Source organism: Arachis hypogaea, chromosome 1, assembly GCF_003086295.3.
Source record: "Arachis hypogaea cultivar Tifrunner chromosome 1, arahy.Tifrunner.gnm2.J5K5, whole genome shotgun sequence".
Lineage (NCBI taxonomy): Eukaryota > Viridiplantae > Streptophyta > Magnoliopsida > Fabales > Fabaceae > Arachis > Arachis hypogaea.
This window is the reverse complement of record NC_092036.1, coordinates 7,604,860-7,676,948: the sequence shown is the minus strand read 5'-3', so window position 1 is coordinate 7,676,948 and position 72,089 is coordinate 7,604,860. Positions and strand designations below refer to the sequence as shown.

General features: G+C 31.1%; 7 protein-coding genes across 12 annotated transcripts in view; 3 read left to right on the top strand and 4 right to left on the bottom strand.

The window, feature by feature from the left end:
* LOC112793882 (protein GRAVITROPIC IN THE LIGHT 1) overlaps positions 1-1,346 on the bottom strand; it is a 2,061-nt gene extending 715 nt beyond the window's left edge. The window contains exons 1-2 of the mRNA XM_025836250.3: positions 1,176-1,346; positions 1-940 (exon numbers count right to left, since the gene is read on the bottom strand). The exon at positions 1-940 is cut by the window's left edge and continues 715 nt beyond it. Of these exons, the coding sequence (XP_025692035.1) occupies positions 1-835 (835 nt within the window). The 5' untranslated portion in view covers positions 836-940; positions 1,176-1,346. The remainder of the gene's footprint in view (positions 941-1,175) is intronic.
* Positions 1,347-13,036: 11,690 nt separating this feature from the next.
* On the top strand, positions 13,037-16,512 carry LOC112793866 (CBL-interacting serine/threonine-protein kinase 11). The gene is made up of 2 exons (XM_025836249.3): positions 13,037-14,019; positions 14,927-16,512. The coding sequence occupies exons 1-2, from the start codon at positions 13,507-13,509 to the stop codon at positions 15,773-15,775; spliced, it is 1,362 nt and encodes a 453-aa protein (XP_025692034.1). The 5' UTR covers positions 13,037-13,506; the 3' UTR covers positions 15,776-16,512.
* A 7,551-nt stretch (positions 16,513-24,063) lies between these two features.
* On the top strand, positions 24,064-27,085 carry LOC112793849 (uncharacterized). Its single transcript, XM_025836248.3, has 4 exons — positions 24,064-24,306; positions 24,467-24,605; positions 25,936-26,069; positions 26,181-27,085. Exons 1-4 carry the CDS (start codon positions 24,149-24,151, stop codon positions 26,902-26,904), a joined length of 1,155 nt encoding a protein of 384 aa, XP_025692033.1. The 5' UTR covers positions 24,064-24,148; the 3' UTR covers positions 26,905-27,085.
* A 1,276-nt stretch (positions 27,086-28,361) lies between these two features.
* Positions 28,362-30,788, bottom strand: LOC112793833 (CBL-interacting serine/threonine-protein kinase 10). Its single transcript, XM_025836247.2, has 2 exons — positions 30,637-30,788; positions 28,362-30,398 (listed from the first exon to the last, which is right to left on the bottom strand). Exon 2 carries the CDS (start codon positions 29,974-29,976, stop codon positions 28,591-28,593), a length of 1,386 nt encoding a protein of 461 aa, XP_025692032.1. The 5' UTR covers positions 29,977-30,398; positions 30,637-30,788; the 3' UTR covers positions 28,362-28,590.
* A 13,382-nt stretch (positions 30,789-44,170) lies between these two features.
* LOC112793802 (phosphatidate cytidylyltransferase 4, chloroplastic) lies at positions 44,171-50,243 on the bottom strand. Of its 5 annotated transcripts, none has more exons than XR_003198498.3 (9): positions 49,814-50,243; positions 49,017-49,279; positions 48,369-48,559; positions 47,203-47,327; positions 46,258-46,391; positions 45,566-45,681; positions 45,042-45,147; positions 44,820-44,858; positions 44,171-44,634 (listed from the first exon to the last, which is right to left on the bottom strand). XR_003198498.3 is itself a non-coding variant. In XM_072236549.1 (8 exons), exons 2-7 carry the CDS (start codon positions 49,157-49,159, stop codon positions 45,056-45,058), a joined length of 801 nt encoding a protein of 266 aa, XP_072092650.1. In that variant the 5' UTR covers positions 49,160-49,342; positions 49,814-50,229; the 3' UTR covers positions 44,171-44,634; positions 45,042-45,055. The 5 variants fall into 5 exon arrangements, 2 of the variants coding, with proteins under 2 accessions (XP_072092650.1, XP_025692031.1); XR_003198514.2 differs by having other exon boundaries at positions 49,017-49,342; positions 49,814-50,187; XR_003198519.3 differs by having other exon boundaries at positions 49,017-49,311; positions 49,814-50,180.
* A 4,563-nt stretch (positions 50,244-54,806) lies between these two features.
* LOC112793695 (U-box domain-containing protein 4) lies at positions 54,807-63,034 on the top strand. 2 transcript variants are annotated; one of them, XM_025836240.3, is made up of 6 exons: positions 54,807-55,271; positions 57,284-57,564; positions 58,993-59,109; positions 59,224-61,275; positions 61,372-61,461; positions 62,646-63,034. In XM_025836240.3, the coding sequence occupies exons 2-5, from the start codon at positions 57,289-57,291 to the stop codon at positions 61,426-61,428; spliced, it is 2,502 nt and encodes an 833-aa protein (XP_025692025.1). In that variant the 5' UTR covers positions 54,807-55,271; positions 57,284-57,288; the 3' UTR covers positions 61,429-61,461; positions 62,646-63,034. The 2 variants fall into 2 exon arrangements, with proteins under 2 accessions (XP_025692025.1, XP_029153071.1); XM_029297238.2 differs by having other exon boundaries at positions 54,847-55,271; positions 61,372-63,034.
* Positions 62,298-66,302, bottom strand: LOC112793739 (peroxidase 4). The gene is made up of 4 exons (XM_025836243.3): positions 66,004-66,302; positions 64,643-64,834; positions 64,163-64,331; positions 62,298-62,990 (listed from the first exon to the last, which is right to left on the bottom strand). Exons 1-4 carry the CDS (start codon positions 66,223-66,225, stop codon positions 62,599-62,601), a joined length of 975 nt encoding a protein of 324 aa, XP_025692028.1. The 5' UTR covers positions 66,226-66,302; the 3' UTR covers positions 62,298-62,598.
* Between the last annotated feature and the right edge of the window lie 5,787 nt (positions 66,303-72,089).

Sequence of the window (72,089 nt, the reverse complement as noted above, 5' to 3'; positions counted from 1 at the left end):
CCTCGAAAGCATACTTCTTGTCTCCCCTTTTGACATAAACAGCATCATTCTCAATCCATTTTGCTGCAGCATCCAAGTCCCAACCTGAAGCCTTCATCAAGCTAATCAACGGTTTTGCAAAATCATGAATGGACATTGAAGAAGCCTCAAAGACCTCATGGAACTTAGCAACACTCGAAACACTTGCATTCTTCATCTTATTTATCCTCTTGATCTTCTCTGTCAGATTCTTATTCACCATCTCCAAATCATGAAGCTCTTGTTGCAACCGAAGAATCTTAGAGTCTTTAACATTGTTCTTACCCTTAAGCTTCCCTAACAATGCTTCCTTGGCCTTAATTTCAGATCGTAAGCGATCAAATCTCCCGGCATTTAACATTGCAATCCTGCATTGCTTCTCTTTATATTCAACCTTGAACTTGCAAAGCTTCTCAAGCTCAGCACTTACTCTTTTATCAGCAGAAACAACCTTGTGAGGGTCATAAGGGATATGAGCTTGTTGAAGCTCAAGATAAGCCAATTTGATAGCCGAAACAACATCGAAGATCTTCATGATCTCCAAACCAGCACAAAAACCCTCACCTTTAGGCACCTCAAATTCAATGGGATGTGGATGGATTTTCTGTCCATGGCTCCTATTATCATCACTTGCAACACTACTAGTGTTTCCACTCACTGAGGCATTATCACAAACAGGTTTGTGCAAGTGATGGAGATTGGGGAGTTCAGATGAGAACACCCCAATGGATTTCAATGTGCACACTTTTGCCAACTTGCTAACAATTTCTGATATGTTTGGGTTTGGTTTTATGAGTTTGGTGTTTGAACATTCCATCCCAAAAATATCAAAAACTTTCTTAACTCATAAAAAGACCAATCAATCCCTAACAAAGTTCTAGCTTTGCTTCAAAATACAACTAAAACCAACCATCCACAGAATCTTCACACAAAGAAGCAAATTCAAAGACATTAGATTATTAGAAAACAACAAAAGAAGCAAGATTTTCACTACTTAAAGCACTATCTAACATTTACCAATAAAGGGGTGTCTTTAGATTCAAAGTAGTGAATATTAAACATGATAATGAAACATAATAACAAAAAAAGGACACATTTTGAGGATGAACAAAGCATGAGTGTGTTCAAGTTGGAGGATGCAAGAGAGAAAATCTTACCAGAAGAAAGTGGAAGTGAAAAGGATGAATGGAAATGGTGGTGTTGGAAAGAGAGAAGGGTAGAAACATTTAGTTGAGGTTCTGACATGCTGAAAAAGCTTGAAAGTAGTGAAGGCGCGTGTGTGAGAGTGTGTCCTTGTGCTCTTTTCTGCAAACACTGTCAAATGCGACAAAATTCATCGACTCTTGTTATTATTACTTTTCTTTTCTTTGCTCTTTGGAACCAAGTGCATGCACAACCGCGGGAATCTTTTGCTCTTCACTTAAAATAATTGGGTTAACTTCTTATCTTACATTTTTTATTAAGGAAAATTGTTTTCATTAAATAATTTTAATTGTTTATTTGTATATTTTACCTCAATTATTTTTGGGAAGTAGGGTGAGAGATGGTGAAAGATTGGAGATCCGAAACTAGGTAGAGTTAGAGTTGTAATTAAAATTTTAAAATTAAATTATTTTAAAAAAATAACTTAAAAATTTTAAATAATTTTTCAATGTTTTAATAATGTTATCTATCAATTTTTTTTTATAGATACAACGTTAAATTTGTTTATGAAATTTTTTTTAACATTTTAAATATTTATTGGTACAAATAATAATTTATTTGAAGAGCAAAAAGAAACAAAAATAATACTTATTAAGTGTCTTTTATTTTGCATACAAATATATTTTATAATAAAGTAAGTATTGTTAAAATTATTAAGTTTTCTGCACAATTAAACTTTAACAAAATTGCAAAAACAAAAAAAATTAAAGACCTATAGCTATACTTTTACATTTTTGTTTGTATTTTGATTATAAATATAATTTTAGTTTGATTATATTGCTTATAAAGTTTGATAACAGATGTGATTTAAAACTACTCTATTTTTACATAAGCGATTGATTTTTTGCATTCGTGTAACATGGTTGAAGATTTTTGAACTTCTTTGTTTAAGAGTTTAAAATAAATAAAGAATAGAGGTTTGGAGAGTTTATTATATATTTTTACAAATTTATTTTTTATTAAAATGTTAAGAATTGTAATGTTAAATGATAATATGGTCATTTATTATGAATAAAATGTCAAATTAAATTAAAACCTAATAATACAATTTTGAAGAACTTGAAAACGAGGGATTCAAAAGGTTTTGGAAGCCAGAGTATTTTTATAATTAAATTGTTGTATGTATAAGACAAAATTCTAACATTGAATACTTTTTTTTTTTGTGGCTTGTTCAATATTTATTTAAGCGAATTAATGAATAAGTGCTGAACTAACTCAATTTGGTTAATACAAATGGAATGTTTTTTTGTGAACATAGTTTTGTTATTGAGAAATGTAGGCCCATACTAATATATATAAGATCTACATACACTTGTAGCCAAAAATCCAGAACATACAACAACATAACATCATAGTACTGGGCTCATTACGATATCTGAATTTGATCTTAAGTCAAATAAGGCCTAGTACCTCAAAACTAACCCCACCTTCGAACTCTTATGAAAGTTGCTAAAATGATTTGTCTCCCACATAATAATGTTGCATGCTGGCCTATGCTACACTTACATGCAAGGCAAAGGTGCAGAGATAGAAAATATAGACATAAATAATAGCTAGACATCTCATTTAATGGGTAAATACTTTTGAAATATTTTCCCTTCGAATTTTTCCATAACATATTTGGCTAATTCTTGTGTATTTGTCTCCATGCCTGCTTAAGTGCTTAGCATCATGTCCTTGCTGATTTATCGCAATTTATTTGATTAGTTAATAGTATAAGATTTTTATTATACTATTAGTATATAAATTAATCTCTTACAAAAAGCTGAAATATATGTATAGAAACAATTTTTAGAAAAAAGTTTTATTTTATAAAGTATAAAACCTTGTCTCTAAAAATTGAAATGGTGTCTTTTGCAAATTAAAATGGCATGTGACACTGTTCCTGTGGAAGTGGAGCACACGCTACTTGTAAGTTATATTGGGTTGGGTCCATATAATATCTATCTTTTGGTATTTGACGCAAAGTTTATGTATGTAGCCCCACATGGGCATGGGTTGCTTCTTCATTAAATTGCATTCAGACTTCAATCCTAAGTCTTTCAGTTAGCAATAAGGTGCAATCTATCATTTACTAAGTGAGACAGAGACATGTCATGGCAATTTGCAAGTTATATAGATTTGAATGTGATGGCTGGATGTGGACGTATCTTGTGAATTTTATCATAGGTTTTATAGTTACATGACAATGGATGCAAGAAGGAAAGGATGAAACAAAGAGTTAAGTTTTAAGTTAGTACATGAAGTTATACTTGAAATTTGAAGTGGTCTCTAAAATTAACAATTATTTAATTTTATTTTTGAATTTATATTTTGAAATTTATAATAGTATTTTTTTAGACAATTTTCGTTCATCATTAGCTATAAAAAAGTTGAGGTAGATTGATTCGTGTCACATTGGCACTAAAGCTACATCGTTTTATATTTATAAAAAAGGTAAACCATAAAAAATATGCTCGAATAATTTTGTCGTTAACAAAAATGCATTCGAATTTTGTTATCGACAACAATGTCCTCAAATAATTTACAAATGCAATAAAAATACACAATATTAAATATGTATTTTCAAAAAATACTTTAGAGATTGAATTTTAATGTGATTTTTTACAAACATGATTAAAAAATGATATTTTTTATCTTTAAAATTTGGTGATTTTTGCTAAGTATATATATATTGTGATTTTTTTAATCAATAATCAATAATACTTTAAAAAATCACAAAAAAATATACTTACCAAAAAATCACCAAATTTTAAGAATAATAATATCTCATTTTTCTAAGGGTAAAAAACCATATTAAGCCAAATGACTCAAAAAATAACGTAAATACGCCAAAGCAAAAATCGTTTCAGCAATAAGCCAGATCGTATTTTTATATAATTCGAACCAGGTTGGTTCGAACTCTATTTGTTAGTAAATCGAACCAGGTGAGTTCGAATTAGGTTTTGTTGGTTGGTAATAAATCGAACCAGCTTGGTTCGAATTAAGAATGAACGTAATTCGAACCAAGCTGGTTCGAATTATAGAGAGAGACGGTTTCCGTGTAATTCGAACCGGGCTGGTTCGAATTACACAAATCCTAGTTCGAACCAGACCGGTTCGAATTAGTGTGAGACTGAGCTGTATATATATGGTTCCAAACGTGAGTTAGTCTCATTAGAGGGAGTAAGATGGCTAGTGAGGAGAGTTTTGTGGCCAACCCGGACACACACGACGTAGTTCGAATGAGGGTGATTCGAACTCCTTATATAGCCGAATCAATGGTAATTCGAACCACCTTGGTTCGATTTATGAAGGATCTCTCCACGGTAATTCGAACCAGCTTGGTTCGAATTATATGCAACGCAAACTTGGCCGTAGTTCGAACTAGCCTAGTTCGAATTACGTTGGATTGAAGTTCGAACCACCTTGGTTCGAATTACGTTGAAATCTCCACCTCCCTAATTCGAACCACCCTGGTTCGATTTATTCTAATATCTAGTTCGAACCGTCCTGGTTCGAATTACATAAAAATTGAGTCTGGCTTATTGCTGAAACAATTTTCAGTTTGGCGTAATTACGTTACACCATTCTTATTGTGGCTTAATTAGGTTTTTTACCCTTTTTCTAATCATGCTTGTAAAAAATTGCATCAAAATTCTGTAAATCTCGTAAAATTAGTGAATAATTAATCAATAAATTAATTTTTAATTAAAGAAGATAGAAATGCAAAATTTATAATTTAATTGGATAGAGCTAATTAAAATAAGAATTTTCGCACTAATTTTAAAGAATTTGGCCCAATATTAAACTGAACGGGCCAAATTAATCGAACCGAGTCCGAAATGAGCCCAAGGCCCAACCCACCATTCCTTAACTAAGTGAGTTGAAGCTCATTTCATCCCTAACCAAGGAAACACATTCCTAGAAAGGGGAAGCAAAGAAGAAGGGTTCCAAACCTTTGAGTTCATTCCAACCTCCATAACTTTCCGCTCTGAGTTCCGATCGCTACACTGTTTGTGGCTACGCGTTCATCGCGTTGACCTTTACGATTCTATCGGATCAATTTCATTGGTAAGCTTCTCTCTCAATCCAGTTTTTCTGCTTCTCTTGATTTTCAAAAATTATGTATGTGAGTGTTGAGATTTTGGTCCTTTTGTGTTATAGGACCCAAATAGCTTGAAAGAAATGCTCACTCTTGCTTATTTGGCACTTGGATACGGTAAGGATTATTAATCCTAGTTAATTCTTTGATTTATGATTTAGTGAGTTAAAAATTAAATTGGATATGTGTATATATGACAATTGTGTTAGGTGTATGAGTATATGTGAGATGGAGTAAGAATTGAATATATTAGAGGCTTGATTGGAGACATGAGAAGCTGAATTGTGGTAAGGAAGGCTTGAAAGCTTGCTTTGTGGAGCTGTCTCGGGTTATACGTGAAAATCGGCCAAGGTATAGTTTATGTTTCGCGTATTTAATATATAATGTCGTGTGAATACTTAGGCTAAATAACTATAGGATTAGTTAGAATGATCATGTAAACTGGAGGCTTAGCATTAATTATGTTGATTAATGATATAACTATATTGTGTTGGTAACCATAATCCTTGGTGTGTGAATATTGTTGGCAAGTTGATGAAATTGATTGTAAATGTATGTATGGAAAAATGTGATGGTTATGTTGATGAAGGTAAAAGAACTAAGGTATGGAATTGGTAAAAATTTGATATTTGATGGGTTTTGAATTGGCAAGTGGAGTGTAAAGTTGTATGGACATGTTATGATAGGTGTTGTGTTGAATATATGTATAGGAAACGGATATTGAACCTATTGTTGAAGAAAATGAAAGTTTGAGGTTTTGAACGAAAACTTGATTTTTTACAAACTTTGGCAGTCCATAACTCGAACCTCAAATTTTGCATAAAGATGATATTTGTTTCAAATCAAAGAGGGTTTTGTAACTTTGAGAACAGTATAAATTTTGCGGAAAACTGAATTCTATAGAGGATGTTATGGACGTCAGAAATCTGGTGTAAAAACAAATTTTTTTTTAAATACAGCAGAACCAGAATTTCTGATGTGTGCCTACGCATACTGATGTGCGCATGCACCCAGCAGTAGCAACAACTTCACTTGTGCGTACACACGCTTTTGTGCGTACGCACGCACTGGGATATGCTTTGTGCCGGTGGCGCTCGCATAGGTGAGGCGCACGCACACTAAGTAGTTCCTGGTTGGTGTGTGCACGCACATGCTCTGCTTTTCACAACTTGTGCGCAAGCACACTTGTGTGTGTCCGCACACACTCTATTTTTCTAACACCTGTATTTTTATGATTCAAACATGGTTTCGAACATCTAAACCTCTATTTTTATGCTTTTAACTCTAGATCTTATTAGTAAGCTCAGTAATTAGTTGAAGTTAGGAAATTGAGGTGACTTGAGAATGAAGAAAAGAAGTAAACATGATGAGTTATAAGAGAATGATGTGAAGGTTAAAAAAATGTTAGAATGCCATGGCTTTGATGAATGATTGTATAATGAATATGAATAGTTATGAAATTTTACGCGGCTTATGAATGTAATGATATCTGAGATACGAGTTTTTCTGGGTAATAGAACCGTCGCTTATCACCACGTGTTCCAGGTTAAAACTCGATTCGCTATTGACCTTACGTTATAAGGGTGACCGAGCACGTATAAATTCTTGGGAATGGATATCCCCCATTGAGTGAGATATAAATGAATGAATGAATGTATGAATTCTGAATGAAATGAGAAAAATCTATGCAGAGACTCATGAGGATGCGCGACAAGGGACAGTCTAAGGCTTTCGAACTTGTCGGGTTGGCTGGATAACCGACAGATGAGCCTCATCATCCATAGGACAGACAAACATCATGTGCATTCTGTTTGTGTTGACTGCTATGCATTACTTGGGATTGCCTAACTGAATATATATTATGCTATTTGTTATATTTGCTACCTGTACTACATGTTCTCTACTTGTGCTTGAATTTGTTTGATTGTCTGTTTCTGCTAAGTCATTGGTGATGGAGGAATGGAGGAAGGGTGGACCTGTTTGGTGATAAAGTTAGGATTAAGTAAGTAAGTTTAGTATTTCTTAGAACAACTACCCTTTTTATGGCTTCTGATTTGAATTAAGCTTTACAATTGAGTGTCGGCGTTCTATGATTGCCTCTGGCATTTTCAGGACCTTATATATTATGTGCGTGGCACCTTTACCATACTAAGAACCTCCGGTTCTCACCCCATACTGTGTTGTTATTTTTAGTTGCAGGTCAAGAGGCACCTCATAGGCGTCTGAATTCCTGAAGCGGAGCAGTTTCTGGGTTCTTTTGCTATGTAGCTTGTGTTGTTGTTAAGGTTTTATTTCTGTATTTTGGGTATTATGGGGTACTTGTATATGTATGTAAATATTCTCTGGCCAGCCTTAACTTCGCAGGTTGAGTCAGGAGCTAGTTATGCTGTATTCTTGGCTATCTATCCACTCTTTCGCTTATTCATATCTATGATCTTTAGGTTTCTTCACATGCAAGTTATTCCGTTTCCGGAGCGTTGCGCCTTTTATTTCGCAATTTTGTTTTACCCATTTTTCAAGGCTCCTAGTTTATTATATTCTTCCTGCTATTATATGTATGTATTTTATTTTAGAAGTCGTAGCGCCTCGCCACCTCTGTTTTACATCCTAGGTGTAAAGCTCTGTGTGGTAGGGTATTATAAATTCAATCTCCAAAACATTTTTTGAGAAGTACATATTTAATGTTGGATATTTTTGTCGCGTTTTAAAATTATTTGAGAGCATTTTTGTCAATAGCAAAATTCGAGTACATTTTTGTCGGTGACAAAATTATTCGAATGCATTTTTAGTAGTTTATCCAATAAAAAAACTAATGGCCTCGGAGGCTCCCTCCCAACCTACTCCCACACTCTCAGTACTCAACACACGACATAAATGGAGCCGTTAGTTAGCCGTTGGCATGCCAGAGTGACTGGACTCAATCCACCTCAGCTTTTCAATAACTAATGATGGACGAAAGTTGCCTAAAGGACTACTATGAGTTTTGGAGTGTTATTTTGAAGACAAAATTGAGTAACTATTAACTTTAGTAATCACTTTAAGTCTCAAGTGCAATTTCAGGAACTATTTTGAGACTTATCTCAATAAATAAATAGATGAAAATTATCTTAAGAAAAATGTTAGAGAACCATAGAATTTATTAATTTTTTTACTGTTTTTAGTTATTTATCTTTTTTTTTTAATAATCTAATAATATATTTTAACTTGTATTTTTAAACATTAATAACTAATTAATGAACAAAAATAATAAATTATAATAAAAATAATGCTACGTAGTCAATAAATATTCTTTTTACCAATACTTAATCAGCAATAATTTACATCTATATTTATAGAATTTTATATACAATAATTATATAATTTATATTTTTATTTACAAAATTTTATACATATAAATTAATATAATTTATATTTATATTTTTTAGAATATGTATACATAAATTAATAAAATTTATTTATTAAATATAATTTAATTTTTATCATCATCAAATAAAAATAAAAAATATTAAAAATAGTTGATTCCAAAATTTATCTTTTGATAATTTTTTAATAGTTTTCTTAATTTGTAAGAGGTTCCACGTAATAAGGGAATACATCTATCTTTTGGGTAAAAGAAAAAGGAAATTCCACCTAACAAGGAGCCGAATATGCTAAGGAATTAGCTTAAATAAATTAATTGAATTCTTGGATCAAATAACCAGTTAGCAGCTACTATCCTCTTTTATTGGGTCATGAAGGTCACGTGAAATGCTACTAAGTTCAGTTGCCTTACTTGCTAAAACTCATTTCAATCACTTTTGTGCTGTCCTCAAATCCAACCAGTAACACACCGAATAATCTTACCACGGCTTCACAAGATTATGCTATTGTTCTATTCTATTTCCCCTCGTTATTTTTGTTGAGTTATGTTAAGTATACACTAAAATCAGTTATCAAAATTAATTATTTTAATAAAATACATACTAAAATATAAATACAAATTAAAAATAAATTAAATCACACGTATATTTATATATAAATACATTAGTAATTAATTTTAATAATTAATTTTAGTATACAAATAATATTTTTAATTATGTGTAGTGCTATTTTCGCTGCATGTGAATAATTCTATTATTTTTTATAACATTTATTATATTAAATTTTAATTATATTTATTTTATTTCCTTGTTATATATAATTTATTACGGCATATAAGATAAGAATAAATATGTATTAAATTAAATATGAGAAATGCTAAAATACACAAGTTCATGTTACATTAGCATCATACATATTTTGACTTGTACATAAATTACATTATTTTTTATACATTAAATTTTGTTTTTTTTTTGTTAAATTTGTAATTTTATCTTTGCTGCGTTAATTACTTTGCTAGTCCTTTTCTATGGTAGTTAATGTTGTCACTTTAATACTTTATTTATTACTCTAATACTACTTAATTATATCTTTTTTTAAATATTTTTTGATATTTTAATTCAGTTTTTTTTTGTGACTTCAGTTTTAATTCAATTAATATCAAATATTTATTTACAGAAAATATGTAGCATTAACGCAAAAAATATTTCTTTAAACAAAAATCTATGTTAGATTTTGTTTTATGTGTGAATGAGGAATAAAAGAACAAAAGAAAATTTAACATTAAGTTTTACTAAATTATTGGAATAATTTACTTGGATAAAATAAATAAAGTTTAAAATTATGCAAATATCCTAAATCAGAATTGATTACACATTCTGTTCTAAACATTTATATATAAATCGAATCAAATTGATTACATCATTTACATATAAATCGAATTAACTTTATTCGATTTACTATATATATGTTGTATAAGTAGTAAATCGAATCAAGTTAATTTGATTTAATACGTGTGCAAATTATTGACATTAACTTTAAAATACAAAAACTAATAACAAAATATTCCTTTGGATTTAAATAAAATATCAACAAAAAAAGAATAGAATAGAAATTCAACATTTGTGTTTTAGTTTAAATTCTAAAAAATCTATAATTTTACAAACTTATGAATTTAAAACGAAACATAAACTATTTCTAAAATTTTTTTAAAAAAATTATCCTTTGACTCATTATTATCTGAAAAATTATTACCGAAATTTTTTATGTTAAAAAAATTATCATGAAGTATAATCCTCTAAGGTGGTATAGGAATTAAAACTTAGGAACGGATAAGTTTGCGAAAATATTTTCTATTTTCATTTTCTATTTTTTTAAAAATAATTTTCATTTTCAACTTTTTCACATATAAAAAAATGTAATTAGTTTCTGAAAAGATGATTCATTTCTAAAAGTTGAAAATAATAAAAATATATTTAATTGATATATTTTTAAAATATATTTTTCAATGTTTTAAAATATAAAATTATATTTTTATTAAATGTATGATTTTAATTATTAAATTTTTTATTAAATTAAGAATTTATTTTTATGCAACATCAAATATTAAATAAATTACTATTGTAAATCTATCATTTAAAAAAAAGATTAAAAAAGAGTATTAATTAATCTATTATTCATTATCATTCTTTTAATTCAATTAGTACCTACTCAGTACTAAAAAATAATTCAATAAATACACTTATTTAATCATAAATTTTAGAATTAAATTGATCATATTTTTATTGGTTATTTTTTGTTATTTCTTCTAGTATTATTTGCTTTGCTTGGCTATTTTAGTTGAACTTAGAAGACCTATCTTATTTTTATACCTATATTAAAAAATCATGTTATTTCTCTATTGAAATTAATTAATAAAATTTTATTTTAAAAAAATTGACCATATTAAAAATACATTTAAAAGATAAAAAGGTTCGTGACCTTTTAAACTGCGAACATTTTGATTTCTCAAGATTTTAAGTTCCTCACTTTTAATAACGCACGATAATTATACTCGTGTGTGGAATTGGGGTTAAAAACGGTAATAGAAAATATTACTGTGTCTATTACAGTGATGATACAGAGAGTTGACAAAAAATAAAGAAATAAATAGGTCCCTCCACTAGATCCAACATGCCTGCCGCCACGACGGCCTCAACTTCTTTTGCCTCTTCTTCATTATCGTCATTCTTTGCCGCACAATCAGTGCCGACAAGTAGTAAATCGACTTAAGTTAATTTGATTTACATATAAATAGTGTAAATCGAATTAATTTAATTCATAAATTGAATTAATTTATTTGATTTATATAAAAATATTTAAGGTAGGATGTGTCACCAATTTTGATTTAGAATATCTGTATAATTTTAAATTTTATTTTTTTAACGTGAATTACTCTAAATTATTATTCAATATATTTATCTAAAAAAAATTAATTTGAAAAAGATAAAAAAGAGAGGAAAAAGAATTTAATAAGGAGAGAGAAAATGCTAAAGTAATTAATGTAAATTGAATAAGGATATAAATAAAGAGCCAAGTTATATATGTATAAGTGTTTTTGTAACAAAGTCCAATCAAATTATACAAAATTAAAAAAAAAAAGCGTGCATAGGATCACTATTTTTTTTTGCATTTTTTATCACACACAAATTTTTATTCGAGAGTACAAAAATTTATTGATATAGCATACAAATTTTGAAAGGAAGCAAAAAATTTTTTTACATATAACACAAACTTATCGATATAGCACACAAATTTTTACACATAGCACATAACTTTTTTTATAAATATATTTTATTAGTTGACTGAATGTTATGAATATGTAGTCTTTTAAAAATTTTTATACTCTACATCAAAATTGTTATACTATGCACCAAAATTTTTGTACTGTACATTAAATTATGTGTTGTGCATATTTTATTGGTATAGTATATGGATTTTCGCATATAGCATATAAATATTTGTATATAAATATATAACACATAAATTTTTGTACATAACGCACAATTTTTTGTTACGAATGTATTTTGTTAGTTAAATAAATTAATATTTTAAATATATAATCCTACAAAATTATATATATATTGTACATCAAAATTTATATATGGTATATATTTTATTAATATAATATACAAATTTTTGTATAATATTTCTCATAATAAAAGACCGTGCAAGAATTTAATTAAAATTTTAGTTTAAAATATACTTAAACGTCTAGTATTTTTTACAAATAAAAGTTGAAAAAACTTGATCAGATAAAGAGAAAAAGTTAAAATATAATTAATATGAATAATGAAGGTAAATTACATATTCATTCTTAATTATAAAACTAACATAAAAAATAATAAATTTGTTGTCAAAATCAACATTTGTAGGAGCTTGTGTATGTTAACTATTTTGGGTGGATATTCTTCGGTGAAAAAAAAAACTGAATGGTATTTAGTGTAAAATTTCATTTTTTATTATTCTCTTTTATTTAATTTTAGTCTCACTTACAGAATTAAAAATGAGAAATTATACTTTATTTTTTCAAGTGTAAAAAAAATAAAAATGATCCATTTCAAACCATTTTCATTAAATGTATTATTAATAAAATTTATGTTTGATAATACAATAATAATATTTTAAAAATAAAATATTTCTATCAGAAAATCTTTAATAATATCAGTCTTTTTTTACAAATTCATAGTAAACATATCGTAAAAAAAATTTCATATATGGAGTAATATTATTAAAAATATGAGTGACATTGTTATTTTTTAATTACATAAAATCTAGGAAAAGTCTAGCGATTTATTTAAAATTGAATCCAATCAAATTAGAAGTGTTTGGTCAAAATAACATTGTTCATTTAATGCAATGCAAAATGACAAATCAAAATCATAACAACATGCCACATTATTCTAACAAACGAATATCCATTTTTCCAAAATTACCCCCAAAAAACACGTGCCAAGATCCAATTGCAAGATTTCAACAACCGAAACACTACACGTGTGTGGACACAAACAAAACCTTCACGCTTTCCCCCCGAACTTTCGTAAGCCAAAAAATAACAAAAATAATAAAACAAAATTAAAATACTCTTACCCCGGTTCTCTTAAACGGAAAAAGCAGCAAAACTAGGCCAATAAAACCAGAAACATGCATAATCAAAATCAAATCCTCTCAGTCACTATTCAAAACCCAACAAATAACAGAATTTGCGACCAACCCATTTCAATTCCCACCCCCAATAACAAAACCCATATCCCAATTTTCAATCTTCACCATCAACGGCAAATCTTCATTTTCCGGTAGTCCCAATGCCGGAAATTGAAGACCACTCGCCACCGTCTCCGACGGAGCAAAGGGCTCTATTCGGGAAATACGACCTTGGAAGGCTCTTAGGATGCGGCGCGTTCGCGAAGGTTTACCACGCGCGGAACCTTGAGACTGGAGAAAGCGTGGCGGTGAAGATCATAAACAAGAAGAAGTTACAGGGAACCGGTTTAGCCGGTAACGTGAAGCGAGAGATAAACATAATGAGTAGGTTGCATCACCCTCACATCGTGAAGCTCCGCGAGGTTCTGGCGACGAAGACGAAGATCTTCTTCGTAATGGAGTTTATTAAAGGTGGTGAATTGTTTGCGAGGGTTTCTAAGGGGAGATTCTCGGAAGATCTGAGCCGTCAGTATTTTCATCAGCTGATCTCGGCCGTTGGATATTGCCACTCGCGTGGGGTGTTTCATAGGGATCTTAAACCGGAGAATCTCTTGCTTGATGAACATGGCAATTTGAAGGTTTCGGATTTTGGATTGAGTGCAGTTAGGGATCAGGTCAGGGCTTTGGCTTCAATTAACAGCATAATTTCGGGTTAATTTCATCTTTCATATTCTAATTATTATTCAATTTAGGGTTCGAATTTTCAAAGTATTCTTTAGTCCTAACATTATATTTTACAAAGAGATTGAATTGATATATACGGAATTTTTTTTTGGTGACTTGATATATACGGAATTTAACATTACTAAATTGTTATTCTTATTAACATATTTGTTTAAGAAATTCAACAAATAACTTATTAACAATTAATATGATTACTAAACAATTACGTTTGGATTTTTTACGTTAAAAACATTTCTAAGAAGTGCTTTTCTAACCATTTTCCATTTGTTTATAGAATTTGCTTTTGATATATTGTATTATAAAACAATTTTGAGTTAATAATCAGATTGGTTTATGAATAGATAGTGATCCTCAATTTTAATTTACTTCATTTGATTTTTTAATTTAATATTTGTGACTTACGTTTTTTATCTTTTTACTTCAATTTGTTCTCTAAAAATATTTTAAAAATTTTCTACTCACGGAAGTAAAGTTAGAACCAATGTGAACCATAAATATTATCGAATAAAACACAAGTATAATTTCAGGAATATAAACTCAATTCATTCAATTACGTACAAAATAAATGCTTTTTATATTTACCGTAAATGGTTATTAAAAAAAAATGTTATACAACGATGTTTAATCTTTTACATGATTATTTTATCAGAATTAATTTTTATTTATAATCATTATCTTTTACCAAATATAATAATTAGATTCTGTACCTTTTTAAAGCGTACAAACTAATCTAGACAAAGTTGAATCTTATTTTTTAAGAAAAGTTTTTACGTTTATGCTTCTAATGAACACTGGCACCTTTCCCAACATTTTTGGCTTTTTTTTTTTTTAATGCAGATACACCCTGATGGACTATTACACACGCTGTGTGGTACCCCTGCCTACGTGGCACCGGAAATTCTATCGAAACGCGGCTACGACGGTGCCAGAGTTGACGTATGGTCATGCGGCGTCGTTTTGTTCGTTCTAACGGCAGGGTACTTGCCGTTTAATGACCCAAACTTAATGGTTATGTATAGAAAGATCTACAAAGGAGAGTTTCGGTGTCCACGTTGGATGTCACCGGATCTCAAAAGATTCCTCCGGAAGCTTCTAGATGTTAACCCAGAGACAAGAATAACTGTCGAAGAAATGAAAAAGGATCCGTGGTTTAGAAAGGGCTACAAAGAGATTAAGCCTTATGAGGATGATTATGGGCTTGGGCTTGGGGTTGGGCCCAATAAGGTCTTGAATGCGTTTGATATAGTAACTTTTTCTTCCGGTTTGGATTTGTCAGGGCTGTTTGGTGATGTTGGTAGTGGGAAGGGAGAGTGGTTGGTGGTTAGGGGGTTACCGGAGGAGGTGGTGGAGGTGGCGGAGGAGGTTGGGGTGGCGCAAGGGATGGCGGTGAGGTGGAAGAAGGAGGGTGGGGTTGACTTGGGAAGGATGAAAGGGGAATTGGAGATTGGGGTGGAAGCTTACCGGCTACCGGCCGAGATGGTTTTGGTTGAGGTTAGAAAGAAGTTTGGGGATGACGTGGCTTTTAGGGAACTTTGGGAGAATAAACTCAAGCCTAGGTTCCTCTTGTTAAAATGTGGTTCCGACGTTGCGACCACCTCGTCACAACATAACGAGGAACCAGAGTCTCCGGTTCTAAACGAACAAAGGAGAAACAATAAAGCAGAAGTCATTTATGATAAATGTTGAGACACATCCTGAAAGAATTGGGTCAAAAAAATCTTACCCGATCCAAATCAGTTCGATGCCAATTTAATTGGTTCGGTTTTAATTTGTCTTTAATTTAATCTAATTCGAACCCTGAACATCCCCTATCAAACAGATTATTGTTAAATGAAGTGTGATCTACTGATCTCACACAAGGGTTCATACATCCAATAATAGATGGAGTGGGGTCAACGAGACTCCATCTAATGGATGATGGGAGATGAATTGAGAATTTGGGATGATGTTTGAAACTGAATTGAAGCTTCTTAAAACAACGAAGGTTGGTGGTGGGGCAGAATGTTTGATTACCGTAGCACATGCATCGGTTTGGGACTTGAAAATGAAGATGGTGGGTTAGATTTGGAAATTTTTGGATGGTAGTGGCCTCTCAACAATGATTATATAAGATTGGATTTATTTATTTATGTAAGAAAAGTAGTAATAGATAAGGGAGGGAGTATGTAAGAAAAAATGATAGACAGATTCTTTTGACGTAGGAACTAAATTTTTTAACATATGCTAAGGACTCAAAAATGATGTACCAAAAATGGAAAAATCATGCACGTGTTAGGCATGTTTTTGCATTGAGGTTACCATCAGAATATGTAAATAAGTTAACATACAAGCTACAAATAATGGAGGATAGAATCCAAAAGAAATTAAGAATGCATTCGCCGTTTTTTTTTTATACGGAAGGGGCTTCTTTCTTTCTTTCTTTCTTTCTTTCTGTTTTTTATTTTTTTACTGTTTATTTTTTATTAGGTGCTTTAATACTTTCTTTTGTTCATATTTGGATTTATTGGATGCATTTAATATGGAGACCTTTTTATATTAGTATATTACTAATAATTCTGGGTAGAGCTAGTTTTTGTCTTTCATTGCTTAATGGATAGTGGTGATACAATGCTGAATGCCCTGGCATAGATGATTATAAATTAGACAATTAATAAAAATGCAAACAAGCCAATTTCTCAAATACCAAAGACTTTTTTTGTCCATTTTTATTTTATTTTAAAAAACGACTTATTCATTTTTTTATTTATTATTTCTCAAACAAGTTTAGAAGCATAAGTGAGCTATCACTTTCGAACACGAAATAATGAAATCAACTCCTGAAGAATACACCTCCCAAAAACCTCCAGCACTGAAATGCAAAGCGCAATGACGCTTCTGCCGAAGTGGAAATTACGATAAAATAAAATATTATATATATATATATATATATATATATATATATATATATATAAAATAATATTAAATATTTAAAAATAAATAATAATAACAATAAATATTAATTACAAATGTAATGTAATATTAAAACATAAGATTCAATTTAAGTTGTTATACAAGCAAAATTATATATGGATCACAAAAATCTTAACATAGAAGTATTATAGTATAATTATAAAGAAATAAAAAACATATAAAATAATATTTTAATTGTATTTTTTGATTTTTTCTGCGTGACTTAATTAAGCTAAAAAAATATATAAAAAAACTGCTTAATAGCGGGACAGTATCTTTTATGACTACTAATTACTTTTTAAATTCTTTCCATGGAGAAAGAACTTGATAAAGTTTAACTTTATCATTATTTTTGTCATGGTATGTGTTTGCATCTCTCATAATCAAACAAAAGTTAATACATCAATTCTAGTGTATGATATCCCTTATTTTGAGCACCAATGGATCAATAAACCCAACATTATCTTGGTGATTAGTAACAAGATTAAACGTTTCCATACAATCCATCTTACAAATAACATCTCGTTGACCAACATCCTAAACTAAGAGATATCTTCTTCAAATAGCAAATAATTGTCCTAGAAGAATACTATTACTTCAAATCATTCCCAAACACCCCTTTGCCAACTCCCATTACAATCTCTAATAACGGAAGCAAAACTAACACTATCACCAGAATTATGATAACTAGCATCACAATTAATCTTAAAGATACTAATTGATGGGAGATTCCAAGAATCACTTAGAATAGAAGGGAGAGACATATGTTGTAATTCAAAAATACTCATAAGCTCTTTTTCTGAAGCTAATGCCAGACAAATCATTTTTTCTGAAAGTCAAGTCTCATGAGGATTAAAGATGTCATTATTCCTTACTCGCCATATCCACCATAATCTCAAAAAGAACCTGAATGGATGCTCTTTGCTATGATACAAGAACCAGTGCTTCAAATCTAGAGGATGGCAAGAAATATCCAACCTATGTCATACAAGCTGAGCTTTTGGATAATACCGAATACAATGTAAAATCGATTCCTGCCTAGAAAGACATCTTAGGCACCTATCTGATGACGACATCCCTCTTCTAAAGCGAAAACTTGCAGTAGGAAGAGCATCCTTAAGACACAGCCAAACCAAACACTTGTGCTTTTTCGGAACAAGCGGATGCCAAAATCAAAGTCAATTCTTCCGCTCCTCCCAATCAAACAGCTGCTTACACAACCACAAGTAACCGTTGCGTGAGTCATAGACTTTGGCAGCAGACCCTGACCAATACCAACCCACTTCCAAACCTGCTTGCATATCTTGATTTGTAAGGAAGAATATTATCTTTCAGATTTTAACATAAAGGAGAACAAAGAGTATCCAAATGCCACCTACCAACCGACCAGATATTCTGTATCCGGATGTTTGAATCAGAAATGTGAACATAATCCATCTTATTAGATAACTACCCTTCTTTCTTCCAGCACGAAAACAAAAAATTTTTGTTCAAATTCCCAATACACCAAGCAAACTCATCTTTCAACATTTTTCAAGATTTGCAAAGACTCTTCCAAATGGGAGAGCCCTTGTTCTTAGGACAACCTAGGGATGACAACGGGTCTCCATGGGAGCGAGGACATACCCCCCGCCCCCGCCTCCGTCACCACAATCTGCCTCCCGTCCCCGCCACGGGTAACGGGGACCCCATATCCGCAGATTTTACAAATTAACAATCTCAAACACAGAATAATAAACAATTTCAAGCACAGAACATTAACAATTGAACAAATCCTAAATTTTCAAATCAAAATTCAACAACAATTGTCCAAACAGAAATAAAACTCAGAAGATTAACAATTTCAAACAATTTCAAATACAGAACATTAGCAATTGAACAAATCCTGAATTCCCAAATAAAGATACAACAATAATCGCAAAAATAAAGATACAAACACAGAAGATAAAAGATTTAAAACATTGAACAAACCTTAAACCCCAAATGTTGAAAAAAAAACCTCAAAAGAAACTAATAAGAGAGAAAGGGCCTTATTGATGCGGCGACGACGAGGCTTCGGCAGACAGCGATGATGAGCGACGAAGAGGCTGTTGGAGGCGACGACGATTGTGCTGGTGGCGGTGACGATTCTACTTGAGGAGGCAGCGATGAGAAAGACCGATTAGGGGGCTGCAATGATGATAAACGAGCAAGGAGCAGGAGGCGGCGAACGACGTTGATGAGACAGCGACAGTGAGTGATAAGGTGGTGATTTACGATGTGAATGAGGAAAGGAGGCGGTGACCAACGATGAGGCTTGTTTGCAGCGGAGAACCTTGGCGTGGCTGGCGAGGTGACGAGGTAGGAGAAAGACGGCGGTGATGCTGTTGTTGGAGAAGAGAAGCAGCAGCTGGAGGCAGAGGAAGAAGGAGGTGGCTTCTGGGTTGAAGGAGAGAGTTTGAGAGTGAATTTGAAGTGAGGAGGGCGGCTGCTAGGATAACATTTGGTCTTTTAACATAATATATATATATGGGCATTTATGTAATTTTATATTTGTGGGTACTATACGGATACCTACGGGGTGGGTACCTCTTCCCCTGCCCTGCCCCATTTAATAGACGGGTACCCGTCTTCGTCACCCGCGAAAAAAAAAATGTTCCACATATCTGCTCCCCAGCGGGTAAATCCCCGTGGATACCTGCCCCGCCAGGAGAAATTGCCATCTCTAGGACAACCAAAACATTCATATTAAGATGATCGGTACTTAGCATCTAACATTTGAACCCATAACTTGTTTGGCTGATAGAAAAAAGTCCAAACTAGTTTCCCAAGAAGAGCAATATTCGCACAATAAGGATCTTTAATCCCTAAATCTCCATATTTTTTCGGAGTAACCAATATATTCCAACTAACAAGATTCAATCCTCTTTCATCAATTTGTCATTTTCAAAGAAAATTTCTCATCATAGACTTTAGTTTACTAATGACCCCTTTGAGAAAAATAGAGACTTGCATCTGGTATCTGAGAATAGTGGTTGCAACGGAATTAACCAAGTAGAGTCTATCTACTCAATTGAGTAAATTTCCTTTTCAGCTTGTTAGTCTACTCCAAATCTTATCGAGGACACCATTGAAAGTTGAATGGGTCATCCTAGAATGGTTAAAGGTAACCTCAAGATATTTGCACAAGTCCTAGACAAATCCAATAGAGGACACCCCAGTAAAAATCTCTTTTCTTCTCGCAGATACATTCTTAGAGCAAAACGTTTTAGATTTTTCTATACTAATCTTCGTTCTAGATGCTTTACAAAAAATATCTAAAATCACCATCACATTTTACACTTGTTTCTTCGTAGCTTTACAAAATAAAAATAAGTCATCCACAAACATTAAATAGGATATTCTTAGTTCTCGTATAAAAACAGCAACAGAGTCTCACAAACCCAAATCAATCTGATGACTAATAAAATATACTAATTTTTTTAGGGTATGTCTAAAACAAGCTCAACCATTATGTGCTTATTGAATGAGCCACACTTATATAGGCCATTAGATTTTATTAGATGAAAATTAAAGGCTAATATAAAACAAGAACATTGATGGACTCTAATAAATATAGAATATCCTAGTACATAAATAAATGTTTTTTTTGTGACTACATAAATAAATGCTTTAAATGGTAATACTTTAATACACAATACTTTAAACGGCAACAAAATCTTTTATTCTTAAATAATTAAATATAAAATATATGAGTATTTTTTATTTATTAAAATTAATTATTGCAAAAAAAAATTTATAATATTAAAAAATTATATTAAAATAATATTTTAAACTATAACTAACATAAAAATATAAAATAATTAAAATTTTATTTTATATTACTTGACAAATAATTAGATTATTATATTTAAAATTTATTAACTAACTAAGTTTATTAAATATATTATTATATAATATAATTTTTTATAAAAATATTTTAAAAATATAATTTATTTAAAATATTATATATAATACATGAAAATATTAACTTTTTATTTTTTTCAATTTAAAAAAAAACATAATAAATAATATAATTTTAAATACATACCTAAATAAAAAAGTTAATATTTTCATGTATTTTATATAACTTTTTAAATAAATTTTACTTTTACAAATATTTTGATAAAAAATTATATAATATAATAATATATTTAATAAAGTAATTAGTTAATAAATTTTAAATATAATAATCTAATTATTTGTCAAGTAATATAAAATAAATTTTAATTATTTTATATTCTTATATTATAGCTTAAAATATTATTTTAATATTATAAAAAATTTGCATAATAATTAATCTTAATGAATAAAAAAAATTATATTTTTTGTATTTATTTAATTTATATTTTTTAGAACAAAAAGTTTCTACCTTTATATAGTAAAATATGTGATAATTTTCTTAATATATGTTAAGGGTGGCAAAACAGGTCGAGTCCGTCGGGCCGACCCGCCGAACTCGCTAAAAAAGGTGGGTCGGACTAAGATTTGAAACCGGTCAAATTAAAAAATTTGCCAAACCCACAAAATTTTTATGCATAATTTTTTTATAATATTAAAAGATTATATAAAAATGATATTTTAAATAGTTATTATGTAATAGATTTAATATATTTTCTGATTTTAATGTTATTATATAATTATAATTATTTAATATATAAAAAAATTACTAAATATTATATATATAGGGGTGGCAAACGGGCCTAAATCTGCCGGGTCGGCCCGCATAACCCGCCAAAAAAAGCGGGTTGGGCTAAAAAATTGGTACCGCGTAACTCGCACCGCTTAAACCACGGATTTTGGCGGGACGGGCCGGGCTTATTATTTTTAGCAAGAGGTATTTTTGCAATTTTTTTGCCAAAACCCAACTTCCCCCAACCTAACTTACAAGAGAATGAAGATGAAAATTGTGTGTTTTGGATTATATTTATTTTGTTTTAGAGACAATATTTATAATTATGTTTTAGATTATGTTTATTTTGCTTTGGGAACAATATTTATAATTATGTTTTGGATGAAAACTTGGTTTATATTTATATTTATTAGATATTTATAATTACAAAGACTTTAATATTTGTGAATATAAAAATTATAATTTGTTTATAACTTTTAGAAATTATAATAGTTAAAAGTAAAAAATATGAGAGATTTTTTTATGCCTTTATATATATTATTTAATAGTTAAAAGTAAAAAAAAAAAAAGGATATTTGACGGGCTATGCCTGCCGTTAGGCGGGGAGGGCTAGGATTTTTGGACCACCTCACTAGGCGGGGCGGGGCGGGCTTCCCCGCTTGCCACCCCTATATATATATATATATATATTAGGGGTGGCAATGCGGGCCGACTCGCCCCAACCCGCCCCGCCTCACCTAGGCCTGCATCTTAAGCGGGACGGGCCAGCCCGCCCCGCCAACTAAAGTTGGTACAAAATGCTAGTCATTTGACTTTTTTTTTTGAAAAATAAAATTAATTAAAATTAACTAAAAGATAATAATTAAACAATTAATTACAAATAAAAAATGGTCAAATTATAATATAATTTTTTATTATTATTTTTAAAATTTTTAACTTCAATAAATTTGCTTAAAATAATTTTTGTCAATAGAACCATTTTTATTTTAAAAAATAAGTCACATAATTTAAACATATATACGAAATTATAAAATAAAATAAATAAAGTCACATAATTAGAAGTTAGAACATATATACATAATTTAGCGATTTTTTTTTTAATTTGACAAGTTTCAAATTCTAACCCAACCCACATTTTTTAGCGAGTTCGGCGGGTCGGCCCGATGAATTCAACCGGTTTTACCACCCCTAATATATATATATATATATATATATATATATATATATATATATATAAAAGAAGATTATCACTTATTTTATTATATAAAGATAAAAGAATTTTATTTTAAAAAATATAAAATATAAATACAAAAAATATAAGTTTTTTATTCATTAAGATTAATTATTATATACAAATTTTTTTATAATATTAAAATAATATTTTAAACTACAACATAAAAATATAAAATAAATAAAGTTTATTTTATATTACTTGACAAATAATTAGTTTATTATATTTAAAATTTATTAACTAATTTCTTTGTTAAATATATTATTATATAATATAATTTTTTATCAAAATATTTGTAAAAGTAAAATTTATTTAAAACGTTATATATAATACATGAAAATATTAACTTTTTTATTTAAGTATGTATTTAAAATTATATTATTTATTTTGTTTTTCTAAAAAAATAAAAAAATAAAAAAATAATATTTTCATGTATTATATATAATATTCTAAATAAATTATTTTTTAAAAATATTTTTATAAAAAATCATATTATATAATAATATCTTTTATAAAAGTAGTTAGTTAATAAATTTTGAATATAATAATCTAATTATTTATCAAGTAATATAAAATAAATTTTAATAATTTTATAGTTTTATGTTACTATTTAAAATATTATTTTAATATAAATTTTTAATATTATAAATTTTTTTTCATAATAATTAATTTTATTAAATAAAAAATACTCATATATTTTATATTTAATTATTTAAGAATAAAAAATTTTGTTGCCATTTAAAGTATTGTGTATTAAAGTATTGCTATTTAAAATATTTATTTATGTACTAGGATATTCTATATTTATTAGAGTCTATCAATGCTCTTGTTTTATATTAGCCTTTGATTTTCTTCTAATAAAATCTAATGGTCTATATAAATGTGGCTCATTCAATAAGCACATAATGGTTGAACTCGTTTTAGACAATCCCATTTTTTTATACACAACACAAAAAAAATAAGATAACATAAGATTTTCTTGATTAAGACTCCGGCTAGAAGTAAAATCATTCACATGATTCTCATTCGTATTTAAATTTAATAATTTGTCATGTGTATATTTTTTTAATAATTTATAATTTTCTTTGATCGAAAAAAGTTACCGTTAAAAAATATTACATAAAGATTTACCTCAGTTCAGTTATTTATGTTTAAGAGACTGGAAGCTTAGTTTTAACGGTCGAATTTTTTCAGCAAAAGGAGAGAAAGAGAAAGAGAAAGAGAGAAAATGAGAAAGAGAAAGGGTTCATCAAAATCCCTTGCGAGTTCTGCATCTACATCTTCATCAACATCATCGTCATCATCCACTCCACAAGAACATGGTTTCTTCGCTTGCTACCTCTTGGCCTCTCTTAACCCCCGCTTCAAAGGCCACACTTACATCGGGTTCGGGTCCTTCTCTCTATATCTCTATATATCAAATTTTGATGATCCCCTTTTGTTAAACCCAAAGTTGCACACATCCAATTTGCTTTATGATTATATTCGCTAAAAATTTTCCGTTTTTTCATTCATTGGATCTTGGGTGTATGTTTGGTTGTTGCAGATTTACAGTGAATCCACGGCGCCGGATCAGACAACACAATGGGGAGATTGGATGTGGTGCATGGCGAACGAAGAAGAAGAGGCCTTGGGAGATGGTTTTGTGCATCTATGGCTTCCCAACAAATGTTGCTGCTCTTCAGGTTTCATACTCTGCTCTTCTTGTGATTAGGGTAGTTGTTTTGAGATTGAACGAAAAAGTCAAATTCATTGTTGTGTGAATGTCAACATCATCAATCATAATCCCCTTTAGTGAGAATAGTAGTATATGTGTATGAGTGACTAGTGACCCTCTCATAGTTTCTTTTATGTTGATCCTGCAACTAAATAGAGCACTTTCTTAAGTACTATAGGTAGGACTGAATTTCAGGACCTGTGTAAAGCATTGAGCACTAAGTTTTCTCATGCTTCGAAAGTTCAAGGATCCTCCTCAATGAATTCAATATAAATTTTTTGCTTCTTCAAACCGCTGTGTAATGATGATAATAATTCAGCTCTTCTGTCTAGACACTTCTCATAATTCTTAGTTCTGGTAAGTTCCTAGATGATAATGTTTCTCCCTTAACTCCTCGATTTCTTAGTCTTATTCTTCACATTTGCCTAACAGATCTTAGCAGAAAAATCCCTTTCTTTTTTTGAAAAATGCTCTGAAATCTCTCTATGGCCTGAAAAGCTTGTATCCCATAATCCCTGATATACAGTTTCACATTTGCCTAACAGATCTTAGCAGAAAAATCCCTTTCCTTATTTGAAAAATGCTCTGAAATCTCTCTATGGCCTGAAAAGCTTGTATCCCATAATCCTTGATATACAGTTTAAGCTTGTTCTCTCGACTTTCCCTCGCATTTGGGCCTCTCATCAAGAAGCTGCAAACACTTCCATTCATTTACATCATGTGAACTCTTCGTCATATCATCATCATCAACAATATTGCAGCGTTCTCCAACTTCCACCACCCTTCCTGGTCACCATGTTTGTGATATAGATACTTTATCATATGATGACTCGATTTAGAAACTATATAGACAGCAAAAGAAGAGAGCCGGGGGGGGGGGGGATGGATGTACTAACTGAAAATATTTCACTTGAAGATTTGAAAACAGAAAATTAGATTCTGCTGAATATGAAAGTATGCTGGAAATCCAAGAATTTAAAATAGAAAATAATTGTGGAAGGATTAACGACATGGAAAGGAGAAGTTAAGGAGTGAAGGAAAAGAGGAAAATGTTAGAATAGGATAGAGCTATAATATACCTTCTGATTTGCCCAAATAAAATAAAATAAATAGCTCCTTATGAAATAATGCAAATGTCCTAAATTGGATTCTATTACAGATATTAGGACATTTAAATATATGACATACGAGTAATTTTATATGAATAAGGTATATTATATTGATACATGAAGAAATAAAAAAAAAAATGGGGCTTATAGCCAGATTTTAATTCCTTTTGATTGATTGGGGGATTGCAGTTTGAATGGGCTTGGCAGCACCCTGTCGAATCCTTGGCCGTAAGGAAGGCAGCTGCAAATTTTAAATCCCTTTCGGGAGTTGCCAATAAGATCAAACTCGCATACACAATGCTCACCCTACCATCTTGGCAGAGGTATGGTGTTTATTTCTTTATTGAGTTTGGAATTGAAATTCTCTTTTTGTTGGGCAAGGGAGTGAATTATATACTGAGTTTACTGACAATATTGTGTATGAATGGTCACAGCATGGATATGACAGTGAACTTCTTCTCCACAAAGTATATGAAACATTCTGCTGGTTGCCCAAGCTTGCCAGAGCACATGACAATTGAAATAGGCGAAATGGATGAACTCCCATGCTATACTGGGAGAATTGATGGTTTGGTATCAGATAATGATGACATTGATGAAGGGGAGTTTGGTAAAAACAATAGTAATAGTGATATTGTACCAGACATGTGTGGTGGCGTTTCTATTGCCCACGATTCAGATCAAAATAATGGTGACAAGATCAGCGAATCAATTGCGCAGAACCAAAAATCGGAAGCTGCTGGAGAACAAACAACTCATCCGTTAGCTTCACAGGATTCGTCGGATTCTATCATGACTGGTGAAGACACAAATTTGGTGAGCGCAATGAATAATGGTGGTAGTAATATTAGCGATGGATTGAGTCAGTCGGAATGTGATCAACCACTGCCGGCTACATCACCAAAAAGAGTAGAGATAATTGTGATGAATAAGAGTAACAGTTGTGCTGTTTTGGCTGCTAATAATAATAATAATCAAGAATCCAGGAGAATGTTTCTTGTGCCCCATGAAGCTGAGATAATTGATCTGTCAACACCTTCTCCAAGCTGCAGTAGAAGAGTTTTGGATAGCAATAAGAAGAGAAGAGTTTCCTCCTCATTATGTGTTGGTGCTGACTTTATAGATTTAACAAAGTCACCCAACTTTGTCCAATTGTAATAATAAGGCTTTTGGATATTTATATCGGTGTGTTTAGAAAGTTTTTGTTGTTTGTTAAATAATCTGGCTTGTCAATGCATGTATTGACTTGTATAATAAGTATTTTTGCAATAGCTTCTCTAACTTTGAAAAATCTTGTATGTTCTTGGAGTAATAAATTTTCTATCACTCTCTTGCTCTCCTTTTTAGCTCAATTTCTTGCAGCTTATATGACTCTTTTATCTTTCAATGTTCAACCTTCAGGTTATTTTTAGTGAAAAAAAAGGAAACAGAGGAGTAAAAAAAATCTATGCCATAAAACAATTAATAAAAGCTCAATTCCTATTCAGTATACAATGGAGATTGGTATCAAATGTCAGAATACCTATAATATGCATTTCTTAAACCTAATATTTGATCAACATTGTTAACGAAATTTATCTTTTTATTTTTTTTCATCAAATATAGGATTCATTCTTTGAAAGAGATGATTTACAAAAGACTACTAGAGCCATTAAGTGAAGTGAACTGTGAAAGTGGGATTCCCACAATAAAAATGGATTACAAACAACCTTCGAATTCCTTAATTTTAGAGAGAAAAACTAAAGAAAATGGAACTAATACTATAAAATTTAAAAATCTAAACTAGTCATTGATTAATGATTTGCACACAAGTACTTTAGCTGATAAAGCAGATGCAAAATAATTAGGACTGTGACAGGTACTGCCACATCCTTTTTCTTCCTTTCTGTCTATCTATTATCAGTATTCTTATATGTATTATTATTGTCATTATTTTCCTTTTGCTTTTAAAATTTGGGACCAGGACTATGACAAGTGTGCTTGAGATAAGGAACATGAAGAGGAAAATCTGAGAATAAAGAGACCTCAGCACTGGTCAGATAAATTAATGATGCCTCAGATGATAACTGTGTGTGTCACCTTTTATTCTCAAAAAATAATAGATATGAGTGTCACTCTCACTATATATGATGCACAATCGATAATAGAAGTGTCCATTAAATGTAGTTTATCAACATCAATACTCTGGTTTAAATACCAATGTACAAAAGTTCAACTTACTACAACAAATTTGATTCCAGCCAAGACTCACCAAGGATTCAGTATAACTAAACTTTGCCTTTTTGCTGTTTAACAGTCATCACGCTTTTAGTTCATTTTTAGAATATGATATATATAGTTATTTTTGTTATGCAATTGTTCAATAACTACTTTAAATTATTAAAAATCTGAATTGGAGCAAATAAGAAGTGCAAGTCAAACAATAAGAGAGGAAATCAGTATAAATAATATTGAATCTTGAGCGGTGTTAAGTGTGTGGTTCAACACTTTTGAGCATTCATGTTTTGTATGAAATAACACAAGCATCAAAGTAGATTAACTCAAATGAAGTTGACATATAACATTTTGGTTCTATTATCATCCGATCAAAACTGGAAAGTTCAGTAAGAGACTGATTCAGAGCAAAACTGAGAAATGTACTAAAACTTTGATATTGAGACACAACATATGCTACAATAAGGTCACTGCATTATGAAAATGCAAGACTGGTAGATGCCCAAAAAATTGGAAAATTCAAGTTACAATTTGGTCATTGCATCATGAAAATCAAGATGGTGTTCCCATGAGATGAACCGACAGAGTAAAAAGTACAAGAATAACAAGACCTTCAAAATCGGGAATCTGTTATGACTCGGGTGGTTGTGGCGGCTGGTCATCTATCTGCGGCTGTTCTTCTGGCTCTTGTGGTTGCTGCTGTTGGTCATTTTGCCAGACCCAAATAATATCCTTAAGTGCAGGTCTTATACCCTCTTGCAGTATTTTCTGGTATTCCAATGTATCTCCATTGGATTTCTTCACCTCCACCAGATGGAACATAGGAGTAACCTCGAAAATCTCAGCATCAATTGATAAAACCCCCTTCCTACCTTCGGTTAAACCATCCAATTTCACCAAGCCAGCTGCTGTTTTCTTTATCTTCAGCTTTAGTCGCTTGGCAGCATCTTCCAGCTTGGAGAAGATGACCGATGCAGGTTGTCTTGAACTAAACCTTGCTTCTCTTTTCTGAAAACTGTCTTCGAAAAATGAAGAAAGATCGAAACCAGCAGAAAGGGAGATGATATCAAATGCATTTATACTTGTTGCCACAGCTGGTTCTTCCTTTGCTTCTGCTGCTAGACCTTCACCTTCATCACTTAGATCAGAAACTGTACCTGAAGAGACGCTAGTGGTTTCTGCGTCAAGTTTTTTGTGCTTAGCTTTAGGTCCTCTCTTAAACCAAGAATTTTCTGTAATCTTGGCAATAGTAATCCTGGTTTCAGGATTTGGATCCAGCATCTTTCTCAACAACCTGCATACTTCTGGCGGGAACCAAGTTGGGAATTTTAATTCAGCCTTGCTTATTTTCTTATACATCTCTATCAAATTTGCATCATGAAAAGGGAGAAAACCTGCCAATAAGACAAATAGAACAATTCCACAAGACCAAATATCAGCTTTTGCACCATCATATCCCTTCCTTTTGATGACTTCAGGAGCAACATAGGCAGGGGTGCCACAAGGTGTATGGAGTAAGCCATCCTGCCGCTTGGACTCCGCGAGCGCACTTAACCCGAAATCAGATATCTTTAGGTCCCCATTTTCATCCAACAGAATGTTCTCCGGCTTTATATCTCTGTGGTATACGCCTCTACTGTGACAATAATCTACTGCATTGATTAGCTGCCTAAAATACTTGTGAGCAACATCTTCCTTGAGTTTTCCCTTGGACACCTTGTCGAAGAGTTCACCACCTTTAGCAATTTCAATAACAAAGTAAATCTTAGTCTTGGTGGCCATAACCTCGAAAAGCTGTATAATATTGGGATGCCTAGCCCTTCTCATAACAGATATCTCGCGTGTGATTTGTTCGGCACGCCCAGTTTTCATAACCTTATCTTTGTCAATCATCTTAATAGCCACACTCTGGTTAGTTATTGCACTCCGTGCATAGTAAACCTTCCCAAAGGTACCCTGCCCTAGTAATCTTCCTAACTCATATCTTTCCAACAGAACAATTGATTTACTCTCCATACGAAACTCCCAAAACAAAACAAATTTCTATCCTAATTCCCTAAAAGCCACCTAAATTCTATAGCATTTACAATTCTAGAGTATATGTATGACACTATAAGTATATAACCAACTATATCTATAACCGAATGGTATTTCAACCGTCTTCACAGAGATCGCGTATTAACAGAAGCGGCACTCTCAAAAAACTAGTGTGCCAATTGTGCATCAAGGTATTATAGCTAATGAATGTGCTATAAATTTGTATTCCACTATTTTCAAGCATCAATTGCAGATGAAATTGCAAAGGTATCACCTTATGGAAATCGAATACAGAGCTTCGATCGAGAAGGCTCATCTTTCGGCATTCCAAGTTGCATGAATCTCAGTTGTCCAAACTATAATAAGTTGCTGAACTTCATCGGTGCTATTAGAGAGAGAATCTGAAGAAGAACAAATAAAGAAATATCCACTTCAATAATTGTTAAGATTTCTTCTCTATGAACAATTGAACATAGATTCCAAGACACAAAAGGAATGGCCATGAATCATGATTAACCAATTTGAAAACAGATAATTTAACTTAAAATACGGAAAGAATTGAAAGAACTCGGAGATTAAAATAAATAGAAAGCGGTGGAAAATAAGAATAATTAAGAATAATAATGGAATAAGCTGGACCTTTGTGGATCAGGTGGGAGAGAAGTTAGTAATACGTTGAAGAATGTAAGATTTGAAGTGGCAGAGGAGAAAGTGCAAGAGACAGAGAAAAAGTGAAATATAAGCGATGCTTTTGTTTTTGATTTGATTCTGGAAAGTGAATTTCATTCGGTGATTAATTAATTAATTATTAGTGTTTATATTATTTTTTTTCATGGTATTTTTTATTTGGTAGGTTAATGACAACATTTAACAGTTTGTCGTTAGCTAATAGAATGTTGTATGTTAAAAGTAAAATTTAAATTTTTAATACTTGTTTAATAAATTAATAAACTAATTATTAGACTAACCTAAATTAGTTAGTATTTGTATTATTATAGTATATTTTTTTGATATTGTTTATATTATTATATTATTTTTTTGGGGTCAATACAATACACAACACATTTTTTATTCACACATTTTATATTCTCTTTTTCTCTTTTATTTATTTCTACTATCTCTTAATCTCACACGATAGAAATACGTGAATTTGAGTTTTATTTAAGAATTTAATCAATAAATTATAATATATATAAAACAAAATTTAAATCTCTAATATTTATTTAAAAATATAAATAAACTGACTATTTAATTAAATTCAAATTGATTTTATACTCTCTTTTTCACCAAGAGAGATTCAAACCCATGTGGCCATTTTACTAGGCAAATGTGTTTGTATTATTGTACCATTGAAGTTGGGGAAAATGTCGAGAAAGTGCATGTGGGCCAGGCCCAAAGACGTGTGACCCAATTTGTGGTTTTAAGAGGCAGAATTTCTGCCATCAGACAAAAAAGCCACTTGAATTTGTTCGTACTTATTAATTGGCATTTGGGCAAGTTATCTGACAAAAACGAATTTAAAGACAAATATAATTTAATACCAAATAAAAAAACATATATTTTATCTACCAAAAAAAAGACATATATTTTTTTTTTTTATTTTAGGATCCTGATTTCTTTATATACTCTCTTCTAATATGTTAGCTTCTATCTATTTTTATCGTGGACATATAGATTTATTTAAAATAAATAAAACTCATCCTTAAATATGGTAAAGGAGTGTGAGAAAAGATTCAAAATTGCATCATTTTTAGAGTAGGTCATAATTAAGAATCTAGAGCATAATTTATTTTGGATAAAAATCTCTGTTTATGACAAAAATAGTTAAATATCTATTTTTGTTTTACTCAAAATAAAATACAGATAATGGGCAGAAGCAGAAAGTGTTATTACTTTGTCTCTTTAAAGATTAATTTATGAAAAAACATGATATCTTAAAAATTAATAATTAAACCGTGGTATTTGAACGATTGGTTCAGCTTGATAAATCAATGGACCGTAAAGTCAATTTGTCAACAAAGTAATATATAAAGTCAAAATGATAAGCTACTCAAAATTAAAAACAAAATATCATGATCTTATTAGTTCACTATGTAATTATCAATTTTTGTCAAGGTATTTTAAACAAATTATTCTTTAGAAAATAATTTAAATAACGAAGTTTAATGAGTAAACTACTCTGGACCTTCAAATTTGGTTGGTTGATAAGAGAATACCTCAAATACAAATTAATAAGGTACATATATCTACTTGCTTTTATAAAGACCCGGGATTAAAACATTCTTTGTAAAACAAGTCAGATTTGTAATAGGGGACTGTGAGTTTTGAGATGGGTTGAAGTGGATATAAAATTTTTATTAAAAAATTGTACTATTTTAATGGGAGTTAGAATTAGTTAACCAACTTCATAGAATTCTACAATCTGTCAGGTTAACAAGTGAGAGAGAGGACAAAATAGTATGAAAATTTGATAGATTAGAAGTTTACTCTACCAATTCATTTGTGCAGGCTTTGCAAGTTGAGACTCTCCCGAAGGACATTACGAGTTATAGTTTCACTAAATCTATATGGAGAGGACTAGTACTACCAAAAGTTGAGCTATTCACCTTGTTTGTGTTAGTTGGTAGAGTCAATACTAAAAAAAGATTGATTAGATTGGACATTATTGATCACAGAGATATGATTTGTGTTTTATGTAAAAAAGAAACTGAGAATAATTTCCACTTATTCATTGGCTGTGAATTCACGTGGCAAGTGGTGCGCTTGGTTATACGCCTATAATAAATTTTGATCTATTCCAAGAATTAGGGGTGACAATATGTACCCTACCCGCGGGTACCCAACCCGATCTCACTCGCTCGAGTAGGGTTGCCAACCCGATCCGCAGCGGATAGGGTAGGGTGCGGGTAGGGTTCTCGTGCGGGTCGGGTAGGGTGCGGGTTGAGTTTCAACCCTATCCGACCAACCCGCACTCTATATATGTTTATATTATATACTTATATATGTTTTAAGTGGATGTTGAATCAAAGACCTCTCACTAAATACAAAAAATCTTTAGCCACTAAAAGAAAATCATTAATTGATAATTTAATATTTTTTTACATAAAAATCAATTCTATTTTAAATTATCATCAAGTTATATAGTAATGTTGTATATTTTATGTAACCCGCGGGTAGGATCAGGTACCGGCGGGTTAAGAACGGGTAGGGTTATGGTTGGGATATTTTTAACCCACAGATAGGATTAGGGTTGGATCCAAAACCCTACCCTACTCTACCCATTGCCACCCCTACCAGGAACCATTAAGCAATGCTTTGAGAGTTGGACAGGAACTCCTATAAAAAAAAGTCGAACGTAACAGATGGCTGATTGGTTTTTTTGCTATCTTTTAAAATACGTGGTTAAAAAGAAATGCCAAGATTTTCAAGAATCAAGAAACATGCGTTGCGGAAGTTATTACCAAGTCGATTAGGAACTACAAAGAGTGGGTTAACTTTGTTTTGTCTAATTGTTGATGACAATGCCAAAAATAACTACGATTTTTTATTTAGTGTTTGTATTGTAACTCTGGACTTTCTAAATATTCCACTTTACCGTGTTGAATTTTTTATTTCCAAAAAAAAAAAAACAAGTACACACCAAGCAGCGATGCCTTTTAAAGAAATCTGAAAGGAAAATATTCTCCTGACGTGAATTCTGAATTTTAATGTAGGAAAAACAACCATTTGTACCCATAAACTTTACGAACGCTGACAAAAGTATCCATTAAAGAAGGAAATTAACGTTGTATCCATCAAAGATGGATTCCATATGACAAAAGTAGCCAAATCCTAAATTTGTGTTGACTTTTTAATAAAATTCCAGAATTACCCCCACCATTATCTTCAACCCCTCCTCTCTTTTTTCCCAAATCTCAAATACCTCCATTGCCTAAAAACCCTAATCTCAATACCTAAAAATCCCAAATTATCATTTTCTTAGCCCTAATCTCAATACCCCTTTCAACAAATTTCAACCCTCTCTTTATTCTTTTCAATTTTACCACCTCCTTCACCAATACGTGTTGATGGTATATTGAGTTTGTGCTTCCACCACTGCCGCCGGCAGAGCCTTCTCCTTCTCTTGCTGTAACTTTCGGCTGAGAGCAGTTTTGGAAGAGATAGTCTCCCGATGAGTTGGCACCGTAATCATGATGATGATCGGCAAAGGAGCGTCCACCGAGAAAGTTTTTGAGTTTGGGTTGTTGGTGATGGTGGTGGTGGTTGTTGTCAACATTATTATTGCTGTTGCATGAAGTTTCCAATTGCAGGTTTTGGTTAATGTAGTTATTCTCCTTCCAATCTATGATGATAAAGAAAAATTAAAAAAAAGAGTAATTTATAATAATAATAATAATAATAATAATAATAATAATAATAAAAAAAAATTAAAATTAAAAGAGAAAAGAAATTAATAAACCTTATTGCGTAGAAAGGTGATGATGATTGTTGAAGGGTTCTTATTGATAGATGGAAAAAGGAGGGAGGTTGAGAGTAGTAGCAGCATGAGTGGAAGGAGTGAGATCGAAACAGTTTCTATCATCAGCAGCAGTTACATCATCTTGTGTAGTGGGATTGAATAGCCCAAAACGAGTTTGATGATGATGAGTAGTTGTAGTGTGTTGTTCTTGAGGGGAGAGAGAGAAACCCAACAAGTTCATTGAAGCCATAGAAGAAGAAAAAAGGTTAAATTGCTGAATAAAGAGAGGGTTGAAATTTGTTGAAAGGGGTATTAAGATTAGGGTTAAGAAAATAATAATTTGGGGTTTTTAGGTATTGAAATTAGGGTTTTTAGGAAATGGAGGTGTTTGAAATTTGGGAAAGAAGAGAGAAGGGGTTGAAAATAATGGTGGGATAATTCTGAAATTTTATTAAAAAAGTCAACATAAATTTAAGATTTGGCCACTTTTGTCGTACGGAATCTATCTTTGATGGATACAACGTTAATTTCCTTTTTTAATAGATATTTTTGTCAGCGTTCATAAAATTCATGAGTACAAATGATTGTTTTTCCTTTAATGTATACTGACAGGTCCTTTATTAATACAGAAAAATATATTTTAGTCTTGCTAAAATACAATTGGAACTAGTAAATAAATGCGGAAACAATAACTAAATGTGAAAAATTACTGCCACAAATGATTCCTTCTATGGGTAGCTAGAACAAATAGCTGGGCAACCACAAGCGATCTTTTTTTTTTCTTTTGTAAAATGACTTGTGATTAATTTAATGAATAAATTTTGTTATTTAATACTTATAATTTCACGAGTATTCATGTTTGTAAATTTTGTAACTTTTAAGTACTTCTAAACATTGATATTTAAATATCATTTTGATTATTACTAGATAAAAGTAAAACGGTTAATTAGAGAAAATAAAAAGATTTTTGGTGAAATTATTAAAAGAAGTATATATATATATATATAATTATTAATTTAGTAAAGAAAATTATAAATAAAATTTAGAATGTTGTTTCACATCCAATAACTATAATTTTGATAATTTAAAAGGTTTAATAGAGATAACTTTATATGTAATTATCTTTAATTTTTTATTTAAAAATTAATTTATTTTCTTATTATTTTAGTGTAGAGTTTAAGAATATTATTTAAGATTTATTATTTAGGATTAATTTATATAATTTTTAGACTTTGTAGCTTAGGATTTTAGGTTTAGAATTAGTATTATTGTATATGATTTAGGATTTGAAAATTAGAATTTAGAATTTATAAATTACGTATATATGGGGTTTAGAGTTTATTAGATTATGATCTAGTATTTATGGTGTTAGGATTTAGGTTTTAATTTAAAAAGTTAAAGATTTTAGATTTAAAGTTAAGAGTTTAATGAATGTAATTGAATGTTTAGAATTTAGGATTCAAGATTCAAAGAAATTAGTGTTGAGAGAGTTTAGAGTTTATACTTTAGGATTGAAGTTTGAAATTGAGGGACGGGGTTTAGTGTTTAAGGTCGAAATTTAAAAATTGACAAGATTTAAAATTGGAAAAGTATGGGGAGCCAATGGCATATCTGTACAATGCGTACAATGGAGGTTTAGGGAGTATTAGAGATTTAACCATTAGTGTTACTCTTTTTCATCAGCGTAAACCTCTGAGATGAGTGGTATCATACATGGTATTAGAGTTCTAGATCTGAAAAGTCAAGAATTTGATCATTTGTAAATTCCAAAATGAGATGTTTATTATCTCTAGTATAGATGTTTATTGTACAAATAAGTCATTGTCTCCCTAGCGAGACTCTTTAAAATTTTAAATAATTAAAAATCTATGACCTTAATTTAAAAAAAAAATTGTTTCAATTAAAATGTAAGTAGGTATTCATTAAACTAACTAAGAATGATAATAAAGTATCTAACAAAAATATAAAAATATATTTAATTTATTACGTAAATTGAATTCATTAATATATAATTGATAAAGTTTGCATTAATTAAATTAAACGAATTTATAGTCACTATTGTGCACTTGATGTTGTTAAAAATAGTGGGGGTGAAATATTTTTAATTGTGACTATATTCTCCATTGGAAGAAATAATTTATATTTTATTTTTCATTGTGATCGAAGTTAAATGACACAAACACACACATATATATATATATATATATATATATATATAATAAATTATTTTTATAATTAAATTTAGTTATTATTTTTTTATGTCTCTTATAAGTTATTTTTGATAATATTAATGTACAAATTTTAAATACCGGAAATTGATTAATGATTTTATTAAATATCAAAAGTACGAATATAATAGAAATAAATAAAATATAATAAAAAACATAAAATAAATTAAACTTTTAAATCCTACGAATTTAGATAATTATCGTCTTTTTCATGCAGAGACAGACTAGGTAGAATTTGATTATGAAGTTGTTATTAAAGTATAAGTGTATGTGGTTGTAAGACTTTGCTATTATTTCGCCACAGATTTAAGGTAAGGTTAATTTTACTTTTTAAATTGAGAGAGAGAGGGGGAGAGAGGGAGAGGAAGAGAGAGAAGCATAGTTATTAACTTATTATTATTATTATTATTATTATTATTATTATTATTATTATTATTATTTGTTGATATTAGAGGAGGACTAAGTCCAAAAAAAAAACAAGACAGCATCCTAATCCATTTATGTTGAATAAATAATCTCAGCTGCAAAAAATGTTATTGGACTTGAAATAAAAATAGCCCAAACATTTAATCATAATAATTAACACAACATAAACTTATCTGATTAATCTACTTTATCCATTACAGTCTACTGTTTTTGCTGTTTCTGCTTCTAGTCAGAGTTGTTATTTTTTGAAAACAATTTGACACATGTCCACTAACCAACTTCTCCATGTTACTTCAGCATATAAGGAAAATTATTCTTTTCATCACCGTAGCACTGTCCATTAATCAAAGTAGAGAAGTGATAAAATTTTTCACCCTCTGCGATATCAGTTTTTTATTTATACATGTACATATAGTAGAACTAAGTATCTTGCATAGCTACCCACTAGCTCATTTCAGCAGGTGCAAAAAAAACAATTGCTTTAGCACCGTAGTATTCGCCTAACATAATTGATGTTGCATAGTAATACTTCATTCATTCCCTCTTATATATTATTATCACTTTTTTTAGTATTTTTGAAGATCAATTATTAGGATAGCATTCTTAAATCAAATGTATTTAAATATTATATTTAGATATAAAGGAGAGAAAAGATCAAGATTCTAAATCTTTATTCATAACAGAATTAGAAAAATAGTAGAGAAGTAGTTAGTTTGATTTATTTGGTAGTAGAGAAGTAATTAGTTTGATTTTATTTGGTGGTATATTCTATTTTGAGTGAGTCTTGGTATAGGACAGTTATATATATTATTTTCTTTTATATATATATATATATATAAGCTACTGTTGTAACTTTAGTGAGTTAGTGTATTCGTTCTCTCTATTCTTTCAAGTTTAGCTTCTGCCCTCAATTTTTCTTTTCTCTGTCTTTTATTTCTTTTTTTGATGTTTTGCTCTCTCTTTCGTTCAAAATTTACAGTTCTAAAATTTTTTTTATGGTATCAAAACATGAATTTTGAACGAGAGAGAATAGAACACCAAAGAAAGAAAGAAAAGATATAGCAGAGAAAAATAGAAGATAGAAGCTAAAATTGAAAGAATAGAAAGAACGAATACACTAACTCACTAAAATTACAACAACAGCTTATATATATACACGAGACAAAGATATATATAACTGTGTTATATCAAGACTCACTCAAAATATAATATACCACCAATTAAAATCAAACTAACTACTTCTCTACTATTTCTCTAATTCTGTTATGAATAAAAATTTAGAATATTTATTCTTTTTTCTCCTTTACACTAGATACATTGAATTAAGAGTATATCATTCATAAGTTGATTTCTATGACCCAAATTTTGATAAGTGAATATTGTCATTTAGTACCTATAATTTCACGAGTATTCACGCTTGTAAATCTTGTGACTCTTAAGTACTTCTGAGCATTGATACTTAAAATATTATTTTGATTATTACTAGGTGAAAGTCGAGAGAATGTGGCCGTTGATTTTAAAGTCTCCATAAAATTACAGCTTCTCATATGTCATCCGTGATACTTCTGAACTATCGATAAGCAATATGTACCCCTGAATGTTAGAATAATTGAAAGGACAATGGATATTTATATGATCGCTTACTTAAGCAAAACAAATTATTGACATTGAAAATCATGATTTTTCTAATGAAAAGTTAGTGTCCATGGTGTAAAAAGTACTGATGAAAAAGAAAAAAAGTAGTATTCTTCGTTTTCATTATGTGATAGAAAAAAAAGCACATATTATAATAGTTCATATCAAAATTATTGCACAGATGGTAATGGCTCATTCAAAAAAATTTGCAACATTTTTTTTATTATGTGTGTGTGTCTTGTCTAATGAGATTAGTCATAAAGAACTTGCTGATAATGTTGCAAGTGTGAGGAGTAGTGTATAAAATTAGTGTCACATTGAAAAAAGCAAGGAAGAGTGATGAGTTTATAAGATGAGAGATCCATTAATTGAAAATCTTGAGGTTTTGAGTTGGATGTGGTGTCTTTTCATTTTATGTTCTCTCACTTAGTCCCTCTCCGAAGTCTTCCCAGTGGTCGAAAGCTGCCCATGGCGGCCCAACAAGTGGTATCAGAGCCGATGGTTAATCAGTTTGGTTGTTAACTTACTACCTTAAGGTTTTGAGTTGGATGTGGTGTCTTCTCATCTTATGTTCTCTCCAGTGGTCGAGAGCTCCTAATGGCGGCCCAACAAGTGGTATCAGAGCTGATGGTTAATCAGTTTGGTGGTTTTAAGTGGTATCAGAGAGACCTATTAATTTACTACCTTGAGATTTTGAGTTGGATTTTGGTAGTTTTAAGTGGTATCAGAGAAACCCATTAACTTGCTATCTTGAGATTTTGAGTTGGATGTAGTGTCTTCTCATATTATGTTCTCTCTAGTGGTCGAGAGTTTTTCATAGTGGCCCAACAAGTAGTATCAGAGTCGATGGTTAATCGGTTTGGTGGTTTTGAGTGGTTTTAAGTGATATCAGAAAGTTTCTTACTACCTTAAGGTTTTGAGTTAGATGTGATGTCTTCTCATCTTATGTTCTCTCACTTGGTTCCTCCCTGAAATCTCCCAAGTGGTCGAGAGCTCCCCATGGTGGTCCAACAGCTATGTATCTCTTGAAGTTCAGTCCTTTTAGGTCTCAATAAATCCCTTGTCAATCTATACTTCCTCGATCTTGAAAACAACTCTCTCAGTGGTCATTTGCCTTCTATTTCGAACCTCTCCTATCTCCAAAAACTGTTCTTGTCCCAGAACAAATTCACCTCCATCCCTCACGGTTGCTTTAGGGTTTGAAAAATTTGGAGCTCCTTGACTTGAGTCATCATGTCAACCTCTTACCCTGGACGTTTTCTACTGACTTGAATAGCAACTCATGCCTTACAGTTCAGTCCTCAAACTCAGGGCTACAAACCTCATGGGCTCATTGTCGAACACATTTGATTCTTTTTCCGTATTGTAATTCTTTATCTTTATAAAAACAATCTCACGGGGTTGTTGTCCGAGTCTTTTTCAAAACTAACCAGGCTAAATAGATTGAATCTCAACAATAATAAGTTGTCAAGTACAATTCAAGTTCTTTCATCCATACCACAATTATCTGAAGTGAGGGGAACTCTTTCAAGAGTTAAATTCTAGACATATCTAATTGCAAACACTTGAAATATATATCCCTTGCAAATAATAGGTTAACAGGTGTAGTTTTACCCTTTCTAAGACTGCTTAATGAAATCTATCAAGTTTCATTGGAAAACAACTGGTTTTAGGGTTTTCATCCTTAATTTAATAAGGCTCGGACTTTAAAGATAAATCTTACTGCTAATACATTCTGTTTAGTCCATCCTGGGTCCTTGTGATAACAAAGTCACCACTTTACTTCAAGTTGCTAAGGGATTTCATTATCCATTTCTGTTGGCGCAATCGTAGCGAGAAAACAATCCTTTTTAAGCTTAGAATTTCATCACTTGTGATGACAAAGACAACATTAGAACCATAAATTTAACAAATATGAATTTGACGGAGACAATATCTCCTTCATTCGAGAATTTAACGGATCTGTTAGAACGGATCCATATCAGAGAGCTTGAAAAGCCTACGATAACTTAAATTTCTGAATGTGTCCAATAACAACCTATCAAAAAACCTTCTACCATTCTCAACAAAAATCATCGTCATTACCACAGATAATGCTTTCTGTCTCTCTCATCCAAAATCTCACTCTATCCTACTTCTATTCTAGGTACGTCATTATTATCTCTATATTGAGCAATGTTAAATTACGAAAAATAAAAAACAAAACAAAATTAAAACTATATCAAACTTATAAATTTATACAAACAAGAGATTGCATACGAATGTAGTAATTTAAGAAAGCTATGTGTGGATGATGAGTTTATAACAACAGAATGTAACATTAAAATAAATTACACAATAATTATTCTAAAGTAAGTATTGATCACTTTATAATATATATATATATATATATATATATATATATATATATATATATATATATATATATATATATATATATATATATATATATATATATAAAAGTTGATGATGACAGAGAAAAGAAAATTGAATATAGAACTTTATAAAATAATTGTGATATTTTGATTACAAGTGTTGGTGCTAGTTTAGATTATTTTTTTTAGCGAAAAAAATACTTTTTTTAAAAAAATAAAGTAGTTTTATTTAATTTAAAACTTATTTGGATATGTCTTTTAAAAGACGTATTTTTATTAAAAAAGTAAATTATTTATTTTTTTTAAAAGCTAACAATATCTTACTTTTAAAAAAATAGAAACAAAAAATGTTTTTAATATTTAAAAATTTATTTTAAAAAGCCTATTTAAATATAAAATAATTTTTTCTGATAAAAAAAGATTTGTTTTAAAAAGATAAAAAAAAAGTATTTTTTTTAAAGTTAATCCAAACTGACTTTTACTTTCATATACTCATACATTAATATATACCGTGGCTAGGACTTCTAACTTCCTAACTAACTAAAATAATTTAATTTTTATATATAAAAAATTATTTAATAAAAAATTTAAAACTTAATATTAAATCTAAATAAAATTGTAAGGACATTATATATTTTAATATTTAAGAGAATCATCACCTAATACATATGTTTAACAAATTTAAATACTATAGTACAAAAATGAGGCATATATGCAAATATGAATATAATTTTTAATGTTATTATTATAACTAAATAATATTAAAAAATATATATTGTTAAAAAAATGTGATATATAAGTGACGAAAATCAAGGATTAAACACTACATAAGAAAAATAAAAAGTAACGTAATGATAGAAAAATTATAAAATGATAATTTTACCAAAATAGTTATATGATAATATTAAAAGTGATCTAATATGCCAAGAAATTATTGTGATATTACTTGATTTTTTTATACATTATAATAAATTAATAGATAGATAAATAAATAAATAAATAGATTTTTATAAAATAAAATTTATTTTTCAAATAGGATATGCAATATTAGAATTTAGACCATTAATATGAATTAACGTTTTTATACTATACTTTTTATTTAAAATTAGATAGTTTAGTGTGTGAGATTAATGTTAGATTGATTATATAAATGCTATTCTTTATGATAGTATAAATATAATTTTAAAATAAATATTTTCTATGTTGTTAAAATAGATGACATGTCAATTTTTCATGAAACTTAAATCTTATATGTCATTTATTCATTATAACATTATTTTGGACTCTCCTTTAATATATTTTAATAGGCATATACAGACTAGTTTTTTATATGCATTTAATATTTTAAAATGCATATAATGGTAGAAGAGAAATGACGCTTTTTGATATATATAAGAGAGAGAGAGTTAGTTTTGAGTTTTGGCATTTTTTAATCTAAATTTCTATTTTGTAATTATTTTTCACTTCAATGTATTTTGTAATTATTCCTCACTTCAATGTATATATGCAGGTATATCAATGGCTGGTGTTGACGTTATTGTAATAATCTTTGTTGCGATTGTTTTATTATCACAAGAGACATTTATTACAAAAAAAAACCTTCTATTGATCTGACAAGTTGATGAGCTGATTAGAAGTTATGGCACTACAACACCACTAAAATATACTTATGTAGAGCAGTAGAAGTAAAACAGATGACAAACTCATTTCGTAAAAACATTCTACTTGCTTTTATAAAGACCCGGGATTAAAACATTCTTTGTAAAACAAGTACACACCAAGCAGTGATGCCTTGAAGAAATCTGGAAGGAAAATATTTTCTTGATGTGAATTCTGAATTTTAATGTATACTGGCAGATCTTTTATTAATACAGAAAAATATATTTCAGTCTTGCTAAAATAGGAAAAACAACCATTTGTACCCATGAACTTTACGAACATTGACAAAAGTACCCATTAAAGAAAAAAACTAACGTTGTATCCATCAAAGATGGATTCCGTACGACAAAAGTACCCAAATCCTAAATTTATGTTGACTTTTTAATGAAATTTCAGAATTACCCTATCCTTTATCTTCAACCCATCCTCTCTTCTTTCCCAAATCTCAAACACCTCCGTTGCTACTACCTTAACCACCTTTTATTCTCTACTATTCTATTAACCATCACTGCCGCCATCTTTCCATATTGACGATAACAAAGACGACAACAAGGCAACCAGGCAATCCATCCGTTCCCAGGCAACGCTAGATGAAGAAGCTCCGAAAGTGAGACTGAACCGAGATCCATCGCGCAAGGTCCTGTGGTGCGATTCAACTCCTCCTAGGTCCACTTCAAGCTCATGGACTCCATGGAAAAAGGTCATATATTTACAACAGTACAAATTACAAATTTATTATATAATTAACGAATTTGAACTTTCTCACTCTCCCAAATCTATAAATTAACGAATTTGAACTTTCTCACTCTCCCAAATCACCACCATCATGTTAAGATTCCTGTGTTGTCCACATGCGATCCCACCAAAGCGATCTTGCCAAAGTTTCAATTTTTAGCATCCCTCTCCTTCTGACATTGTATTAAAAGTGATGGAGGAAGGGTGGTGATGGTAATGGCGGTAATAGAGTGTTGATAGAATTTAAGATTGGAGAAATGATGATGTGAAGTAAAATTAAAAGTTAGAGTGAAGTTGTTGTTGTTTATGGCTGTGACAGTGGAGAAGGAGAAAGATGAGGCTGACCGTTGGTGACGATGGCAGTGATGATGGTATTGGTGAAGGAGGTGGTAAAATTGATGAAAAGAATAAAGAAAAGATTGAAATTTGTTGAAAGGGGTATTGAGATTAAGATTAGGAAAATGGTAATTTGGGATTTTTAGGTATTAAGATTAGGGTTTTTAAGAATGGAGGTGTTTGAGATTTGAGAAAAAAGAGAGGAAGGGTTGAAGATAATGGTGGGGGTAATTCTGAAATTTTATTAAAAAGTCTAACATAAATTTAGGATTTGGGTACTTTTGTCGTACGTAATCCATCTTTGATGGATACAACATTAGTTTTCTTCTTTAATGGGTACTTTTGTCAACATTCGTAAAGTTTATGGGTACAAATGGTTGTTTTTCCGCTAAAATACAATTGAGACTAGTAAATAAATGCGGAAACAATAACTAATTGTGAAAAATTACTACCACAAATGATTCCTTCTATGGCTAGCTAGAACAAATAGCTGGGGCAACCACAAGCGATCCTTTTTTTTCTTTGCAAAATGAATTGTGATTAATTTTTACAGGTCACAATACACCCAATGAATGCTACCACTTTGATTAGTCCTAATATCAGTGACCTCATTTTAAGATTCAGAACCAAAGCGGCAACCAACTATTGTCAACTTAGCTTGAGAGAAGATAAGAAAAATTCCTGCTGCTCCCTTTTTTCTGATGACAAAGTGTCCTCTTTTTCTTCTTTGTGCTCTGATCTCATGAAAATATCCCAAGTTTCCACAAATATCAAGTTCAATTCACTGTAAACGAAAACAATTCAACATTGTTAGTGATCATGTTACTCTATATATACCAGCATGTTTGGCTGTGGGGAAAAAATAGTGGGGTGGAAATTCTCATGGACACAGTCCATGTTTAATTTTCCACCATATTTTTGGCCTGCCATGAAAATTTTCACCCCATTTTTATCGCTAACTAAACATACCATGTTGAATCCTTAGGAAGACACAAAAGTCAACGAGTCCTATACGCATAAACCACAAAAAAAATGCATGTCAATCTCTTTGTATATCACCTCACTGTTAAAATCATGTTGACAAATACCTTAATTAATAATGATGTTGTGGACTATGACACTTTTGAAGCTACTGATATATAAACTATAGAATTTTAAACTAAAACGGGGGAAGTTTGAAGGAATACTGACCAGTATTTTTCTTGTTATACCCCATATAGAGGTAGAAAGGTTTTGACGAAGGAGTATGCAAGCGCACCAGTAAACACATAACTGTCCACTCTGTCTAGTACTCCACCTGTGGAGAAATGTGGTTAATAAAACGAATTAACCCTTCAAGTACTTTCAAACGGAAAAGAATGGAAGGTTCGATTTGAATGAGTTGTTCATCGTTACAAAATTGTCAACTAAATGATCTGTCATTACTTATTAATAATTCAGGGATGGCCAAAACAACAGTATTATTTATACATTATCTAATTTTTGGAGGTCAATATCCATATTCAAATGGAAGTTTTTCGTCCTAATTTATATCATGACAATGATTGATTTCTTTTGGATGAGGCTTGTAATTTTCTAAAGGGCTAAGCAGGATGATTTATCCAAGTCTTCATTTCTTCCATTTTAATCTTTTCAAACGTTGCTAAGATTTACTCTAATATCCAGAGATAAATAAATAAAGCATCCAAGAGATTAATAAAACAAAAAGTCATTACCATGACCAGGTATTAAGGAGCCTGAGTCTTTCACACCCGCATCGCGTTTAATCATTGATTCAGTGAGATCACCAAAAACAGATCCAAAGAAATTCAGTACACCAAGAGCTATTGAACTGACAGAACCCATGTACATACCACAAGTTAGCACCAGTATTCATAAGCGTATGTAATATATAAAAAGAATCATGGCATATGTACGCAGTTCATCTTAAACTAGAATAAAGATTATTTGCTAACCAGTACAAAAATTACAAAATTTGCAAACCTACGATGGTTAATAATAACAATGAGTCAAGAATATGGCAAAGCCACTAATGTCTATCACGGCATTGCGACTTCAAGAAAGTCCAAGAACATTAGGAAGCTATTCTTTTGGTAGCAAAGATTTTTTTCCATAAGAAGGCACACATTAGCTGACCCCACCTAGTGAGATAAAGCTTTGTTGTTGTTGTTGTAAGAAGGCACACATTGTGTAAGTTGGATTGTATGAGATTTCTACAAGTCCTCATAAAGAGCAGCAAAACAACAATAAAATAATAACAATGGTAGTAATAGTTTCACCAAGTAATGCAATTCATAAACACCATGCAAAGTTTTGTCTCCGAATTTTGTGAATCAAATAATTATAATAAGCACAAAACAAGATTGACATAAGTAGCAACTGACATTAATTAGGATGTATAGCATACCTTGATAATGACATTGGCCAACTGAAAATTTTTGAAAGCACAACAGAAGTAACTATACACCCACAAAAGCCTATTATCGTACCCTCCCATGTCTTCTTAGGACTTATATTGGTAAGTGGTGTTCTACCAAATACCTGCATTAAGATACAAGAACAATTTCATAATCCAAGGCTGGATTGAATTTGTAATTCTAGGCATATATAAAGTTAGATACACTGTCTGAATGCTGAATGAACAAAACATAAATTACAATAAACTTCACTTATAAAAAAAATCACAATAAACAATTAGCTCCTAGCTTGGGTCAAAATATAATGACAGTCAGAACATAATACTTTTCTTTTTTTCTGAAATTTTTAATTGAAGAACAGAATACTTTTGTAAATGCAAGAATCAGTCCCCTCAAGTCTGGATTTTGCCTGGCATCAACCCACTAAAGCCCCTTAGAAAGGATATATTGCTAATCTTTCACAATTAAATATAAAAAAAATGTCCCCTTCTCTGAAGAATGGGGAGCTTACCCAGGGGATATAAGGTTCCAACTTCCAATAATCCTCAACATACGCTAACAAATTTGACAAGGACTGTCCATGCAAAGACACATTATTTCTCTCCAAGATATTGTTAAATACTATCATTTCAAAATATTGACAACGATCAGTTAACAGGGCTTACAAGTTATAGCAAAAGTAGTAAACTAAGTTTGGTATAATCTATAGCATACTATTAACTATTGCCTTCCAACAGAATAAAATCAATTTGCTAGAGCTGTGAGACTGACCGTTTGAGATATGGTCAGTATATCATTACAATGTTGGAAATCAAGCAGGACCGTAAAACTAAGAGAAAGTGTTTGCAAGTAACAATATAAATATCACTGTTTAACAAGTAACAAGTTACAAATGCAACAGAAAACAAATAAGTTGCAGCAAGAAGCAGATATACCTTGCCACCAAGAAATGCGAATGTATCAGCTGCAATTATGCTGCTAATGGAAATCAAAGTTGCCACAAGACCAACTGTCCAATGAGCTTGACCACCAAGAAGCACAGGCCATGTTGCTCCTATTCCTGCAAAACAACAACCTGATAAGGACAAACAAGTCCTAAACCACAAAAAAGGAGAGTACAAAAATGATGCTCAATGGAATATGCCAAAGCTGGCTTTCATTAATAAATTCTACCTAAAGGATCAGACCTTTTGGGATGTGCTTTAAGATAACAGAATAACTTATATTGATAGGTGATCATGGATATAAGCTTCCTAAATGACATCAAACAAGGCCCTCAATTGTTGAAAATCAGAGCTGCTACAACAGCATGTCAAATTTGAGCAATCTCACATCATGCCAATACAAGCAACTCAGCAAGGGTATATTTATAAACCAACAGATTTGTAGAGAGTAGAGAAATGCAGGTAGTTTTAAAGGAGCAAAGACCAGCCATTCTTGTCTTCCATATTAAATTTCTATTTTATGCCATTAAGTTTCTTCCAGCAAGGGCAATGACACATTCCCAATAAATTATTTAAATTCTCACTTAAACTAGCATATAAAATTATTGCATTTGGATCCATACGCATATTAGTTAGTTAAAAGATGAAACATGAAGAGCACAGTTAATAGACCTTGAATATATGGTTTACCCACCATCAATTGCAGATACTATATCTTAAGACCAGCTTGATAAAAAAAATAAGCCAGATGAAATTACAGAGAAACAAAATCTCTCCTGTCTGAGTGTGCAGATTATAAATAATCCAACATACAGACATCAATAATTTAAGCAAATACAATTTACATTAGTTGGTGTTTTTTTTTTTTTTGGGGGGGGGGGGATTCAAACCTGATGGCAAAAAAGACATCAAAAAATACTATGCCTTTTGTAATGATCAGAGTATTGTTTGGTGAAAATCTAACTAACGATGCTAGAGCTGATAAATTTGTGAATATATATTAAAATATGGAAATTGAACATAACACCAGCAAGTATACTTTAGTAATTTTCTTTTATTAATAAACAATTTAAAAATAAAAAAAGAAACATGTGAACTACATCAAGATCACAGCAAACAGAACTAAAATGGAATGGGAACTAAGAAAGTTTACATACTCGTATTCAAGGCTGGAGCTGCTAAACCACATCGAAGCTTAACCCAAAAGCACGGAAGATAGCCACAATAAAATAATCCAAATATGGCACTACTTAGCTGCGCAAAGCGTGGACTTCCTCTTTGTAAGAGTAATGCCATGGCCAAAACAAATGCAGCAGAAGTTACAGAGACATCAATATGACCACGATACCTGCCCGTGTATTAGAAATGCTAATAATCAGCAAGTAACATCCATCAAGTCATAGTATATATATACATATAAACGGAGAGTAGATTTGTTACTATGGGTAAAATACAGATCATCCCGGAAATTTGGATCATCCATACTCGGTATATAGAGTTTATCTTGTTCTACAATACACAATTGAAGTATGGAAAACATGAAACCATCGGAATTACTCCTTAACAATGAATCAGATAACATAACTTTGCAATACATTTTCCTCAAGTTGAAAAAACTTAATGGTTTAGATTTGTGGTTCAAAAATAAGGTACTATTATGACAATACTCCCTTTTTAGCTTTTCCTTTAGTGAAACAAAAATTCATGAAACTAAACAAATATCACTAAGTTTTCATTGTTAGGAGATTGTCAGATGTATAAACTTAAGGAAATTTAAGGCCCACTAAACAATTAACCAATCTTACATGATGTACAAGGGCAATAGGGCACAAGCGACAGAGCAGACTCGTGAGACATAGCGTGGAGGAGGTGTCATTCCTTCAGTAATTCCATGACTCCGAACCAATTCAAAATACTCACGTGCCCCAGTAAAAACAGCAGCAGCCATGGCAACTGCAAAAACCCACCCTCCAGCCAAAACAACACCACCTACGGTTATTCCAATGGCAAGTCCAAAAACAATTCTGTTCCTAAGCTGACTAACTTGAGGTTTCAAGAGCACGTCTTCCTACAAGGGCAAATCATGGCTTCCATTAACTCCTGAGGAACACCCACTTCAGTGACTATCAATCTGTTACACATGCATGCTCAGAAAGTAAAAATGCGAGTGCATCATCTAACATAATTTATCATCCGTATAAATGTCCACTCCATTTTTATTCCTGACAAAACCCCTTCACCCCGGCAACAAAAGAAAAAAAATTAACTAAATAACAATTTGCATGAACATTTGAACTCAGATGATTCTTTAACTTACCCTTAAACATAGATTGGTGATCTTAACTAATCACAATCAACACTAAGAAACACTCCTCCATTTCTTCAAGCCAGCTTGAAATACTTTAAACAGTAATTCATTTAAAAATGAATGCAGAACATTATCATTCTTTTATAAAATAGTTTATCCGTATACATAAACCAAAACTAAACTCATCCAGTTACATCCAAAAGAACACAAATTAATAGCAACATATAAAGAAACCCCAATTTTTCAGCTCCAAAACCATCCAATAGTCAATGAAGCTATAGAAAACGATATTACCCCTTCGGCATTGCTCTGTGGAAGGTGTTCCGGTTGGGCCTGACCAATCACGCGCGGTGGAGGCGAGGCTCCGGTTCGGCGGGTGAACCGGAGCAACGGCTTGCAATTAGAGAAGAAGTAGGATGATGGAGTAGCTTTATGGAGAATTAGGGATTGGGAAGGGCGTGGGCGGCATGGGCAAGCGCGAATTGGAAGAAGAACAAAGGGTTTCTTCTGATTGTTAGGGTTATGGTGGTTGCAGAAGAGTGAAATTGTGGTGGTGGAACTGAGCGAGTTGGTGACTCGGGGGTGAGCCATGAAGAGACTGAGTTGGGAACGAGCTCGCTAACTCCGATGGGGATTTTGTTTTTTTATTTTATATTATTTTATTTTATGTGTACGGATTAATGCATTATGCTGTTTTTGTCACTGCCACCAAAGGCGAGTGGAATGGGGGTATGGTAGTGAAACGCGCCGGGTTTTACTGTCGTTTAAGTGCAAACACGTTTTATTCACTTTTTATGCTTAAATTTTCATAAATATCTATTTAATTTCTATAAATCCTTTTTTTAATCTAATATTTTTTTATCTTAATTCTTTCTATTAACATATTTGTATGATATATTTCAATCTTCCAAGTATGTTTTCAATACCTCTAAATTAAGTCAAATAAAATTTTAGTTCCATTAAAAAATAGATATGTAGATAATTATTACCATGTATGTTAAATGGTACTTGCTTATATTTACAACTTTTAGAATCATATATGTAAACATTTATAACTAACATCATTATCTTTGTAAATATCTCTTATAATAATAATAATAATAATAATAATAATAATAATAATAGTTGAAACAAGAAGAAAAGGATTATAAGAATTAGAATTTTAAAATTTTAGAAAGTTACTAAAATAAATCTTTTATAAATCAATATTACTGAATTACAACTTTTAAACATTGCATACTAAAACACAATTTTTATATACTTATGAAAATCGTGAGAGGAGTTGAGTGGATTTGGTGATTGCACGTAAACCGTTAAAAGGGATAGCAGTTTACGTTAAAAAACACAAAGGAAGAAACCGCGACACTCTCCAGCAGTTTCTTCACAAGTAAATAAATCTGCATAAACAATGAGATGGGGTATAGCGGTTTATGCTTATCTAGCGATGCCTATAAATACCAAGCAGGAGGGAGTGGTGTGATGGTAGATAGTCATTTTCACAAATTTACAAATGGACAGTAAGGAGAGTTTTTTTGTTCTAGTCTATTGTTCTGAAAAAATTAAAAAAAGTAAAAGGCACAGTGTTAAGTTCACTGATAGAGAATCGGTGAGTGTTTTTATCTGGTCAACAAATACGTTGTCAGAGGTAAAGACGAGTATATTGAAAAAGGTAGGATTGTGTGGGACCAAGTGGGTGAAAAAGTTGTTCTACAAAATTTCGATTGCGGTTGTGTCAACTGATGTGAAGTATAAAATATTTGTGATAGGGTTGGACGAAGATATGTAGGTTTTGTTTCATTGTCGGCAAAGTTTTTCGAAAGTGATAATTCACGCGTTGTATGCCAAGTTGAAAGATGGTATCGACAGTTTTAGGACATCAGCACTGAATCTTCAGTTGACTACAGTGGAGGGTGCTTTTACCTTGATGCCTATCATTGCACCTGGTTGTCTGTTGGCTGATCCTCCATTTGTTGCAATTGGGATAGCTAGGTCACCCCGTATGATTCCGGGTATTTTAGGTGACGGTGAACCAGATCCGGTTGAAAATGCGATGCAAAAGGATGATTCAGATGAAAAGCCAGCTCATATCGTGGGGAACAGTGACGAGGATACTCCGAGAAATCCACCTACACATTAGGGGCCATCCAGTTTCGGATCACAGCAACATCCTCCACATTTCTCAACGCGAAACTTGGAAGCCGTCAGTCAACAACCGGACATAGATCATACCTTTGGAGGTAAAGGATTACAAAAAGGAACATCCTTATGTGGAATTTCAGATTGACCAATCTTTCCAAGCTAAGAAATAAACTGTGTTGAGCATAAAAGATTATAGCATCCCAACTATAAGTGCCCATCTCGTCACGCCTCGCCACAAACGGCAACCACTGTATATGTACCCGATTTGCACTCTTGTCGCTAAACAATTGAGTGGATAGCAGCATCATAACGTACACACGTGCGTATATGCGTACGATATCCTCAGTCACATCCGCCGGTAGCACCCTGAATTTCTCTTGGAACCATGTGAAGTGGACTATGAACTGCTTTACCTTATCCGGCGGTGGAAGCTTGCCAAATAACTCATGAAACCACTCCCAAGCCGGTCTGCCATCATCCATCAACTTCTCAAAATCTGTGAGGTACCCAGATATAGCCTTCCCATCGACGGGCAACCCCACCTGATATGCCACATCCTGCAGTGTGATGGTGCACTTCACGAATGACATATGAAAGGTGTGCGTCTCAGGACACCACCTCTAAATGAACGCGCTGACCAGGGATTCATCCAACCAGAACCAACGCGTGTTGAGCTTAGCCAGGTGGTATAAACCAGCACTCTCCAAATAGGGTATGATCTTATCATACAAAGGCATATTTTATTACCTCTGAATGCTGTAAATACACCTATTTGGCTGCAGCATGTAAGAAAAATAACCACACCAAATGAAATTCCAATAGTTACAAGTTTAAACCATAAATTATAATCGGACACAAAAACTACAAGTGTTATGTCTATCCAATCTTAACTAACATTTCAGATATAGTTCAGTTAACATTATTTTTCAAGCTAATTTTATTAAAATAGAAAAACAAAACTGTTGAAATTTTACATAAAATTTTGAAACATATATAAATGTATTTTAAAACAAGTGAAAAATTTCTAACTTTTAAATTTATAAGTCATAAATTATAAAATTTATGGTGACTTTCTTACCTCACAACATGTGTTGAGTATTAAGTATTGATATTTGGTATATAAATGTGATAATATATGTTAGGTAGTGTATAAGTGAGATTAGAACTCATTTGAAGAGATTGGAAGTTTGTTTGAGCCTTGGGTGCTGAGATTTCGGTATTGGAGGCTTGTGACCTCGTCAATTGGGTGTTTTGGCTTAGGGAAGAAATCGGCCAAGATATGGTTTTAGTTTATCGTATTTAATATGTAATGTCTTGTGAAAATTTATGCTAGATAACTATAGAATAAATTGGAATGCATGATTGTGTTAAATGTTTAGTACCCTTGATGATAATTATTGAATTGGATTGAAAATGAATTTGAAAAATTATGTTTATGATGAAAATGTATTGGTGCATGATGATCTTAATGATGAATGATGAGGATGATGGGAATGAATATGTATGTGGTGGTAAATTGATGATTTCGATTGTTTGATTGAAAAATTCTTATAAGAAATTGTTTAAAACTGAGGTATGAACGGTTGTGGTAGGATGTAGGATTGTGTTGCTGTGATATGGTATATTTTGGTGTTGATTATAAGCATAAAAACTTGGTGTGAAAAATAGAGGTTTAGTAGTTTTTGTGAAAATATGATTTTTGGTCGAATTTCAGCGAGAAAATATGATGAATCATGGTTGAGAATTGTGAAGTGTTATGTAATTGATGAATATTTGGCCATAATGATATTGAATGAATAAATGCGAATAATTATAAATGAATATGATAACTAAACTCTGATTGGGATGGTTGATAATGATGAGTATGTTGGGTTTCTTTCAGTTGTAAGATGTGTCGGGGCACTATATCCCATGAGTGTGACGACACTATATCTCGAGAGTGTGGCGGGCGCTATATCCTAAGAGTGTGGGAGCACCTTACCCTGAGAAGTGTGTCGGGTACTATATCCCATGAGTGTGACGGACACTATATCCCGAGAGCGTGGTGGACGCTATATCCCAAGAGTGCGGGAACACTTTGTCACAAGAAATGCAACGGGCACTATATCCCATGAATGTGACGGACACTATATCCCAAGAGTCTAATTTTAAAATTTATAATTTAATATTTAAAACTTAAAATTTTAAATCTTAGTTTTAAATATGATATTTAAAAAATAACCCTACAAACCTTAAACATTATATTTAAAATTTCAACCCTAAATCTCAATTACTGGAGAATAACCATTCTACTTAAACATGATATCCTTAATTTTAAATCTTAACTTTCAAATTCTAAACTACAACCTTAAATTCTGTATTCTAACTACTGCACCTTAATACTACATATTATGTTATATAAAATTCAATAACTAAAAAAAACAAACTTACCTCTTTATTGATGATGTCGACAACGTGTGTAACGCTGTTGAGTCGGTACAGGTTTCGTTTATCCGCTATGATCCCGCGCTTTAGAAATTTCAAATGCCCAAATCTTCTCTAAGGCTTATGCAACTTTTCCTCTCAATTTACAATTTTTTCTTTCTCTCTAAAATTTTTAACTTCTCTCTCTAATGTTTTGGCACCTGATGCGAACTAAATAATCTGCAATTGGGTTCGGCATATTTATACTCAACTATAAGAATATCGCGGTTTATGCAGTTTGAAAATTCTTAAAAAAATTACTGGAGAGATGTCATTATTTTTTTAGTTGTGTTTTGGGTGCTGCGATTTTTTATTGTGTTTTAACGTAAACTATTATACTTGCAATTTATGTATATTCTTAATATGCTGATCTCTTATCACAGTATATAATAATATAAAAATTATATTTGCATAATCTTTAAATGTTGTATTCTGATAAAATTAAATTGTAAAAAGTTTATTTTAGTACCTTATCCTAAAATCTTTATATATTTTATACAAATATCAAACTTCTAACTTTTAGTAGTGAGACCATAAATCTCTTTCACTCAAAACTAGATTTAATAAATTTTGGTTTGCTAACTAAAAGTTGTGTTTGGTGTTTACTGTTTAACACAATTTTAATTAATTATGGAATATTCCATGAAGATTAAACAAGTCGTAATTATGTTGAATAATCATCTTCAGTCTAGACCAACTAGAGGAAGAAAAATCTAAAAAGAAGAGAAACTGAGATTTTACATTTTTTATTTAAAACAAAAAAAAAAGAAAAAGAAAAAGAAAAAGCAAGAGAACACTGAACACAGGTCTTAGAAATTTCCCAATAATTTCAAACCCATCGTTCGCCCTAACCACCTCACTCCTCGGGCGCATCCCCACCACCGTCGCCGGCCTTCAAAATTTAGCTCCATCCGCTCCGTTCGCCGGCGGCGCTACCGTCCTCCTTTCGTCGTTTGTCTTGAGCTAAACGCCGGCGGCTACAAACACTAATTGCCAGAAACGCTGTCGTTTCGAGAAGAATCTTTTCGAGTAGAACATTCTCGAATCCTTCTTTTGTTTCAGTGTTAGATAAAAGCAAAAGAAACTGAACTTGCTTGCCGGTGTAGTATACACAGTCCTGGAGATCGCTGCATCAGATTCCATTCCACTGGTAAACCTCAACATTTTGCTTTGGAACTTTCTCGAAATTTTAATCTTTTGACCGCCGTTCATTTTGTTTTCTTTAAAAAATGAATTATTAATTTAGTTAAGGTTTGTTTCCCTGGATTCGGTTATCGTTTTGAAGAAATTTAAAAAAGGGGGGGGGGGGGGGATGGAGGGGGTGTAATGCTGGGATTTGTTCGTGTTGTGTGAGTTTGCAGTTATAATTATAATTATCATTTGTTTGGTGTTGTGGAAAATAATAACTTGTTTGGTGTCGAAGAAGTTGTGGTTGACTTGTTGTGACTTGAATTTGAGTTTAGCTTGTTGAGCTGGATCAGCTCCGTGACTATTTTAAGTTAAGGAGTTTCGGATTAATTTTTAGAGTAAACTCATATTGCTAGTTAAGTGGAGCAAACTTAGCTGTAGTTTGGTATGAACTTCATTGTATGATCCATAATTCCATATAACTCACTTTGTGACTAGGATTGCATGTTGTATTTAATTGATAAGTTGAGCTGGCGGTGTTTTAGATTGGCTAAGCTCGCATTTGATGTTTTAGGTAGATAAGTATGATCACTTAAAGGATTGGATTTTATAAGCTGGAATTATCCTGTGAAGATGATGCATTTATCTGGTACTGATAGTAAAATACTATTGTAGTATTAGGGAACATTTATGCATTGGATAGGAACATGACGCTTGGGTTGCAAGTCCCTTATGTCTTAGGGGTTATTTACAGAATCCCCTAAATGGAGAGTCCCCTATCTTTTCAGCCTGGCTTTTAGGCCTACACCTACCTGATCATCTGTGCTAATGGGAACGAAATCAAAGACTGGGTTGTTTTCCTCATTGTGTTGATGGACCATGTTACAATTTTTGTAGGGTTGAGAAAGGAGCATTAGTTGCATAGCATGCCATATATTAGCCTGGCATTTAGTGTGGACTCTCTTTCTCATTGAAACATCATGATCTTAAGTTCTTAACCGTTAATGATCTAATCATACAATCCAAAAGTGTTGTTCACAACCCATTTTATCAAAGGCCAACCGGAACTTCCACTCCAAGAAAATCTTACCTTTAGCATAGCAATAGCAGGAGTCTTTCTTAGTGCAATACCAACGCTTAAAGCATGCGAGCCGCCCTAGCATCCAGATTCTAAGCCACACCCACCCACAATTCCTAAACGGATCTCAGGCCAGTAGGGTCAAAGAATAAGAGATGCGTTTCTTTACAGACCTATATTTTCTAGCTCATAAATTAATTTATCCATTTCTTTTCATTTAATAAAAGAAGAATTTTATTGAGATGAAGATAGAAGTTTACCAAGAGGTAGGAGAGGATAAGGGATACTCTTTACAAGAATAAATCAAACCAGAAAGGAATTACTGATGAAGCATAGCTTTCCAATCTTGAAATATTTGAAAAGGAAATTCCTGTAAAAAGATATGTTAAGATTCACTTGCACAGTTTGCTGGATTGCGACTGAGAGACATTTAAAGTACAGAATTGTGCCTTTGAAGTAGACCGTAACTTGTGTTCTGTCCGATTGTTTAGGGGCTGTGTTTACTTGAAACAAGGAAAGATGGGTGTTAGATAGTCGGGGCCTAATGCTCAAGTTAAAGAGCTTGCACCAGGCTAATTTAGAGTTAGCATATGCATTGGCTGTGGTGGAAGTTCTAGGACAGAACATGTTATGAGAACTCTAAACTCCTTGATTAATTGATTGAATTTTGGAATGTTGATACATGTACGTATACAAATACATCTGTTACATTTATATCAGTATGAAAAGGATGTCTCTTATAATGTGTAGTCTACAAGTTATATATGCTACAAAGACCAGACCTTGGCTTTCTCCCTTTCACGTTGACAGTGAAAATTTTCTGGCACATTTTTTCATACTAAATTTGCTTTCTAGAAATAAAATGATAATTATGGAATCATTTAATTACATATTTGGAACTGTTTTTATTACATATCAATTGGATCTATTTACTTAGTTTTTGTTTATTGATGCAGGTGTTATGGAGATATCATTGTTAAAGATGCTTGTTAATGGCATATCCTCGTTTCTGAATTTATCGTTTTCTGGAAACATCAACTCGGAACCCATCTCAAAGTATTACCAAAAGGCAGAGGAGATACTTAGGCTGTTGAAGCCAATTATTGATGCAATTGCTCATTCTGAGTTAGCTTCTGATGAAGTGCTTAGTAAGATATTTGAAGAACTTGGTCATGCAATTGATGAATTAAGGGAGCATATTGAGAACTGGCACCTGTTGTCCAGCAAAGTTTACTTTGTAAGTGTCATAATATCTCAATTCTTCGTTTGCAGATATACAAGGCATATCTATTTTAGTCATTAATTTAATGTCAAATGAGCTGATCTTCCATTATGACCAATTGTTCTTCTCATTTCTTTATGTTCGGATTCAATCTTGTTGCCTTTTGCAGTGGTTAGGGAAGGAAATTATGCTATTTCTGCTTTCTCTTCTAATCAAACACAATTATGATGACCTTCACATATATTGTCATCTCTCTCTCTCTCTCTCTCTCTCTCTCTCTCTCTCTCACACACACACACACACACACACACACACACACACACACACACACACACACACACACACACTGTTCCTCTTCTCCTCCCGCACACCATTCCTTCATATTTTTAGCTGTGTAGTTTACTCAAAGCTTTGTGTTTGTTGTGCACTTATTTCTATTTTAATTTCATTTATTTTAATAGTTAGAAGTTTTGTTTTCGAGAACCATGGTTCAGGGTCCTAATAATTCATGTTATAGTTATGGTTAATGGAGAAGATCTTGTGGTGGATGTGATAACTTGTTAGCTACTGCAGACTTTCTTAATTTTAGAAGAAATCTTCATATTATTTCATCTTCTTTTCTTGTTTGTTTGGTGATGATCCAGCTCTTTCATCACCAACAAATTGTTTTTGAACAAAAAAAGTTCTTCTATCTGAACAAGTGTACCTCTTCCATCATATTTTTCATAAACCTGATTACAACTTTCATAAACCTTGTTCACATTTTTGTATAGTTTTCCACTTGATCATAGTTGTCTGTCTTGCCTTCTTTAGTGTATTGTATCATTTGATATTATCTAGTTACCAAGTCTCATTTTCTAGATAGGATGAACTGTGTTATTCTCCTAAGAAAATGTTCATTGTCATGGTTTTAGTTATTTAAAGAAACTTTGATTTTTAGCTATCTTCTTTATTTAAGTGAAATTTTGTTGGTTTCAGCTTTGGCTTGTGAAATGCATGTATGAAATGATCTTGTTATACTTGGTGGGTTATTTTCTGGAAGATAATGCTATATGAACCTTTTAGAGAGAGAAACGTGTGAAGAGTCATTAGATTGCTTGTGGATTAATGTGGAAATATGACACCTCATAGATCTACAGGGAAATCTAATAGCACAAAATTGTTACATGTTTATATAGTGTTACCCTCTCCCGATATATATATATATATATATCCCTTCTTCCTTAAAGGGTTACCTTTTCATTCTATACACCTTTGCAAGATATGATTAGGATGTAACTGAAGAGTGTTCAAACACCTTTGCTTAAGTTAGCTACCCGCCTGGCAGAAGTAAGACATGTAGTAGTTCTTTTGTTGTGCCTGCATCTAATGGGATGTACATGGCATGACTGTTGCAAGTTATGCGTGTTGAATTCTCACTACATCTGCTATTATGATCACTAGGCTATGCAAGTTGAACCCTTGATATCTAGGATAAGGACTTTGGGGCTCAATATTTTCCAGCAGCTGAAGGTTTCTCAGCAATGTCTCCCTGATGAATTGAGTTCTGATCATCTGGAGGTAAAACATTCTATCAAACAAAAGAGTTGGTTTAAGCTTTGTCTTTTAACTGGAGTCATATTTTTATTATGTGAAAGAAACTGAGGATGTGTAATATCAATATTAAAATTGCAGCATTGTGTTCAGAAACTTAAGCATTTGGGACATGAAGAAGTATCAGCAGTCATTAAGGAAGCTATTACTGAACAACGGGAAGGTTTAGGACCCAGTTCAGAGGTCCTGGCAAAAATTGCTGATAGCCTAGGTCTAAAGTCTAATCAGGAGGTTCTGATTGAGGCTGTGGCCCTTGAAAAATTGAAGGAGAATGCTGAGCAAACTGAAAAGACTGCAGAAGCTGAATATATTGATCAAATGATTGCTGTTGTAACACGTATGCATGAGCGGCTTAGTATGCTTAAGCAAGCTGAGAGTAGCAGCCCAGTTCCAGTACCTGCTGATTTTTGTTGTCCTCTCTCTTTGGAGTTGATGACTGATCCAGTGATTGTGGCATCAGGACAAACCTATGAGCGGGCTTTCATTAGGAACTGGATTGATCTTGGACTTACTGTTTGTCCGAAGACTCGGCAGGCACTAGCTCATACCAACCTAATACCTAACTACACTGTAAAAGCACTAATTGCAACTTGGTGTGAGTCAAACAATGTGAAACTGGTTGAGCCCTCGAAGTCCACTAGTTTAAATCAAGCATCTGTCATTCAGGGGTATATGGAGTCTGGTACAACCAGGGACTCACCTGTCTTTTCTCATTCCAGGGGCAACCAGCCATCCTCACCTGAGTCGGTGCGTTCTCATTCTTTTAGTTCACCAGGTAATAACATAACTTCTGCTGGAATTCAGCGAGAGGGAACATCACCATTGCATCCCCGTTCAATTTCTGAAGGTTCCTTAAGTGGTATGGTTAATGGGCAGCATATGGATCTTGCTGGAGCAGGTTTAGATGACAGGTCTGCTAGCTCAGATGAAAGCAGTGTGGATTCAGTTGGCCAACCCTCAATGTCGCCATCTAAAAGGGAATCGTCTGATGCCTTTATCCCTGACCAAGCCCAAGCCCATGTTAGAACTATTTCTTACTCCAGTGCACTTTCTAGTGGAAATTTCCCCCAAGAAACACCAGGTGATGATAATAGTTCTCCTCAGTTGTCAAGCAGTCCAGCATACAGTAGAGATGTTTCCGGTGAATTAAATCCCGGCCCAGATTCTGCTAGTGCTGCTACCGTTCCATCTTCACATAGAGAACCAGAGTTCCCACCTCGATCGGAGACAAGGTCCCGAACATCTTTGTGGCAACGACCATCCCAGAGGCTTGTTCCTAGGATGGCATCCTCTCCTGCTGCTGAAACTAGAGCTGATCTTTCTGCTATTGAATCCCAGGTTCGGAAGTTGGTTGAGGGCTTGAAGAGCACCAATATTGATACTCGGAGAGAGGCAACAGTAGAAATTCGGCTTCTTGCCAAGCATAATATGGATAATCGAATTGCAATTGCAAACTGTGGAGCCATTACCATATTAGTTGAGTTACTCAGATCACCAGATACAAGGATCCAGGAAAATGCTGTTACTGCACTTCTGAACTTATCAATCAATGACAATAACAAAAGTGCAATAGCAAATGCTGGTGCAATTGAACCTCTGATTCATGTGCTGAAGACAGGGAGCCCAGAAGCCAAGGAGAATTCTGCTGCCACTCTATTCAGCTTATCAGTGATTGAGGAAAACAAAATTAGCATTGGTAGGTCGGGGGCTATTGGACCGTTGGTTGATCTATTAGGGAATGGAACCCCTAGGGGTAAGAAAGACGCAGCCACTGCTTTGTTTAATTTGTCAATATTTCATGAAAACAAGAATCGAATTGTGCAAGCTGGTGCCGTGAAGCACCTTGTGGAGTTAATGGACCCTGCTGCCGGAATGGTTGATAAGGCAGTGGCAGTCTTAGCAAATCTGGCCACAATTCAAGAAGGAAGAGTTGCTATTGGTCAGGAAGGTGGGATTCCTGTTTTGGTCGAGGTTGTCGAGTTGGGCTCTGCAAGAGGAAAAGAGAATGCAGCAGCAGCTCTTCTGCATCTATGCTTACATAGCAACAGATTCTTAAGCATGGTGCTTCAGGAAGGAGCTGTCCCACCATTAGTCGCGTTATCACAGTCAGGTACCCCGAGGGCCAAAGAAAAGGTATGGTTCGTTCTTTACTGTTTCATCTCTTATTTGCCCCTTATTCTATTTCTATTTCTTCAAACACAGCGGTGATGGATTATTTTCTTTGTTTAGGCCCAGGCTCTCCTCAATCAATTTAGAAGTCAGAGACATAATGCGGGGAGGGGCTGATTTTGAATCCCCAAGCTGTTGTACCATCCAAAGGTTTTGAATTAACTTTTTATAGTACTTCTCTAATTTATGCATTATTACATGCTGCAAATAATGTGTGTAAAGGTGTTTTGCATTATTGTTTCACTTGCTTGTAAAGGGGAAAAATGTTATTTATGGGGGGCACCATTTGATTGTTTCCTCTAACGGAAAACCTTTTTCTGTGTTGTGAAGAAAATTTATACATGTAAGTCTAGCTTTTGTTTTCAACAAAGAGAATGTCTGGCTTCTGTTGCTGGCATAGGGCGAGAGATGGCTGTGGACAAATGATTTTGTTTTATTTAGAGTTTAACTGCCCCATAATGTATGGTATCAACTATCAATATCAAAATTTTTTCATGTTGGCATATGTAAATGTGGCTCTTGCTGTTGTAATAATTCAATTCCGTTGTATTGTTGAACTGTTCATATTCCTCCACTTTATCAATGAATCAGAAGATTTTATTAAAGGAAGAGTTTACCTAATATTTTTTCGTCATTCATCCCCTTGTGGTTCTAGATACTGAATTTTAGCACATGAACTTTTGGAAATGACAAAACTAAATCAGTTGTCTTAATTTGGTTGTTTCATGAAATCCTGATTATTAATTCCAAGTACTGTTGAATCACAATAAAACAACACGTCATAATATCTTACTAACTATCTAAAAACCAAGGGAATGAGTTTTTCTTATTGAAAAATTCATTTTACTATGGCTTGGTCTGAACATGAGTTATACAAGAATATTAGTAAGACCATCGTGTATATGTGACAGTGTATTTGGTTTGAGCAAATCATAAAATCATTGCCTTCTTCTAAACAATAGTATAAATATATTTTCACTTAACGGTAGTGATCAATGTACTAAATATTTTATTCCATAATGATAGTTGATAGGCGATAACATTTTCTATATTGAACTACACAAGAACCCACTAGAATGGAAATTCTTGTGTTTCTCTTTACATAAACAAAGAGAAACACATGAAAAGATCCATTATATAATTCACACTTTTCCAAATCACTAGTGTTCACTTAATTAGAGTCTTAAACAGCTTAAACTAACTAAACTGCTTCTCAATTTCCAGAGCCACAAAGTTCACATCAAGAAATGAATTTATGTGTCTTTATTCATAAATTTAATTCATGAACTAATTCACTCTTCTGCAATTCTTCCTTATCTCCCCTTTTGACCCAGTTAAGGGCAGGATGTTCCCCATCTTAATCATTCCAGTAACAAAGTCAGAAGCAAAGGCCTTATTATTCTGACTATAGGCCTTAACAAGTGAATCAGTGGATCCACCATTGAAGAGTTCTTGATCAGAATGAAGGAGACCCTTTTTGTTGATGAGGTTCTTGTAGTAGTTGTTCTCAAAATGTGTGGGTGTTTGTAGGTCCAAGGGTGCTAAATTGTTGTCTCCTGTGCCATTTTGCCTTGGACAATTTTTCTGCCTTAACTTGGCAAATGAAGGGTCAATGTCGGTGTCATTGTATATGTGACCTCTGAAACTTGTACACCTTGCTTTGCCAATTGTGTGAGATCCTGAAAAACCACAAAATAAATGAAAAAATTAATTAATTAATTAATAGTGATGAATCTAGAAAATTTGAATAACAGAACAAAGACAATATTAAAATGTTGAAATTAGTAAATGAATGTCTTAAGAATATTATCTGAGAATAAAAACAGAATTATTTTCTGCTAGTGCATTAGGATTTATAAATATTTTTTTATTAAAACTTTTTATTTGAAGTAGCTTTAACAAGTTCCTCAAAATGTTATACTGTTATACAATTATTACATTAATAAATAGTGGAGGCAAAACACATACATATATAGTTGAAAACATTCAAAATTTAGTGGGCAGATATAAGTTATAACCCAACATAAAAGCAATTCAGTTTGATATATCCTTATTGGGTTATCCAAGCATACATTATTATTCTTCTTTAAAGAACAATAATACATTATCAAGTTATTAAAGGTGTTTGTCCCTTTCATATAAAAACGTATTTGATTCTATATAGTATGATTAGTTGGTATAATCACGTGGCCATCCATTATTATTAGTAACATTGATGATCCACTGCACTATGCCATGTGCAAAAACTTTTAGGTAATTAATCATATAATCTCGTCATAAAAATAATTAAAAACTAAGGCATACATAAAATTGTGAATACAAATTTATTTGATAATAATATAAAATAATTATAAACATATTTATCTTCTTAACTATGGTGGATATGCATGATTTTACCTTCTAGTCAACTCAACAGTATTATATTGTTGGTTATGAAGTGACTTGACAATTAGCTAAAAAAGCACGTAATAATGCAATGAACATATACTAGTTGTTTAAAAGTCATATTCATGTACACCTAATATAATTAATGAATTCCATTTAATTTGGCGAAACCATATGGTTACATACAAAATCAACATCGAAATGTGTCACCTTATCACAGACTAAAGCACTGTTTTCATATAAAGAGAGAGTGAGGTGTAAAGTATAAACTAAACTACAATAAAATATATGTGACTCACTCTTTTTTGAGTTATCAATTGTGACTTATCATCACTTTATATCAAAAGGTATGGATTATATTTATAAAATAGAACTATACTTTAATTATTCTATAAATATAAAAAAATAAGCTATTTTATTATCAAGCATAATTAATTAGAGAGAGTGAGTATGAAAGGAAAATTACCAGATAAGGCAACCAAGTCCTTGACATCAAGGCCATGTGACTTAAAATTGGAAATTAGGGTACTAAGGTTAGAAGTGGGAGCTGGAATTACACCAGTGTTGGCAGCTGTGAAATTTGCTGTTCTTGAATCCCTTCTTCCAAGTTTCACATCCCAAAAAGGCCCTCCAAGCTTAACAAATAGAGCAAAATAAATTATGATAAACATTGTCAATTTTATTACTAGTAATATCCTAAATTAGTTTTTTAAAAAAATTTAATCGAAATTTTAATATATTTTAATTATTAAATCAGTTTTTATTATTATTATTATTATTTAATAAAAATATATTAATTTTTAAAAAATTTTAATTATTTCTTTTATAAATTGTTTAACAAAATAAAAATTTAATAATTAAAATTGATTAAGAACTAAAGTTTCAACTAAAAATTTCTCAATTCTTGTTAGGTTATATTTAATTAGTAGAATAATATGATACTCACAATAACAACAGCATCACGAGAAGCAATGGCCAAGATATCAGCACATGAAACAACACCGGGGCACAAAGCTTCAACCTTTGACTTGATTGCATCAATTACTTCAAACCCTCTCACTGAGTTGTTATTTGCTGCTGCTGTCTTCTCTCCTTTGAATGTTGATGTATCATCCAATAACAATGATCCATCACACCCCTGCATTTTTCATGTTCCCACATGCATGCACCTCAATTTCTTAGCTGCTTTAATTTTAATTAAATCATATACACAAAGTGGAACTAATAATAATAGGGTGCATACCTAAAATAAAAATTTATTTGTAATTATTTTTATACGAAATTAATAGTTAAAAATTATCAAATAATTTAATATATTTAATTAAATATAATAATTTTTAACCATTAATTTTATACAAAAATAACACGTGAATTTTCACCAGACTAATAAACCATCTATGAGCCATTAGTTGGTTGAGATCTTTTTTATTTATTTGATTTTTTTTATTCAAAGTGTCACATCCCTCTGAAATGAAAGTTATAAAATGAAAAGAGAACACGTACTAATGGGTTGAGAGCCATATATATATATATATATATATATATATATATATATATATATATATTGAGAATTATCCGAATGGCTTATATAAACTATCAATATTTATGAACTAATTTTAAAAGTAATATAACATATGTGATATATTTCAAGCTTTCAACTCTAGATCTAGAATTTCATATTTAGATCGTGAAGTTTTCTTGACCAATAAAAATGATGAAGGTTTTAAGAAGCAATATCTGCAACTAGTATATAATAATGTCACCAAGGAATAAAAAAAACTAGTATATAATAATAAATGGTTATTATTATATCATCCTAACAAACAATATATGCGCTTTACATGTATATAAATGAAAAAAAAAAAACTATATAAAAAATATGTGTTATGTCTCAAGTGCACTGGCATGAACTTAAGTATATAAATGCCAATAACTCTTTGCATGCACTTCGTTAATAATTAATCAATTAATGCAGTGGATAATGCACTATAAATTATTCTAAATTTATAACTACTCAACATTATAATTGTTCATCATGATTTCTCACAGTTTAAATTTTTGTGAACTAATAATATAAAATAATTTTATATTGTTAACACATAAAAATTATTCTCTTAATATAATACCTTACATTTTTTTTCTTTAACCTTAGGTTATAAATATTTAAAAATTGATACCACTCCATTCAGGAGTACCGAAATAGACAAAAATTTAGAGGATGACATTGTAAAAAGTTTAACATTAATATTAATATATTTAAAAAAATAAAAAACACCAAAAACAATGTAGTAGTAGTAGTTGAATTACATCAATAAAGCAATCATGGAAGAAGAGGCGAAGAATAGAAGCACCAAGGCGTGGTTCTTTGGCCACAGCATCTTCAACAACAGATTTCACAGCACTGAAAACTTGTGGACATTTTCTACAATAGAAATTCTCTGAAAGTAGATGACCTGAAGAAGAGGTTCCAGCAAGAAGAGCAAGAAAAAAAACAAGGAATAAAGAAGAAGAAGAAGGAAAAAGTGTCATATTTGTTTCTTTTTTTTTATGTGAAAGTATATATGATGATTTGATGAATAAAGGGTGTAGTGTGAGACTCCAATATATAGAGTGTAAACTCATGATTAATTAATTCTCACCTAATTAGCTAGCATCTATATTGATCAAATAATTAAATATAATAAAATGTATTGCATGGCAATAACAGTGTCACCTCTTGAAATTTTTGATTGAATTGATAGATTGATCAGTAATTAACTATTTTTGAATTATTATTAATAAATAGAGATAATTAGAATGAAATACCTTTTCATTTATGAAATCCAAACTTAATTAGAGATATTTTGTTAAGTAAAACCGAACATTTATTATATATCCACCATGTCATGAATCTATTTTCTCAAAATATCATATGATAATTCAGTTTTAGTGACAGTTTTATGGATGATTACGTTATCGATAATATTAAAATAATTATAATGACGCCCTATTCAAAATGTGTTGTCTCAAAAAAATCAGCATATAATTTATATTTAACTGATGATTTACCATCAGTAATAAAAAATGTGTGTTTTTTTTTTAAATAGAATTTACTGAGATTAAATCATCGGTAATATTAAAAATTAATATAATAAAAAAATATAAATAATTATATTTTTAATACGTCTCTTTAAATAAAAATTTATTTTTAAATTTGGTTAAATTTTAGCATAATCCTTTTTTTTTAATTTTCTTATGCTACTTGCTTTTTTATATTTTTTTGGAGATAATAAGAATTGAATTTTAAACTTTTTATTCATAAAAAATTTTGATATTATATTATAAAATTATTTTGAAACTGATAAAATCACATAAATAATTATATTTATAGGAGACCATTTGAATAAACACCGGATTATGTTTTCTAGTATAATAAATATAATATTTATACTATTTAATAAGAAGAAATTCGATTCTATTGTGTCGGTTGATGTTTAAGGACAATAATTCATTGTTTTTCATCATTATCTTATGATAGTTTCCATTGAAAAAATACTATATATTTTTCTCTAAACAATTACAAGAATTTTTAAAATATATTCTTATATTTAATTTATTTTATTTTTAGCATCAAATATTTTATTAATAAGATCTAAAATTATTTTCAGGTGAACATTAAAATTTATAATAATTTTTGTCTTAAATATTTGGTTTATGTTTCAAATCCTGATTAAATTATTATTAATAAATAGAGATAATATTTTAGAAGCGAGCGTAGCAACATGCATAGCATATTTTTTTAATGAAAAATGGTAATTTTCACTTTTTGAGTAAAGAGTGAAGATTGATTAGTATTTCTATAATGAGGTATTAAGGTTCATTCTTATAAAAGGTGAAATGTACTATAAACTTGTTGAAAAATGGTGTCCATGAAATATTTTCTTTTCCCAAAAGGTGCAGATTGTGGTCTTAGCGTGTTGTCCCTTTGCTACGATTACGACAATGCCAGCTCGCCAACGTTGAATATTACATGTTGCAAAAAGTGCCTGCTAAATAAAATGTATTGGTAATCATCAACTAGGCTTTGGTCGTGTTGTTAATTCATTCATTTATTTAAACAAATATCAAAATTTTAAATATTATTTGTATACGTAACAATTTATTAATTAACATGAACTTTTGAATAGAACTCAAATTTAGAATAAATTAATCTTTCGTCTGTTGAGATAAGATATATACTGTCTCCAACAAATTAAAAAAAATAAAATGTGTTGGTTTTGTACGTATTGTTAATTTATTTAGTAAAATGCAATAGAGAGAATTTGTTTTATTCAAGCATGATAATTTTTTTAATTTTTAACATTTTATTTTTATTGTTTAAAATATTTTATTTTTATCTAAAATATTTTAAATAGATTTAATATTATAGTTTCGTTAAATTAAAAGAAATTCTTAACACCCTTAGTAAATGTACAACGTTGACAAAATTTGCTAAATAAGTATTTTCAACTCACATATTGTCCACGTTAGCTATATTATTAATCTATTTATTTATCAAGTAAATTCTAATATCTTCTAATATAAATATTATAACCATTTTTCTTATTTATAAAAGCATAACATTACCAAATTCATAGATATTATTAAACGAAAAAAATTGTTTAATTGATAACATTTTCATTGAACAGATAGTAATGGTGTTAAATATTTAAAATACGATATTTTAAATAGAAAAGAGTAGATTAAAATTTAATTTAAATATTAAAAACTAAAACAATATTTTATTATCATTTATAAATCAGATTCTAATATGATTAATAATATATATCTTCTATTTTATTATGACCGAGAAAAGTGCAACTGTTATTATATCAAATGGCTAAAAGAAATTATTAAGTAGTTGAATTATACATGAGAGTGAGGTGAATAATGGAATTGTTATAGAAGACTATATACTATTGTGAAATTGATATCCGAGATTATATATATATTTTCCAAATTGAACTTTGTGTGAAAGAAAATGATGAAACATTTGTGAAGAAGAAAACAGAAAGGGAGTAAAAACATGCCAAGTGTTGGTCTTATATAAGTGATTTTAAGATCAATGTTGTTAGAAGTTTGTCTTTGCATTGTTTTGAAGTGAAGTTGTGATGTATGTACTATGTACCTTTGAATTTAGAGTTCCATTTCAAAAGCCTTTTCTTTCACTCTATTGCTTCTTTTTTTTTTCCCTATATACCTCTCATCCTATGAGGATGGATAGCTTTTTTAATGTTATTTTTATTTTTATTTCTATTTTTATATTTTTTTCTACTTTTAGAGGGACAGCAACTAGCCTTAGGTTTGAAAAGAGTTTGCTATCAAGTTATTATTTTCTCATATAGAGTGATATATATTGCATTATTGCTATTTGGACCTTAATTATTAGTTTCAACACTAAATAATAAATATAGCATCATGAAAGAAAGGATTGGTTTTGTCAACAAATGAGGCAATATATTTTAATGAGGTAATATATAGGGGTTTAATTATATAATGAGGCAATTTAATTATTTTAATTTATATTACTATATAACCAAAAAATGTCATATTTTATCATTACCTATGCCAATCCATGACTAAGATTATATCATCAACCTGATTTTTATGAAACAAATTAAACACCACAGTTAATTATAACTCACATTAAAAATTTTCAACTTAGATATGTAACTTTTTAATCTTAATCATCCATATAATTATATCACTAAGATGTACCCTTCTCACTTTTATAATAAATCACACGCATATTATAAAATAGATATTAAATAATTAGCATGATTTATTATTTTTGGCCACTAATTAACTAGTAATATAAAATATGGACTAAAAAATATATTATTAGATTACTAGACAAAAAAATTAAATTAATAACTAAAAATATTGACAAAAAAATAATAAATTCTACTGAACTATAATATTTTTCATAATATTCAAATTAAATAAGCTACTCTTGATGCAATTTTTCCTTTGTTTACTCTTATGTTTTTTGTATTTGGCATCATCCTATCTGACTATCCGTCTTCTTTTGTTGGGTCAAGGATTTGTCTTTATACTTTTTATAAGAAATGATATTTAATTTGTACTATTTTAAGTATAAAAGGTCAAATTTTTATTTAATTTTTCTCATTCTTTATTAACATTAACATTAACATGTGTGGTTTAATTTATTTTCAATATATATTTATATTTCAGTCTATATTTTATATTAATAGTTGACTTTAATGATTAATTTTAATGTACATGTAGCATAACCCTTACTTTTAATACAAAAAATATATAGAATATGTTCTAAAGTGTTTACTCGAACTGCTTGTAAAAATCGGACCTGAATATTTTTTGTATGCGTCTAAACGACGATTGAAAATATGCAAAAGATTCTGATATCAAAATTATTAAAATTTTATTAGTATAATTTGAACTGGCCTGGCCTAAAATTTACTTAAAAGACAATAGTATTTATAGAGTAATAATAGTAATCAGTCGTGCAGTGGTCACTCTTTTTTTTGTCAAGCTACGTAGTTACACATGGTAGGAGATTACCTACTGGACCATGTAGAAACATAATGTATGTTAAAAGAAATATCAATTAAAAATAGTACAATAGCATTTTTTCGCTTTTTACATATTTACTGTTTATCTGATTCAAAATTTTATTCCGATTTTTTTGTTAGAGTATAATTAAGATTAATTAGTATTATTTAACATATTTAAATATTTATTATCAAATATTATATTTTTATTATTTCGATTCTTTTAATACCTATAAATATTCTTTTATATTATATCATTTTACACAACTTAAATATATTCAAACTTTTTTTTATTGTTCTCTCTTATCTTTTCTAACACTTTTGTCTACAAATGACCAAATTAATAAAATTTCGAAAATACAAGCTCAAGAATAAAAACTGCATTATTTTTTTCACATATGCCACACTTTCTGAAATCGTTAAAAAGCATTGCAAATATATATATATATATATATATATATATATATATATATATATATATATATTGAATAATAAAACTACTTTTTTTTTCATAGATTGAGAAGTTGTCATCACATATTTTTTTAATAGTCTGATTAAAATTATGGGTAGGGGTGCACACGAATCGGATATGGCCAAAATTTCGATTCGATCTGTACTAAAATTATCGGATCGGATTAGATCTAATATTCCCAATTTTTAAAGTTGGATCCGATCCAATCCGCACATTTACGGATCGGAATCGGATATCGGATATCGGATATATCCGCAAAACACAAAATATTTTTAAAAAATTATTTTTATTAAAAAATATTAATAAAATTTATTTTTTATATTCTTTTAAATATGTTTACTCTTAAAATAATATTAAACATATTTTTTTAAATAATAAATTAAAATAATATAACATATATGATAATTATTAGTTAAAATAAAACATAAAAAAATATTTAATTATTTATTTCTTTATTTTTGTGGATATGCAGATATGCGGATAGTAATACAAAATCTGCAATCCGATCCGATTAATGTGCGAATCTGATCCGAAAACCTTGCAGATCAGATTCATATCCGCAATTTTTTAGATCGAATTTGGATAAACACCATGACTATACATCCATGAACATTCATAATTGTGGGGACGAACGAAGTTACAAGGAAGCTCAACTATATGCCCTTTTTCCTTTGTACGTGCGTGCCCGACCTTTATTAAAAAGGTTAGTGGACCTAACTTGATTAATTATATATGCATGCATGTAAATGTGTGTGGATTAATTTGCCTTATATTTGTGTCTAATGAATATCAACAAATGACATGTTTGAAGTTGAACCCTGGCTATTTTGAATGTATATATATTCATAAAAATTAACTCCAAATAAACTGGGTAGATCCAATATATAATTAGTGTATAATTTTACAAATTTTAAATATTACAGTAATAAAATGTTATCTATAAATATTGAATTTAATAAATATTATTTAATATGCATATTAAAATATTAATTAAAGTTTAAAATACAATAGTTTATATTAATTTCAATATTAAATATAAATTTTAATTATAAAACATCACTTCAAGCTAAATTGGATCAACCGAAAGTATGGCTAGAACTTAATCCAAAAACAATACATACAAATAAAAAAGGCAAAAAATTCAACCCGAAAAATATGCATGCACAAACACAATGTTTATTTAAAAATAAAGAATAAGGATATAAAAATGAAAGTTTGAGTAGATAATTTAGATATGTGGAGAGTGTTGGGTTTTTCTCTCCTTTGTGAGGCCCAGGCCCAACAAAGTGGTATCAGAGCCGATGGTTAATCGGTCTGGTGGTTTTAAGGGGTATTCAAGGTGAAGCATCGAAAGTCTTCCCGGCAAAGGT

Excerpts from the sequence above, each read along its gene's own strand:
- LOC112793866 (XM_025836249.3), top strand. The coding sequence starts at position 13,507 with ATGCCGGAAATTGAAGACCACTCGCCACCGTCTCCGACGGAGCAAAGG. Across the intron at positions 14,020-14,926 it reads TGAGTGCAGTTAGGGATCAG|ATACACCCTGATGGACTATT; the intron begins GTCAGGGCTTTG and ends TTTTTAATGCAG.
- LOC112793849 (XM_025836248.3), top strand. The coding sequence starts at position 24,149 with ATGAGAAAGAGAAAGGGTTCATCAAAATCCCTTGCGAGTTCTGCATCT. Across the intron at positions 24,307-24,466 it reads AAAGGCCACACTTACATCGG|ATTTACAGTGAATCCACGGC; the intron begins GTTCGGGTCCTT and ends TGGTTGTTGCAG. Across the intron at positions 24,606-25,935 it reads CAAATGTTGCTGCTCTTCAG|TTTGAATGGGCTTGGCAGCA; the intron begins GTTTCATACTCT and ends GGGGGATTGCAG.
- LOC112793833 (XM_025836247.2), bottom strand. The coding sequence starts at position 29,976 with ATGGAGAGTAAATCAATTGTTCTGTTGGAAAGATATGAGTTAGGAAGA.
- LOC112793802 (XM_025836246.3), bottom strand. The coding sequence starts at position 50,110 with ATGGCTCACCCCCGAGTCACCAACTCGCTCAGTTCCACCACCACAATT. Across the intron at positions 49,280-49,813 it reads CACAGAGCAATGCCGAAGGG|GAAGACGTGCTCTTGAAACC; the intron begins GTAATATCGTTT and ends TTGCCCTTGTAG. Across the intron at positions 48,560-49,016 it reads CTATTGCCCTTGTACATCAT|GTATCGTGGTCATATTGATG; the intron begins GTAAGATTGGTT and ends ATACACGGGCAG.
- LOC112793695 (XM_025836240.3), top strand. The coding sequence starts at position 57,289 with ATGGAGATATCATTGTTAAAGATGCTTGTTAATGGCATATCCTCGTTT. Across the intron at positions 57,565-58,992 it reads TGTCCAGCAAAGTTTACTTT|GCTATGCAAGTTGAACCCTT; the intron begins GTAAGTGTCATA and ends TATGATCACTAG. Across the intron at positions 59,110-59,223 it reads TGAGTTCTGATCATCTGGAG|CATTGTGTTCAGAAACTTAA; the intron begins GTAAAACATTCT and ends TTAAAATTGCAG.
- LOC112793739 (XM_025836243.3), bottom strand. The coding sequence starts at position 66,225 with ATGACACTTTTTCCTTCTTCTTCTTCTTTATTCCTTGTTTTTTTTCTT. Across the intron at positions 64,332-64,642 it reads CTCGTGATGCTGTTGTTATT|CTTGGAGGGCCTTTTTGGGA; the intron begins GTGAGTATCATA and ends CTATTTGTTAAG. Across the intron at positions 62,991-64,162 it reads GGACTTGGTTGCCTTATCTG|GATCTCACACAATTGGCAAA; the intron begins GTAATTTTCCTT and ends GTGGTTTTTCAG.